At 43.0% G+C, this 72,089-nt stretch overlaps 4 protein-coding genes across 4 annotated transcripts in view; 1 reads left to right on the forward strand and 3 right to left on the reverse strand.

The window, feature by feature from the left end:
* Window positions 1-10,394: 10,394 nt before the first annotated feature.
* LOC306796313 (alpha-2Db adrenergic receptor-like) lies at window positions 10,395-16,222 on the reverse strand (the record flags this gene model as incomplete). The annotated part of the gene is made up of 2 exons (XM_079295174.1): window positions 10,395-11,582; window positions 15,905-16,222. The coding sequence occupies 2 exons, from the start codon at window positions 16,220-16,222 to the stop codon at window positions 10,443-10,445; spliced, it is 1,458 nt and encodes a 485-aa protein (XP_079151300.1). The 3' UTR covers window positions 10,395-10,442.
* Window positions 16,223-23,201: 6,979 nt separating this feature from the next.
* Window positions 23,202-35,440, reverse strand: znf408 (zinc finger protein 408). Its single transcript, XM_079287488.1, has 9 exons — window positions 35,235-35,440; window positions 33,711-33,996; window positions 32,682-32,743; window positions 31,250-31,455; window positions 28,481-29,094; window positions 27,340-27,549; window positions 26,160-26,283; window positions 25,427-25,660; window positions 23,202-24,099 (listed from the first exon to the last, which is right to left on the reverse strand). The coding sequence occupies exons 2-9, from the start codon at window positions 33,990-33,992 to the stop codon at window positions 23,453-23,455; spliced, it is 2,379 nt and encodes a 792-aa protein (XP_079143614.1). The 5' UTR covers window positions 33,993-33,996; window positions 35,235-35,440; the 3' UTR covers window positions 23,202-23,452.
* Window positions 35,441-37,379: 1,939 nt separating this feature from the next.
* Window positions 37,380-44,409, reverse strand: LOC306795689 (aggrecan core protein-like). Its single transcript, XM_079294278.1, has 8 exons — window positions 44,278-44,409; window positions 42,215-42,306; window positions 41,951-42,045; window positions 40,555-40,846; window positions 40,148-40,322; window positions 39,375-39,502; window positions 38,942-39,235; window positions 37,380-38,232 (listed from the first exon to the last, which is right to left on the reverse strand). The coding sequence occupies exons 2-8, from the start codon at window positions 42,297-42,299 to the stop codon at window positions 37,865-37,867; spliced, it is 1,437 nt and encodes a 478-aa protein (XP_079150404.1). The 5' UTR covers window positions 42,300-42,306; window positions 44,278-44,409; the 3' UTR covers window positions 37,380-37,864.
* Window positions 44,410-70,078: 25,669 nt separating this feature from the next.
* c1qtnf4 (C1q and TNF related 4) overlaps window positions 70,079-72,089 on the forward strand; it is a 15,790-nt gene continuing 13,779 nt past the window's right edge. Inside the window, exon 1 of the mRNA XM_079287261.1 lies at window positions 70,079-70,100. The gene's annotated coding sequence lies outside the window, so the exon portion shown is untranslated. The remainder of the gene's footprint in view (window positions 70,101-72,089) is intronic.

The following is a 72,089-nucleotide window of genomic DNA, read 5'->3' on the forward strand; positions in this document are numbered from 1 at the left end:
TTGTTGAATGTTAAAAGTTAAAAAACATTGAGCGAAGAAGCAACGGATGAATGGACGGATGAATGGACGGATGGAGGGACAGATGGAGGGACAGATGGAGGGACAGATGGAGGGACAGATGGACAGACAGACACATCAACATAGCACACAAAGTAAGGAAATTTGTGTTTGGTAGATTATTTGTTGTAACAATGCAATTGGCAATAAATCTTATCCCGTTGGAAAGCCTGTTTATTTCCCTCTTAAATGCCACACTTGTGAGGAACATGCATTTGTGGGATGAGCAGCAGAGCTGAGTGCGTGGGTTGTGTCCATGGGCTCAACAGGGTCCTGGTAACGATTCAAAACTTCGACTGAAAGAAATATAAAACATATGGGCCGGTGAGTATTTTGCATTTGCTGTCCTTTATCCGTCCCGCCACCGCTGTGTAAAGGCTTTTACTCGACACTTTGGCAACATTGTCTTTGTTGAACTCAACACTCTATTTTATATATAAAATAAGGGGGAAAAAGCTAAATATAAAAGTTCTTCACATTATTATAATGTATGATGCTATCTGCTCGTATCTTCCACCCGTTGCTACTCGGCATCACAAAGCTGTCGATGCAACATCCGAGATGTTTAGAGGATGTGTTTCCATGGGAACAGAGTCGAGTGCCGACAGCGAGCCTCTGAGTGCATTTAACACCGAGTTGTTTCAGCTTCTCCAAACTGTTTACGTATTCGAGAGCGAGGACACGCTTTCCTCCTCCTCGCTGTCTGCGCTTTAATCCCATTGAGCTGATTTTCCATCATGTGAGGGGGGGGTATCTGCCTCGCTTCCAGCTGTCCTCCCTCATTTTACCAGGCAGGTGGAGGGTTAGTGAGCGAGCCCCCGCCACCTGTAACAGATGAGGAGGTGGAGGTTGAGGTTCCGGAGTTTGTCCTGGAAACATCAGCGGTGGTGGGCTGAAATACATCACGAGAGAGGACCAACTAACAGTGTTTCTGACTCGCAAAAATAAAGACAACGTTTAGAACTGCATTGTATAATATTACATGCTGGGGTTGATGCTGGGAAAATTGCAGGGTTGTTTCTTTTTTTTGTTCCCGACCACAATCATCAAAACAGCTCTCTGCTGGATAAGTAAGTATTATAATCGTATGGTTCAATCGTGAGTTCGTTCGTTCATTTGCTGTTCATTTGTCATGCTGAGATTCTGTCGAGGTAAATACGGGATATAATAAGATAATCCGTCATTAGTCCCACAGCGGGGAAATATGCAGCTTACAGCAGCAGAGAGGAAAGAAACAACGTGCAAACGAACACGAGGCATCAGTGAAAGAAAAACAAGGACAAAACAAGTACAATAAATAAGTAGCCACACAGTAAAGGTACAATAAATAAGTAACCACACAGTAAAGGTACAATAAATAAGTAGCCACACAGTAAAGGTACAATAAATAAGTAACCACACAGTAAAGGTACAATAAATAAGTAGCCACACAGTAAAGGTACAATAAATAAGTAACCACACAGTAAAGGTACAATAAATAAGTAGCCACACAGTAAAGGTACAATAAATAAGTAACCACACAGTAAAGGTACAATAAATAAGTAGCCACACAGTAAAGGTACAATAAATAAGTCACCACACAGTAAAGGTACAATAAATAAGTAACCACACAGTAAAGGTACAATAAATAAGTCACCACACAGTAAAGGTACAATAAATAAGTAACCACACAGTAAAGGTACAATAAATAAGTAGCCACACAGTAAAGGTACAATAAATAAGTCACCACACAGTAAAGGTACAATAAATAAGTCACCACACAGTAAAGGTACAATAAAAAAGTAACCACACAGTAAAGGTACAATAAAAAAAGTCACCACACAGTAAAGGTACAATAAATAAGTAGCCACACAGTAAAGGTACAATAAATAAGTCACCACACAGTAAAGGTACAATAAATAAGTAACCACACAGTAAAGGTACAATAAATAAGTCACCACACAGTAAAGGTACAATAAAAAAGTCACCACACAGTAAAGGTACAATAAAAAAGTAACCACACAGTAAAGGTACAATAAATAAGTCACCACACAGTAAAGGTACAATAAAAAAGTAGCCACACAGTAAAGGTACAATCAAAAAGTCACCACACAGTAAAGGTACAATAAAAAAGTCACCACACAGTAAAGGTACAATAAAAAAGTCACCACACAGTAAAGGTACAATAAATAAGTCACCACACAGTAAAGGTACAATAAAAAAGTAACCACACAGTAAAGGTACAATAAATAAGTCACCACACAGTAAAGGTACAATAAATAAGTCACCACACAGTAAAGGTACAATAAATAAGTCACCACACAGTAAAGGTACAATAAATAAGTAACCACACAGTAAAGGTACAATAAAAAAGTAACCACACAGTAAAGGTACAATAAAAAAGTCACCACACAGTAAAGGTACAATAAAAAAGTAACCACACAGTAAAGGTACAATAAATAAGTAATCACACAGTAAAGGTACAATAAAAAAGTCACCACACAGTAAAGGTACAATAAAAAAGTAACCACACAGTAAAGGTACAATAAATAAGTCACCACACAGTAAAGGTACAATAAAAAAGTAACCACACAGTAAAGGTACAATAAATAAGTAACCACACAGTAAAGGTACAATAAAAAAGTCACCACACAGTAAAGGTACAATAAATAAGTCACCACACAGTAAAGGTACAATAAAAAAGTAACCACACAGTAAAGGTACAATAAAAAAGTCACCACACAGTAAAGGTACAATAAAAAAGTCACCACACAGTAAAGGTACAATAAAAAAGTAACCACACAGTAAAGGTACAATAAATAAGTCACCACACAGTAAAGGTACAATAAAAAAGTAGCCACACAGTAAAGGTACAATAAATAAGTAGCCACACAGTAAAGGTACAATAAATAAGTAACCACACAGTAAAGGTACAATAAATAAGTAGCCACACAGTAAAGGTACAATAAATAAGTAACCACACAGTAAAGGTACAATAAATAAGTAGCCACACAGTAAAGGTACAATAAATAAGTAACCACACAGTAAAGGTACAATAAATAAGTAGCCACACAGTAAAGGTACAATAAATAAGTAGCCACACAGTAAAGGTACAATAAATAAGTCACCACACAGTAAAGGTACAATAAATAAGTGACACTAGAGGGCGGAGCTAAGTACAACCAAACGCTGGATACATGTTTTTGGTGACCAAGATGTTCCAATTAACTTTCATGAACTGAAAACACACTTTGAAAGGGTCAAAGTTCGGAGACGAAAACATAAGATAAAGCTGTAGTTTTGTTACGCAACTTCTTCACTTTACTAAAGGCAGTTACGTAACAAACATACTTATTCTAAACGCAACCACATTCTTGTTCAAAGCCTAAACAAGTCATTTTGCTTATTTTAAATTGAAAGTTGGGAGCCAGTGAAGTCCAGGCTGCAGTTTCTCTATTCATCTATTCATTCGTTTATGATGCAAGTGTTACAGAAGGCAATGGATGAAAATAAATATGTCAAAGCACTTTGAGTGAAGTGCAGTACGTTCCTCACTGCTGTGTGTCACCGTCCATCAAGCTCGTGCACTCTTCTTCTACTGTCACCAAGCATTCAGACAACACAGACGTCCTGATTTCTCTTTCAACTGTCAGATATCACCCGTTTGGCCGCAGTGACTTCTTCTTCTCATTTTTAGATCTATTATTGTAGATTGAAGTTATTTTTGCACATTTTCACAGCAGAATTTACTTGAGGAGCCTTCGGGGACCATTTTATGTTGCTCTCACTTTCCTAAACATCACGCTGTGTTCACTGGTCCCTCGGACCTACTTCCTCTCTGACAGATCTACTTTCCTTTCCATTCTGCTGCTTTTGAAGCAGCTGTTTGAAGTCACAGTGCGAGGAATGGTCTGGAGGGAGGTGGGCTCTGACTGGGCGGCTTTTTTGTTTTACATTATTTCGATTTCTGGTGCCAAAGTAACCTCCATGCTGTAGATGGTGCAGATGAGAGGTACAAGGTAATGAAAGAGGGCGTTTTCTGTCACTCATTCCCCCCAAAATTGCTTCAAATAGACATTTAAGAGGCAGCGAGCGGAGGAGCACGGGTTGCACCATCAACATTTGAAAACTGCCATCGTTTGAGTGACGCATTCCCACTGATGTGTTGGTGCTATGTGAGAAAATGGATTCTGAAAACTCAGAGGCAGCGGCGCACAAACTGCGTGACAGATAAGAGCCGGTAAACAAGTGAAAGCCCGCTGTCCGTCGTGCTTTGTTGTGGGAAAAAAGAGGCTCGAAAATTGAAAGGCGCTTTGCATCCCTCTGCTGCTGTCCGCCTGTTGATGAGCCCATCAGTCAGTTATCAACCTTGACAAGGACTTTCGAGAAGACTTCATCACATCTAAACATCCTGCGTCCTCGAGCGCCGTGCAGGTTGTTCAGCAGCGAAGTTGCTGCTGGTAAAAAGGTGAGCGGCTCCGGTGTGGATGCGACCAACAGTTAGATGGTTCCTCACCTCATGAGACACCTCAGTGTGCCTTTCATGTAACAAAGTAAGCGATGGTTTGGAGGACAGGTGTGCAGGATACCGGGGAACGGGTCCCAGCACAGACCTGCAAACAACAATCACCTGTTTATTGTCCATCTGTTTCCGATTAAGAGCATCTGTCGCCTTGTGTGTTATTTGCCATAACTATGATCATTCCTCAACTTTAAAAAGAGGCTGCATAAGCTATATTTTATAGCATTACGTATCAAATGACAGTGTCTAATTCTGACCGTCCAACTAGCGGCTGCTGGATTTTCATCGCGACAGTAACAATATTAAAATGACAGACATTTTTATATTCAATGATCCAAGACCTAATCCACTGTATGTTCCAAACTGTACTCGTTTTTACTAAAATATGGATAAATACACGTAACATACATGAAAAGGTTGAAAAATGTGAGAAATGTAGAATCCAAAAAGTCTATTTTCAGGTTTCAGAAACATAAATTAACTTCTGTGTCACTTCTATATGAAATATAAAAGCCAATTCGCATTCATTGAGCCATTTATGAGTTTGGAGAGTTCACATTCTGCAGTCAGGTTGATGTTGTTATGATGTATGCACCTCACATTTGCATCATATTCATTTGTGGTTTTCAAATCTGATTCTGATCAAATGTATAGAGCGTGTCTCCGTCTCCAATGCTATTTCGAATTGTCCTTCAGACGGAGACAGAATACATATCATCCAGCCAACAGCTCCACGGGAACAAAAGCACTCCCAGCCAGAGCACATAGCCAGTGTTAAAGCTGGTAAACAAAACCTAGATGCACAAATCCAACCTGATTAACACAAACAGCCTGATTGGATTTAAGAAATGAATTCGTCTGTGTAAGGGAAGTCAAGGACGTAAAAACAAAGGAGGAGACAGAGAGTTGAGCTGCAGCCAGACGGAGCATCGTGAATGGGAAGGTTGGACAATGTGAGAGATTGATATGAGAGACAACAAAGACATGAAAGTGAACGGGAAGAGAAGAGGTGGCATCCATGCATCTCATCATCATCTACGACGAAAGTACGACGTTTTAACCAAAGTGAGGATTTAAGTGTGTGATTTTCTCTGCAGTGCTGCCGCCCAACATACTGTGCAGGAGACGAGCTTCGTTGTGAGCTGCTGGGAGAGAACTTACATTTAAACGACTGCTATTATAAAAAACTCAAATTCATAATTGACACAGAAATAACATCAAAGTATTGAAGAAAAGAGTGAAGAAAAGGATTTCTGTATTTAATAGTATACAATGCATAATTTAACATGTCATTATGAAGTGACAATGATGAGGATTACGTGACATAAATGTAAAGATATGCGTCATCAGGACTGTTCTTCCTTCAGTGAACATTTGTGCCACATTTGAGGGAATTCCCTCCAGGCTTCCTTAGATAAACGTAAGTACAGACAACCTGGAAATATAGACGATGAGACTTTATCTTTATGTCCTACTGTACATCAAAGTAAGTTACTCAATCATTAATGGATAGTTGAGTATTTATTCCTCTTTATTTTTATTGCAAATGGAAGATGAACATTTTGAATAAGCTCCACGAGGCTTTTGATCAAACAGCAGCAGCAACAAAAAAAGAAACATGATGTTGAGTAGAATCCACACAGAACACCTGTAGTTTGAGCCAGGACTGTTTCTGTAAGAGTGATTTTACCAACATGCTGAGTATGCAAAATGGTTTGAGCTTTTTGACCCGTAACAAAATGAGGAGGGACCTGTCAATCACAGTAGCCCCGCCCTAAAGCATCCCCTGCTTTATGGTCTGTGTGACTCAAAATGGACCATAATGTACTAAATGAACATCATGCTGTATTGAAGAAGACTTGAAACTAGAGATTGAGACATAAACTCATGTTAACTTAAAGGACGATATTCCCCACAATTAAAAGTAAGACTTACAATCATAGGAGTGACTGAAAATGTAGAACAAAACAAAAATGCTTTAAAATATTGCGAGTGTAATCACATATTGGATTTCTCCGTTAGGAATAAGAGCCGTGCTAAAGAAAGCAGTTATTCAGCACTCAGTCCTTTCCAGTCCCGTTACTTCACCACAGCTCAGGTTGATCTTTTCTCAGATCAGTTTTAGGGACACGTTGTACTTGTCTGTATCTGTCTGTAGTGCAGGAATCATGTTATGTATTCACATACAAAACAGTATTTCATATTCTCTGAGCCCCCTGCGCTCCACTGGTCACTGTATTTATGCTGTTTTTAAAATCACAACATTCTCTCGCTCTCTCTTTGCAAACATTTTCCCTCGTCTTTTATTTCATTCCACGCGAGCTGCTCAGGGACAGAGAGAGCTGGTCTTTGTGAAGCAGACAGACTGCTGGGAGTCGATATATGCTTTGCTTAAAGCACCACGGGCCACAAATCTGTATTCATATAAAGCTGCAAGCTTCGTCCTTCTGTTCTGCATACTCTCGACACTTCTTCAGCTTCTTCCTCTCCCTCTTGAGCACAATTAAAAGAACAAACATCCAATCACATGTTCAGGAGTCTGGTTTTATGGATAACTATGAACGTCCAGATGCTACTCGCTGCTAAAAGGCAGTTTGGTCACCAAATGGAGTGTTCATGAATACAATTAAAAAATATTACAGCTGAAGTTTTTGTGCCATTTTTCAACATGGATCAAACAGCTTGACAACAGATTATCGGCGGTTTAAGTGCTGTAAGAAGAACAGCTCAGAGCAGCAACATGATGGCATCAGCAGGATAAGTCTGACATTAACCAGCCTTTCACTCATTCTGTGGACTCTGCTCCTGTGCATGTAAACAGGAATATGAATGGAGAAACCTGTGAAAACTTTAATTTAAAAGTAAATAGAATAAAATGCAATGTAAATATTTAACTGTACACCATCAACTAATACATGCAGCCTACTTCCTCAGAGGATAAACCCGAATGAGTTTGGTGATCCTCACATTCTTTTATGCAGCGCCACCTCAAAGTTTTTAATTATTCAGTGAAATATCTGGTTCTACACGAAGGATCGCCACAACATTTTGCACAGACCTTCGCGGTTCCCACAAGTTGAATTGTAATGAGTTTGTTGATCCCTCGACTTTTCAGAAGGTCAAGGTTGGTTGCTTGATGACGGACGTTTTGAAGCCTCCAGTTCGGCGATTTTGCCGTCGCCATCTTGGATTACGGCCGTCGTTTTTTTTTGCAACCAGTGAACAGAAGTGACCATATCTGGACTGAGGAGTGACGTAGAGACGCCGTATACGTCTCTGGTAGAGACCTGTCAATCACAGTAAGCCCCGCCCTAAAGCATCCCCTGCTTTATGGTCTGTGTGACTCTAAATGGACCATAATGTACTAAATGAACATCATGCTGTATTGAAGAAGACTTGAAACTAGAGATTGAGACATAAACTCATGTTTACAATGTTTACTGAGGGAATAAATCAAGAGAGAAGTAGAGTCATTTTCCAATGCACTAACATGCATTAAAAGGCCCGAACAACAAGAAGCTTGACTTGATTCTCTGCTCAGGTTGCTCCACTACACCTTTGCATCGCTGCTGTTTGATGCTTACTGCTTTGAACGTCAGGCACACAGGGTGATTGTCTTCCCATTTGATCTGAAATGTACTTCTTGAAACAATTCTTACACCCACTGCACATTTGACTCTGCATGTAAAACTGGAATTACTCAGTTTTTTATGCAAACAGTGAATTCACATCTTCTAATTGTGTCTCGTAGCTTCTCACCACACAGTCAGAGACAGCTGGTAGTGAAATGTGATGAGTCCAGGACTTTGTGTATTTGTTCCAATCTGGCAGGAGGAGAACCATTGTGTTCCTCGGTGTGGACTCTGTGAGCTGCCGAAACCAACAAGCCAAGCAACTGCCAGATTTGCTTTGTCATGCTTTGTTTTGGTTATTCTGACCCACAATCCTTTGCGCAGCACATAAACGAAGAGGGATGAAAGTTAAAGGTGCCGTGTTATGAGGAAGTATAACTCCCAATTCAATGCATACTGCAGGCAACCGTACGTACTTGTTAATAAGCTCAGCTGCAGCTTGTGTTTCTGTCCTGCAGCATCTGAAGCGGCGGCAGATTGAAAACCACGGATATGATGATTGGATGTTCCCAGACCACTTAGCGGTGAATGAGCCAAGCATTGTGAAGGATATTGACAACAGCTGATGCCAACCAGCCAAATTGGGGCCGCTTCTTTTTACTTCCAGACAGAACAGATGTTGGAATTTATTCTGGAATAATAACACGAATCAATTACTCCAAATGATCTGAGAGTCCGTGGAGACTCAACACTAAGAAACAGCCAGGTCAAGAAAAGAAGCGGTCTTAAAGGGACAGTTCACCCCATTAATCAAAAATAAATCACTTAACTGTCTAGATTAGAATCTAGATTGTTTTGGTGTGAGTTGCCTGGTTTTGCAGATATCGGGACGAGATGTCGTTCAGCTTGTGGTGCTCAAAGCCCCCAAAAAATACATTTGAAAAAACGTGACAGCAACGTCTTGACGTTTCTTGACCTTTGGGCCACTTTAAAACGCACTCCATCATATTGTATCAACAGCATTATACTTCAGGTCAAATGGTTAATTACACAACTCCCGAGTTGTTGTGAAACTCCGTGTTGCCTGGTAACCAGAGTGATGTAACGCCCCATGTGGCCGTGGACTTTGCGGCTCCTTCTGCGGCCGTCGACACTCGTACGTGCGCTTCGTGTTCGTAGAGATGGAAGATAAAAAAAACGTTGCATGATTATCATCCCAAATTAAAAGCAACAGAATACATTTTGTTTCCTCAATCTGCATGAAGCGATTGAATCAATAGTGATTTATTCTTCGTCGTATCGAAGTGCTGGGTCCAGGGCGGATCAGGGTTCCTTCAGCAGTCGGAACGTGAGCCCTGAAGCAGCCGGTCCAGTTGTTTCATCCTGAGCTTCAGAGAAGAATTATCTTTTGTTGTATGAGCCCGAGGTTCATTCTATAAATTCAGAGGCTCTCTCTTTTCTATTCCTTCTCTTTTGTCCTGTGTGTACAGCGAAGATCAGCCCGTCTGGACGCTGCACATGAATGTTTAATGTCTTTGCCCCGAGCTGTGCAGTGTCAACAGAACGCTGCTGCTGCATGGACACCGGGTGGCTTTCCGTTCTCCGTGTCTACTCCAAGTGAAAGTTTAAACTTTGGGTGCTGCTGGTGTTTAAATACTCTGAGGCACAGCAAGCCATTAAAAGAGCAAGTATTTGACATTCAGAGCACTACTGGCAGCAAACAACTATTATCTCTGTAAATATAGTGAAGTAATGCCTATCTGAGCCCTCTGTGTGTGTTTTAATCAGAGCTTCTTCTTGCTTCGTAGACATAGTTGGGTCGGCCTGTTGCGTGCATGTTAGCGCGCCCCACTGGTGAGCTAACGGCGGCCGCTCTGCACTGCTCTCATACGCTGGTTAGAGCCGCTGACATCGTAGCACCCACCCCCCTCTTCGCCCTCAGGCAAACACCGTTAGCTCTGTTGCACCGTTGCCGTTGTTTGCGCTTGTATTGCATCAAGCAAGCAGAGTCGGAGAAACCTGCACACACAGCACGTGTGTCATAATCGTCTTCCTCTGGCTCGTTTGCACCAGCATAGAAAGTGATTATTTCATAAATGAATGAGCAGTTGAATAATGAATCAATACGCAGGCTGCGTGGCAAGCCCTTTAATGTCGGTATGACATCACAGTGGAAAACAGGATTAAAAGTGTGTGCACACATTTGTGTTTGACTGTGTGTCTGTTTCTGTGTGATGCCACTCACACACACACACATGCACACACGCACGCACACGCACACGCACACACACACACACACACACATTGACATCTTATGTTCCCTTATGAGTCTGGAATAAGATCTTCTTGAAGGCCTTCCTGAAGTCTCGGTTGAAGATGGTGTATATGATGGGGTTCAGGCAGCTGTTGCAGTACCCGATCCAGAAGAACAGGTTGAAGAGTGTGTCGGGGATCGTGCAGTTCTCTCTGCAGACCGCGTGGAGACTGTAGGTGAAGAAGAACGGGAACCAGCAGAGGACAAAAACCCCCATCACCACCGCCAGAACAAATGTGAAGCGCTTCTCCCTCATTTGCGCCACTTTGTTCTTGGACAGAGTCGTCCGCCGGCTGCGGAGAGGCACCGGGGACGGGAGGAGGAAGTGGTGGGAGCAGTTCTCGGACGACGCCCACGATATGGAGGCGCAGGACGGGGGAGGAGGCTTCAACCTGTTCGATGCTCCCTCCGCATCCTCTGTTTTCACGCCTCCCCCGGCTCTCCTGGGGCAGCGGAGCGCCGAAGAAAACGAGGCGGATGCTTTTATGTTGGGTTCGCAGCTCCTCTCCTCCAAGTCGATGTCGTCCAGCTCTCCTCTCCGGCGGCTGCTGCTGCTGCTGTCCACGTTGGAGGAGCTGTGTCGGTTTGCGGGCCGCGGGCTTTCCAGCTCGTACCGGGATTCGCTGCCGAAGCCAGCTCCCTTTCTTTGGCAAGTCCTGCCGTTGCCCTCGAAACAGGTCTCGGACTGAGACGGCTGGCGCTCCACCACGTTCTTCGCCACGAACACGGTGGAGGCCCTCTGCTTGGCGACGCGGTAGATCTTGCAGTAGACGAGTATCATGATGACGCCCGGGGCAAAGAAGGACACGAGGCAGGAGGAGAGGATGTACCACGTCTGGTTGTTGAGGAGACACTCCTGCCGCCGGCCGTCGTCGGCCTCCGTCCCCAGATCCTCCTCCTTCTGCGTCATGAGGAGCGGCGGGGAGGATATGACGATGGATATGAGCCACACGACACCGATCATCGACTTGATCCGCTTGGGCGTCCGTTTGCGGTTGTAGCTGACGGCTTTGGTGACGGACCAGTAGCGGTCGAGGCTGATGGCGCACAGGTGGACGATGGAGGAGGTGCAGAAGAGGACGTCCAGAGCCAGGTAGAAGGAACACCAGGTGGCCCCAAAGTACCAGTAGCCCATGACCTGGAGGAAGGGAGAAACCAATCACAACATGTGAAGTAAATCACCAGTGGAGAGAATTAGAAAGTGGCTTTGAGCGAGGCGCCTGAAGTTCATTTTGCCTCAAAAGAACAAAGCAGTCAATATCTCATTTCTGCCATGTGGACTGCAACTGTATTCATTTTGTAGGAAGAACCTCTTGACGAGTTTGCCCTCGTGGTTTCACGATGCATTCGCTTCTCTGGGGGATCTAATTCCCAGTTTGTGGTTTGGGAGACGTTAAATGAGGATCTGCCGACGTTCAGATGGAGTTTTGATTTTCATTAATTGATTAATTAACACAACATTTAATGACAACAGTTCTGATCCTCACTGAATCGTTATCATTCACAAAGAAACGCATTCTCTGGTTTCACCGGCTTACATTCTCGCTTTGATATCATTAAACTACTTCAAATCATTGACTGAATATACATCTGTCAGGCCGTTTCTGATCCATTTTGACAGTTAGAAAAAAAAAAAATACTTTTTTACATAAACAATACTTTCATAAGGATCCTTTAAATTTGACTATTAAACATATGTACTGAGTTCTGCTGAACAAACTACAGTCCTGAAGACACTGGTTCTCAAACATTATCTCTTTGACATAAGCGTCTGACATTTCTTTAATTTCATCGGCTGAAATAGATATTACGTTGACACCAATTCATCTGCAATAAGCTCATTTGGAAGATTTCCCCGTCTAGCTCCAGTTGTACATTGATGGTGTTTTTGACTTGCAACCTGGAAGAAGTAACCTTGGCTTGAACCAGTGAAGGTTCAAGTAGTGAATAATTAATCAGGAAAGAAACAGCATGCTCGCAGCTCTGTGAGGCTTTACTTCAACATAGTATCATGTAACAGTGCATCTTATCCTAAGACAAGTTGTTTGATTATCTTTTGTGTGTTTTCCAACGAGCCCCTGCAGTGTTTAGGCAACAAAAGGACTTGGTGAGGTTTGGAGAAAGATCGTGCTTTTTAATGTAACGACCGAAGTGGTTCGGGACACGAGCAGCGGCCTCCTTGGTGAAAGTCTGGTGTTTGTTTGAGCCGTGAAGACGCTCCGACCGTCTGCCGACACGGACCTTTTGCACTACGTCACCTCTCCGGGCTCACGATGACGTACAAATCGATTCTGTGGGTTTCATATCAATGGCAATCCTAACATTTACATGCTAACATGCTCACAGTAACGTTCCCTTTCCACTCTCACTATATTTAACGAATTAATTAATTATTATTTTTATTATTTATTCATACATATTTCTTTATATATATATATATATATATATATATATATATATATATATATATATATATATATATATATATACATATCATTTTAAATCCCCTTTTTCTCTGCGTTGTTGCTGCCGTTATTATGTTTTTTATTGTTTTGAATATTCGTTCCATTGATTTGTACCTCTCACTATGCTGTCGTGTGTTTCTCTTTATCGCTGTGTCGTCATTGCGGTCCGTCTGTTCACTGTCCATTCAAAAGCAAAAAGAAGCAGTTGAACTTAAATGCTCCCAGAAACGTGCTGAGGTAATGTTCACCATCTTAGTTTTAGTGCGTTAGCACGCTGCCATTTTCTAATTCGCACGAAACACAAACCTCAGCTGAGGCTGATGGGAATGGAATTACCGGTAGGTTTTTTTTTCAGGGATTTGTTCATTAACCAAAGTGTTGGACGAATGGAAGATTTGTTCGATGAAAAGTCTGAGGATCAACAGGAATTCATCCTGAGAGGAAAACGAAAGTCTGAACAAAGACATCATTGCAACTCATGCAAGAGTTGTCCCGATACGACGGGCCGACACTGACCTTCCAACAGCCGAGCCGCCAGCAGGACCAACTAATCTGACTCATCATTTAGGGAAATAATAATTAGTTGCAGCCCTTTTGGTCACAACTGCTGCTGCAGATGGAGGGTTAGTGGCATGCAGCAGTAGAGGAATGTAGCTGCTCTGGCTCTGAACGTTACTGCAGTGGAAATGTCTTTGTGTTTTTTATTTGCTTTGTAGAAGCTATTTATATAATGGCTCCCATCATTTAGGTGGAATTATAAAAAACAACAGTCCATTAGCTGTAAAACAGAGGAAACGGAGAGGCCAATGAACCAGAAGGACCAGGATGACCAGAAGTCATCAAGACTGTCTGCGTTGTGAACACATTTTTAAAAAAGCGTATTAATAAAAAAAGTTACTCCACCGAGAGGAAGAGCAACCTGGATGAACCCGTCGACAGGAAACGGTTTCAGACATGAGAAGTGTCTGATGTCTAATGCAACACAGAAGAGGCTCCGTGTAGATTCCAAGTGTTAACAGCTGATGAAAAGCAGTGAGCCGTTATTACTGGGAGCCGAGGAGAAAGTCAGAGAGGAAACACCGGAGACGAGCGCCAATGTGAAGGAGGGAAAACGTAGAATTAAATCGTATAGAATTCAACAGAGTAGAGCGTTCATTGAATGTGCAACAAACAAATCAAAGCACGATATGAACATTTCTGCGAACAGCATCACCCATGTGTTCCCTGGCAACAATATTGATCATTGGATTTACAGTGTAAACAAATATGGATGAGCCCAAGAAACCCTAACCTAAAGGTATATAAGAACTATGTTTCCTACAGGTGCCGCTGAAGAACACAGTCGATGCATGAGTTGGATGAACATTTGGTTTCCTTTACATGTTCAAAACTCCTTGGACGGACTGTGAACATGAAATGGACATAGTCAACATGACGTCACTGACTGGTTTGTGGACGTTTTGAAGCCTCGAGGTAGACATTTTGTCCGTCGCTATCTTGGTTTTGGCCGTCGCCATTTTGGGGGTTTTTTTGGAACCAGAAGTCACACGAGAGGGTAGAGCTAAATACAACCGAACGATGAAATAAAACATTTTTAGGTGACCATAAATTCTACAATTAACTTCCATGAACTGCTAAACACACCGTGAAAGGGTCAAAGTCGTAAGACGAAAACACGGGCAACTCCCAGACCGAACAACGCCGTGGCAGCAACCTGTCAATCACTGTGTAGCCCCGCCCTAAAGCATCCCCTGCTATATGGTCTGTTTGACTCTAAATGGACCATAATGTACTAAATGAACATCATGCTGTATTGAAGAAGACTTGAAACTAGATACTGAGACCATAAACTCATGTTTACTGAGGTAATAAATCAAGAGAGAAGTAGAGTCATTTTCTCATAGACTTCTATACAACCAGAGGAGTCGCCCCCTGGTGGACATCAGAGAGAATGCAGCTTTAACACATTGCATTGGCTTCACTTTGAAGAGGTTCTCGCCTGGGTTTGTGGGTGGTGTAGTCCTGTCTAAACTTTCTAAAATGTACACATTTCATCACCGGCAGCCAAAGTACAAAGCTGTCAGTGTGTATGAAGTTTAGTCGTCGGTGGATTTCATTGATTCACAAGCACAGTTTAAACTCGCTAACGTCAGAATTGTCTAACAAACTCAAACCAACACCAGAAGCCCATGCATCACTTCAACGTCACCTTGTGTTAACTTCTGAACTGTATCTGCTAACGTTGTATCGACAATGATATCGAATAATGGGTTTTGCATTTAAACATGCCATGAATAAGCTTTCTTGTTGCCATTGTGTTTGTATTAAAATATGTAGATTGAAATTTAGCACTGGTATTCATGGGCCCCAGAGGATGAATGCTAAAGATTTTGGGGATCCTCTGACTTTTCCTGTAGCACCACCAGCAGGGTTATGGTTTTTGTCTCATGACTGATGGATCAGCCCAATATTATGCCAAGTCATAAAATAGTCATGAAATGCAATCTATTGTTGCATTTTTGTACCGGAACACATATTGTCCGGGTTTTTTTGTGAACTAAATGGACTAAATGTCAATGTAAAGTCAATTAGGATCCTTTTTTCGTGATGGACACAAATGAAACGCATCCACGGATCGATGCAACGGTCGGAGCTCGTGACAAAGACCACTTACGGTATCCAGAACTATCAACCACAAGAACCACGATCAACGTTCAAGACCTTACTAAGCGGCTTTGTTGCCTAAACCTAATGTTCATATTTGTTGCCTAACCCTAACTGTACTTAGTTATCTTAAGCGCGACCATGATGGTTTGTGTGGTTTTGTTGTCTAAACCTAACTTTTGTTTTGTAACGTAATGTCGTGCCGAAAAATAAGTCGTTTTCTGAGCGACACGTAAAACAGACAATTTGTGTCTGTGTAGCTATTTCACGAATTGTCGTTGCAGATTGCTTTGTGAAATGGAGTCATAGAGCAAAGGCTCTGTTTCCTCACCTCGTTGGCCAACGAGAAGGGGATGACCAGCGTCGCCACCAGTATGTCGGCTGAAGCCAGAGACACCAGGAAGAGGTTTTGAGGGGGCCTCAGGGCTCGGCTGGTGAAAACCGCCACCACGACCAGCACGTTACCCACCACGGTCCCCAGTATGATGACCGTGACCACCAGCACGATGAGCACCGACGCCACCTGCGAGTGAGGAGGTAGAGGAGGAGATCTCGGCGAGGAAGAGGAGGTCTGGTTGACGCTCTCCAAAGAAGAGTTTGGTGGTGAAGTGGCCGGCGTTGTGGCAGTGAATACATCCGATAGGTCCATCCTGGTTAAATGTCTGGCGTTATGATATCCCCATTTTCTGTTTGGACTCCAGTGCGTTCACAGATTGTCTTCATGCCAGCCAGTGAAAAAATGACAGAAAGTACAAAAATGAAAAGAGGAATGAGAGAAAAACAAAGGGAGAGCAACGCCAGCGAAAGAATCTGCCAAAAAACAGCTGTGGTCAGTATTTCATATCATATGTGATCTAAAAACATACCGCTTCATCTCAGCGTTCCTGCTGCAACAAAAGCAGGATTTAAAAAAAAAAAAGTCATACCTTTTAAAATGTCCATTGAAAAGCCCATCTGAGCCCAGAGGTTGACACAGTTAAGCTACAAGACTCGCCTACTTATTCCGGATGAGATGCAAGGAAATAAAGCGAGAAATGGAAAAGCATATGCATGCGCAAGTTGGAGCATGGACAGAAACCCTATTTGGAATGCATGGTAGAATACTGCTGCACTCCGAAAGACATCAATGTGGCAGAAAGAAGGGACTGAAAAGTAGCGAAGAAACAGCCGACAAGAAAAAGACGAAGAGGAGAACAGAACAACAAGACGTCGTTGCCGTGCTGAGTGATGCCGCTGCTGTTCACTGATCCTCCACTGCTGGAAAAGAGAAGAGAGGAGGAGGGAGAGAGAGAGGGAGGCTAGAGAGGAGGGATGAAAGGAAAGAGTAGGAGATGCACGAAGAGGAGAGAGGAAGAGAAGAACTGATGCTTGAAAGGAGAAGAAGAGGATTTGAGAGAGGAAAGAAAAAGGCCAAGAAAATAAGGAAGGAAAGAGAGAGAGAGGGAGAGAAGGGAGGAGAGGTGGATGAAGGGGGAGATGAGAGAACGGTATGAGACAGGAGAGGAGGGCACTACGAGAAAGAGTGGGAGGAAGAGAATGAGAGGAAGGAAGGAAAAAGAAAACAAGGAGATGTAGGGCTGAGAAGAGGAGAGGAGGACAGAAAAACAAGAGGATGAATGCAATGAGAAATGAAGAAGAGGAGGGCACAACGCGAGAGAGTGGGAGGAGAGATACAGGGACGACAAGAGGAAAGTAAATGAAAAGAAAAAGAGGAGAGGATAGGGAGTAAGAGGAGATCAGCAGGGGAGGGAGGGAGAGGTAAATACAATACAAAGAAGACAAGAAGAGATTAAAAAGAGAGGTGAAGATAGAGAAAATGGGAAAATGAGACAGGAGAAGATTGGAGAAGACAGGGTGAAGAGGAGGGAGGAAAGGAGGACAGAGAGAAAGAGGAGAGTCTACGAGGATGGTGGAAGAAGATAAGGAACAAGCATAGAGGAGAGGAGAAGAAAAAGAGGAGATGAAACAAGCAAAGAGGGATCGAGGGGAGGAAAAGGAGACGAGGACACGAGGAGAGAGAGAGGAGGGATGAAGAGAGGAGAAGAGAATCGGAAACGGAACAGGAGAGAATAAGAAAGGGAGGAGAGGAATACAATGATACAGGAGAGAGGAAGGAAACATGGAGAGAGGAGAAAAAGAGAGGAGACAAAAGAGGAGAGAAGGAAAGAAAGAGGCGACTTGAGGGAGGATTAGATTGAGAGCAAATTAAAGAAAGCTGCTAAAAGAGACAGAATCAACTTTTCAGTGATCGTCAATCGAGTCGCATTTAACTTGAGATGAGTGGAGAGAGACCGGCAAACCTTCATCTCTCTTCATCTCCTCCGGCTCACTGATGCTCTTAATTTCGCCGCCTGGCACCGAGCGATGTCATGTAGGCAGAAGAACCGGAGCTTCGCCTGCAGCGCGGCGACAACGAACGCAGCACATGCACGCTGTGACGCTCACGCGCCTCTTATGACAGCTTCACAGGCTGGAGACCTCTGCAAACCACACATCACACAAAGGCTGGGGAAGCGATCCCATGATGCCACAGCCCGTAGGCACGCTGCAGAGATATTTATTTATATTCATACAGTAATTTCTTCACGCTCAGTAATAGAATATAAACTACGAAGAGGAGGCGGCACGGGTCATCTTTGTGTCGGAGGTCTTTCTAATTAAAGTTGTTTGACAGACGAGGTTGTACCTGGTGGGTCAGAGGTGAACGTGTCAACGTTAGCTCTATAACGTTTGATCGGCTACGGCTACAGAAGGCGCCATCTTTTCTCCGAGGGCCGGAGACTGTGATGTAAAATAAAATGATTTATTTAAGCCCACATTATATCTTTACTTTCTTACAATATGGGTGTAGTCAAATCTAAATAGCAAGCTAACGTCAGCTAGCTAACACGCCATCTGCCAAATGAGAGAAATGTAGAAACGTAACTCTTCATCTACGCATCGCCGGGTGAAGCGAACGACGCAAATTAAGCCCCAACTATCAGGTACGCTATTATGTTCCCCTCTGTGGAGGTCTGATTTAAAAGATTTCCAGTATATATATGAAATCATCTCTTACGTGCTTAAAAATGATGACAAATACACCTGCAGATGTCGGCAAAACAAGCTAGCAAGCGCGTCAACTTTAGCAACTGAACCGAACACGCGGCGGCTCAGTGACGAGGCAAACCGACATTCTCCCAAACTGCAGCTCACGTCTGCAACACGGTTTCCAGCCGTCCGCGTGGTTAGAAAATGTTGGACGTGCACCGACGGGATGTCTGATGGTGCGACGTCACAATTTGCGTAAACTTGGTGGGAACACAGCACAGAACATTAATGGTGGTGCACTGGTTTGTGATGGACATAGTTTAATGAAGGGTGAAAAAGGAGAGCTTGAGAAAGGTTTAAACTCTGCATGAATGTGGAGGTTCCAGACGCGTACTGACCCCTTTAACCTGCTGCTGTGACAGCCTCCACTCTTCTGGTTTCAGGAGTTAATTCAGCCGTTTGATCCTGACTGCAGGGATTTGCTCCCGTTGGTGTCGTACGGGGGTTGAGGTCAGGTTCCTTCACCCCAAACTGGGAAAACCATTTTTTTATGGCGCTGGCTTCGTGCACGGAGCGTTTTCATGTTGTAACAGGAAAAACTGGAAGCACAGTGTTGTCTAAAATATCACTGTTTTCTGCAGAGTTAAGATTCCCCCTTTTCACTGTAAAATTGGTGGCGCCCAAACAACCCAAGAGGAACCCTAAGAGGAGTCTTTCTTATGCATCGAGTTGTGTGGAGGCAGATCTCTGTGATGCTGTGGCTCTCCAGAGACACGAGTCTCGAGGCCTGTTGATCGTTGTGCTGCTCCTGTAGTTCCTCTGTAGAGTCTCATGTGACTATTTGGTGATGTTAGGGAGCCAAAACATGTAAACATCAATGTTTTACCTCAAGTAAAAAAAAAAAGAAGCAAAATGGTGCCAATACTGCTATAAAACAACATGTTTTTTAGGGGTTTTAGGGTCATTAGACGATGAACGATGTCATGCAACAAAGGTCCCCTCCAACCAGAGACGATCTTTCTAACCTTTCAATAAGCCAATGAGGATTGCACCGTACATCAGGATTGTACATTTCTTATCAATACCGCCTGTAATGGGATTAAAGAACAGGCCAGGGGCCAAACAGCTTAGGGGGCCGCTAGGCTTGAGCCTCTGTCGGAAGTTACTAACATTTATCCTTTGGGAAGTAACAAATGCAAAATATTCCGCATTTTCGAGTCGTGTACTCGTCCTGTCCAGGCGGCAACCTCCGTTTCTGAAAGGTGAAGCCAATGTTGAAGTGCATTCTCTCTAGTGTCCAGCAGGGGGCGACTCCTCTGGTTGTATAGAAGTCTATAGAAAATGACTCTACTTCTCTCTTGATTTATTACCTCAGTAAACATTGTAAACATGAGTTTATGTCTCAATCTCTAGTTTCAAGTCTTCTTCAATACAGCATGATGTTCATTTAGTACATTATGGTCCATTTAGAGTCACACAGACCATAAAGCAGGGGATGCTTTAGGGCGGGGCTTACTGTGATTGACAGGTCTCTACCAGAGACATATGTGGCATCTCTATGTCACTCTTTCTCAGTCCAAATATGGTCACTTCTGTTCAATAGATGCAAAAAACCAAGATGGCGACGGCCAAAATACCGAGCTCGAGGCTTTAAAACATCAGTTCACAACCAAATAGGTGACGTCAGGTCGACTACGTCCATTTCTTATAAACAGTCTAGAGTCACGTCCCCGGTGTGTAAAGGTCTTATTGCAGCATTAAGTCAACATTCTTCAGGGTTTATATGAAACTAAATCCTATAAATAAGAACAACACAATACGATCTGGAGCTGTGATGGATTTTGTTAATTTCTTTTCAGTATTTACTGTGAGATTCGGGGGAGTTGGTGGAGACCAAATAGCTAAAAGGAGCCTGACGATTGGTCACCAATCTGAATTATTTTCATGTTTTAAGTAACTGAAGAAAACAACTAAACTAATTTTGCCTTGTTTCAAAGAAATATACCGAAAAAACACCAAATTATGTTCAGTTTCTTTAAATATGCATCTGTTACTTCAAAGTCCACAGAAACCTCGACACATCGGCATGAATTACATTCACCACACGCCATTTTAAAAGCTGCTTCGCCTTTTACTTCTTCCAAAAGAACGCCAGGAGCCAGCAGTCGAGTTTTCATTAAAACGTAATTATGACCGTTGTGTTAACAGCAAGCCAAATTAATCAGAGCACACGAGGCCAAAATGGCTCTTAAGTTACCGCACGACCGGCTGCTGACGAACAATGTAGCAATTAAAAGGCAATTTTTTGTCAAATGTAGTTCGGCTCACTCCACATCCAAACACACCGGGGCTACATTACATCACTCTCAGCGAACTTCACAGATAAAACTGAGAGCAAATGAAACTCGAGAGTCCGTCAACACGTACGGTCTGTTTGTTCAAAAGCTGTTTTTCATCTTCCTCGGAAGGCGTTTTCATTGCTTTAGAGCAGGAGTGTCAAACTCATCTCACTCTGGGCCACATCAGCATCACGGTCCCTCAAAGGGCCGGTTGTAACTGTAAGACTGTATCACTAACTTCTCCTAACATATTGTTCAATAACTCTCTCTCCATTTGATTATTGTTTATTCAAGTGTAAACATATTGTACATGCAGTTATATAAATGAAAATGATATTTAAACACATTTCTGTTATTATAACATAAATCATTTTAATGGAGGGTTAATAAACCCACATGACTCTATCAAAGATCAAACTATTAAAGAAAATAACAAAGACAAATATCAAACACAAGTTATGACATTAACTTTGTTCAAAGCTGTTTGTTCACCTCTCTGCATCACTAATGTTCCTCCCTGTCGTCGTCCTGTGCATGCAGCTACATCCAAGAGCTGCTCACTGAGAGTCAGGTCTGATGAACATGGATAGATGATGTATCCGTGTTGTCTGTGCTTTCATCAACAGTTCATTACAAACACAAGTACCTGCTCGTCTCTTAGCTGCTGTGTTGTTAGATTGCTGCTAGTTCATCAACTCGGTCTGCGATGGTGTTTCTTCACAAACTGACATTTGTAAAAGTCTGTATGTGGTCGGAGCTCTGCTCACATACCTTCAGCATGCACTGGGCTGTAGCTGTGTGAATATATTCTGCTGTGATTGCAGTCTGCCTTTTAATTCTTGGACAGTTTGATGTTTTTCTTGGAGGCTAAATTTAGCTCCGTGTTTGGTGTCAAAATGCCGACGTGAATTGTATCCTTCATCACCAACACGCCTCATAACACAGAAGACAGACGCGTTGTTCTCCTTCAAGCACAAACATGTATTCACTTTCACATCTTTCATTACATTTTCTTGCCTCTGCATCAATTTTTCTCTTCGTGGACATTTTGGGATTATTTGTGGATCTTTTTCAATCGTTGTAAAACCTCTTTACGGGCTGTTGCCTCTCCTGTCCACCTGTTGTGATAGTTTTAATGTCGGTACACAGACAACATGCTATCTCATGATTTCAACTTTCTATCTCATAATTTAGACCATGGGGATACTTTTATTTTCAAGTCTAACTTTTAATTATTTTTCCAAAAAAAAAAAAAAAAAGAAATCTTTATTTTATTTTTATTTATTTTTTGCTGGCGGATTCGCGGGCCACATAAAATGACGTGGCGGGCCGGTTTCGGCCCGCGGGCCTTGAGTTTGACACGTGCTTTAGAGGAAATACATAAAGCGTGTGCAGGAAGCTGTGAATACTTGGTCGACGTCACAAAAGTACGTTTTCATTTCTGGGTGTCATTTCGTTCTGTTAAACTCCAGAGGATGAACAATGTCAAACTTTATGTCAGCAGTGACTGAAACATGTTGTCATCTCAGTGAGGGGCGGGACTTGCACTCCTCTAGCTGTCATGTAGGACTATATGTTTTATTGTAATCATAACCAGCGGCTCATTACATCTAATGAGTTCTGTGGAGGTGGTCCAAAGGCGATCCGGGGGTACGCAGCAAATAATAAAGAAATGCAGACGAGGTAGATGTCTGAGGCCGAAGTTACGCTTTTCTTTTTTTAATATGTCTTTTTGTGATCCGATGCGCCAGCTGAACACATTTCATTTCCTGTGAAGTCTTCACAATAAAAGTCTCCCGTTATTTTTGCTGCTTACTCTTCCTATAGTACACTTGTTTCATTGAAGAATGGCCGCTAACAAAGCCGCGCTAATTGGATTATAAACACATTTCATTTCTTTCAAAATAAAAGTCCAGTTATTTTTTCTTCTTATCAAAATAAAAGTCCCGTTATTGTTGCTGCTCAGTCTTCCTCCCTGCAGTTGTACTAGACTTGTTTTATTGAATAGCAGCTAACACAGCTCTGCTAATTTGGTGGATAAACACATTTAATTTCCGAAAAATTCTTCACAATAAAAGTCCCCTGTTATGTTTGGTGCTTACTCTTCCTCCCTGCAGTGTGAGCAGACTTGTTTTTAAGAACAGCTGCTAACAAATTCTTCACAATAAAAGTCTCCAGCAATTGTTTTTGTATCAAAAAGGTATTTATTTTGAAGGTACAAAAATCAGGAAATATTGGGGTTTTTTTGTCAGTAGTAACTGAAAAGGACTCCAAAGGAGCCAAAACAACTCAGCATGTGGTCTGGCTGATTGAATCCCAACACGAGCAAAATACGATCTCGGAGACAGACAGTTAATGCGTCCGGGCATGATTGGACAAAAAGACAAACGTAAACCACAACTTAAGTTGACCGAGATGTGGTGAACACGATGAATTGATGAAATCTGCTGTAACATCTGTGTGACGCGACCTGATCCCTCTGAAACATCTGTCCTGTAGAAGCCACCAGGCTACCCTGTGTTTATCTCAACCGTCTGCGCCACAGAGCAGAGTCCGTCCCCCTCCTCCTGTAGGATCAGCAGCTCCCCTACTGTCTGCTGCCCGTGGACCACAATGCACTGCTCTGCGCCCTCCGATATGACCACCTCCACCAGTTCCTGTTCCGTCCCCGAGGGCAGCGAGTTGTCTATGGACAGGCCGTCTGCGTGGACGTAAACGACATGTTGGATGTTACCTGAAGCCTCCTCGTCTCCTCCCGTCCCCGAGGTCTCGGTTTCTGTCCTCGCCTCCTTTTCCTCCACTTTTCCTCGTCCCCTTTTCCGCCTCACTTGACCCTCCTCCTTCTCTCCTTCCCCCAGAGGACGCGAGCTCTTCTTGGGTCGGCCTCTGATCGGCTTCGGGTGACCGGAGCCAGAAGACGCCGACTCCTGCACCTCCTCCTCCGTCGCTCTGCTGCTTTCCATCTCCTCTCCGTGTCCTTCCTCCGACTCCGCCGCCTTCACCTCCTCCTGAGCTCCTCCCTCGGTCCTGTGCTGAGCTTGGTGCCTCAGCAGACTCTGTCTCACCGTGTATGAAGCGCCGCAGTGGCAGCTGTACGGCTTCTCGATCAGGTGGGACGACTTGATGTGTCTCCGCAGCTTCGTGGCCAACGTGTAACCTGAGAGAAAAGATCAAAACGTCAACAATCCATAAAACATTATTCTGTTCAAAGAAATATTTTAGAACAACATTTTAAAGACGTCTTTGCAGTGAAGTTTAAAATTGGATTTTCACTTTATTGCTTTAATTTATTCATGTTCATTCGTGCTCTTGGAACTTTCGGTTAAAGATTTTTTTAAACAACTCTCTCCTTGTTTTGTTCTAGAATTTGTATGTTAAGAGTTTGCAATGTGTTTATTCTATTTGTTTTGTTTTTGTTTTCACTCAATGTCAATGTTGTGAATGAAGCTTCAAACTACTCAGTACGGCAATAAAAGGAAGTATAAAACCTTCAGTGTGTCCAGAGAGAGACGTGTGCAGGTTGGGCCAGAAGACAAGTTTAAAATAAAACTAGAATTACAGCCTCGAGGTTGTTTGCCTCCGCCAAACAGTCTACAGTTTACATCCGTGTCTGTCCAAAATGTCATCAAGTCATCGTTGTATTTGTGTGAAATTGTAATAATTAGCGTATGCATTCTTGAGTTCTGGCTAAAAACGTGTTTTTGTGAGGTCACAGTGACCTTTGACCTTTGAGGTTCTAATCAGTTCATCCTGAAGTCAAAGTCAACGTTTGCACCAAATTTGAAGAAATTCCCTCAAAGTGAGACATCGCGTTCACGAGAATAGAAAGGACCGACCGGAAACATAAGAGACAATATCTCTGGCTCTGCCGCATCGATTTGAATTTAAAACAGGATTTATTTTTTCAACAGCTGTCCACTGGGAGTCTGTAACCGTTACGGCCGTGCTGTCTGCTCTCCACTGGCATTCAGAACAGGAGCGACTGGATATTGTTGTGAAATTCAGCATTTTATTGTGAAAGCACAACAGAACACATGAAGGTTGATCTAATTGTGAGAATGAATGATCGAGCTGCAGTCATCAGTAGACAGAGCAGCTCTACGGAGCTCTCGCTGCTCTCATTGCTGTCTTGAAAACAGCAATTTTTGATTGTTGATGGACAACAAAAGAGAGCGAATATTTACGTATACCAAGTGTCTGCAGGATGGAACACGTTCGCCAACGTCAATCGGTGATTACATGTTCCAGCTTGTTGTGTGCCGCTTTAAAACCACTTTGAGTCGAATTTCAAAACTTTCTAACTTGGCAATCAAAAGAGTGGCACGCTGCCACAATCCCAGTGATAAGGACGGTGGTGCTGAGGGGAATTGGCATCCCACATGGGGGGAGAGAGATTAAAGCACTTGTCCCCACAGCCAATTTCCTCGCTTGATTTTTCTTCTCATAATCTTAATGGCTTTTAAATTATGCTGTCGTCTTCTAACCTTTTCCGCAGACGGGGCAGCGATGGGGTCTCTCTCCGGTGTGCAGCCTCTCGTGTGACTTCAGGCTGTGCGGGTCCCTCAGTGATTTCCCGCAGTAGCTGCAGAGGAAACCTCCCCCCGTGTGGGAGAACATGTGCCGCCGCAGGTCTGGCTTCTGGGAGAAGCTCTGGTCACACTCGCCGCAGGGATACGGCTTCTCCCCGTTGTGAGTTCTCAAGTGAGACTCCAGGTTCCCTGAGAGGCGGACAGTCAGAGGGAGCGAGGCGCAGTCAATACGCATTCGTCCGATAACGTGTGAAAAGACTTGCTTCTCTCGCAAAATTGATGTTTTCACTTTGACAAATGAAAACATAAACTGTGGGAATTGATCACAGCAGGAGACTTCTATACAACCAGAGGAGTCGCCCCCTGATGGACAGCAGAGAGAATGCAGCTTTAAGACACTTTTTAACTTTCTGCTCTTTTGTTTATTGATTCTGTTATTTGTGTTTATGTGGTGGCTGTGTGGGACACGACCGCTTTGTAAATGTAATTCAAAACCTCAATGGGATTATTCTGGCTAAATACAGGTTAAATGAAATACAGTTCAGTTGAGCCCAAATGATTCATCACTTCATACGCTCACTTTGCATTCACGTATCCGAGCAGCGTGCTGGCCCTTCAACAGACAACTGACCGCAGCAGCTGTTAAACAGCTCGTAGCAGCTCCAGGATCAGGGGCCTCTGGCATTACCTTTCTGACTGAAGCACTTCCCACAGTGCTGACAGACGTGAGGTTTCTCTCCCGTGTGGAGCTTCATGTGGTTCCTCAGAGAGCCGGAGTTGGCCAGCAGCTTGGGGCAGACTGTACACTGCACCTGAGGGAGGAGAGAAAAAACATCAATCGAAGGGCAGCATGTCTTTTTCTTTCTCTCTTGTTGAATGCGGCCAAATTCAAGCTGCTGTTCCGGGAGAATAAAACAGACCTGCATGCTAATTCAAAGATGTTAAGAGATTTTTAGATCGAGCTGAGCGGTTTTTTAGAAACTGCGTTTCAAATTGTGAAATAGCTGCCGGGAAGGCGAAGAGGCAGCAGCCATTAACAGGAAGGAGAAATCTGCACTTGAATGAATTAAGCTGCCTCTTGATTAAAATGTCACCACACACGAGTGAACGAGCACTTAAAGTGAACCGCTGGGTTTTTACTGTAAACAAGCAAAAGTATCTCGATTCACTTTGAATCTCCACAACTGATTGTTTCTGTGAGTTGAACGCATTTCATTCCTCATAAAACATTTATGGAGATGAATTTTTGTTGTTAGCTGATTTATTCTATTTTATATATTATACTAGTTATTCAACACTTTACTGTATTATACTTATTAACACCCATACAATACTGCATTAAATACTAATACTAAAGTATTTACTTGTTATATATATATATTTTGTCTGTACTATATATTGTAGATATTACCATCTTTCACCTTACAATATCTTATATTCCACAATACATCATAATTTGACATATTACTATATTATGTTAATATGTTACAGATTTGAGGGCGGTCAATAACAACTAAATACTATTAATTCATTTATTATAATTATTATATATTCATTTTCTAATTTGCTAAATGCTTTTGTATATTTCTTTTCTTTTTTTAAATTGTATTCTATATTTTTATCTGACTTTTATGATTTATATGTCTTTTAATCTCTATTCATATGTACTACGTCTGTCAAAAGGAACATATTTCTAAACTGAAGGTTTATTTGATCTAATCTAGCCGTTGTTCCCTCCACCTGTAGATCAGTGTGAGGAGAACAAACAGAACGTGGATCCACTGATAGAACCAGCAGCTCCACTGGCGGTCTAAACCCCCCACAGGGAACCTCCACCAGCGCGGTGAGCTCGTATCACACCCCCCTACCTTCGGAGGCTGAGTGTAAATCCTCCTGCTGCAGTGAAGCAGGCGGTGGATGCGCAGCGAGGGCCGGCGGGCGAACGCCTTGCCGCAGTGCTCGCAGACGTAGGGTTTCTCCCCGGTGTGAAGGACCAGGTGCTCCTTCAGGTCCCGCTTCAGCCTGTAGGACTTCTCACAGTGAGGGCAGGGGAACGGACGCTCGCCGCGGTGACTCATCTGCAGATAACACCGTTATTAGCATCACGAGGGAGACGCGTTATCGCTGCTGTCGCTTCTCACTGGGACGAGTAGATTGCTACCCTGCATGATGACTAAGCTCGTGGTCATCAAGGGAGCGTTGAGGAAAAGGAAGGAGAAACACCCACTGTTTAAAAAAAAGCCACCGGTGACGTGTTGTTGTTCTTCCGAGGCCATTTAGCTGTCAAGTCCTTTGACTTTGGTAACAAATGTTACAAAGAGTGAAAAACCTTTAAAAATCCTAAATAAACAAGGCTCTCGATGTAACGGCACCGTCATGGTGAAGAGAAACAAACCTGCGTTTAAAGTCAAACAGCAGCTCGTTTCACAATGAAAATGTTCATTTTAGGTTTTAAAATATGTCAACTGATGCTCATTACTTTGGTTTCTTTAACGAGCCAACATTTAGTCCCTTTAATCGAACTCTGGTGCAATTCGTTTGGCCAGCGGTGAACGCAGTGATTGTACTCTGCAAGCGAAGCCTAAAGCGCGGTTCGATTACGTCTCGAGTAGAGACCTGTCAATCACAGTAAGCCCCGCCCTAAAGCATCCCCTGCTTTATGGTCTGTGTGACTCTAAATGGACCATAATGTACTAAATGAACATCATGCTGTGTTGAAGAAGACTTGAAACTCAAGATTGAGACATAAACTCATGTTTACAATGTTTACTGAGGGAATAAATCAAGAGAGAAGTAGAGTCATTTTCTATAGACTTCTATACAACCAGAGGAGTCGCCCCCTGGTGGTCATTAGAGAGAATGCAGGTTTCATGATCCAATCTTTAGAGGCTGTTTGATAACGGCCCACATTAAAATACAACGTAGAGTCAACGCAGATATCAATAAAATCTCCTTTTGGACTGAGGAAAGAAAGGAAAGAAAGAAGTGTTCTCACATCCTGCACTGTACCTGATGGGCTCTGAAGCTTTCTGCTGAGGTGTAGTTCTTCCCACACTCTTGGCAGCTGAAGGGTTTCTCCTCTGTGTGGCTGAACTGGTGCTTCTTCAGGTGACCGATCTGGTAGAACTTCTTCCCACAGCTGGAGCACCTGTACCGCCTCTCTCTGATCTCCGGATCCCACGAGAGAACCGTCTCCTCGGCAAGGACCTCTTCGGGCCCCGAGGTCTCCTCGCCTGGAGGAGACGCGGCGGCGGCGGCGTCCTCCGCGGAGCTCCGGCCCCGTCCCTCCGTCTGTTCGGGCAGTTGCTTCCCGCGGCCGCTCACACAGTGAACTCGTCGCGGTTTGGCAGCCAGGCGGGAGCTGCAGCGGACGGGACGGTCTGAGGGTTCACGGTGCGACTCTCTGTCCACAGCAGCCGCGACACCACCGTCTGTCTGTCCACCTGATGATGTGATATTGTGCGGGGTTTCCTTGACTCTCCTGTTCCTCAGGTGTGTGATCCGATGACTCCGCTTGATGCACCTTGATTCCTCCTCCTCCTCCTCCTCCTCCTCCTCCTCCCGTGGTTCCTCCGTCTCTTGAATGACAGAAACGTCGGCGGCTAAAGTCTCCACCGCGAAATCTGTCCAACAAAATGAAGAGCAATGACAGTGAAGCCGTGTGAAACGGGTTTGGTTGATTTAAGAGACAATGTATCAGCAACAACTTTGATAATCGATTAATCATTGAAGTCATTTTTTCATGCATCAATTGCAAAACTTGATCAGCTTACAGCTTCTCAAATGTCAAGATTGGCTAATTTTCTCGGTTTTACAGCTTCGTAAACTGAATATTTTGTGTCTCTCTCACTCTTTACAACCACTAAAAGTATCTATCGACTGTCCAACACACAGTGCTGTCCATGGTTCTGAAACAAAGCTGTGGTAAAAGTCAAACTGACAGCAGTTATTGTAAACACAAACAGTCATGCACTTTAAAACGATGTATCTTTCTGCTCATGAAGGAACTTATGAAGTGAATCTGTAAAGTTACTCGTAACTGTATCTGTTACATACATGCAGTAAAACGGTATTAACTTGAATTCTAGTGCAATATGAAGTAAAACAGAACAACTTAGTTCACTTAAGTGCAGTACATGTATTTATACACATGAACATGCTCTGTATGTTCACCGTGTGCCGACTCATATTCATGTACAGTATCTACAATAAATGTCACATCTTGCTGTTTTTATTCTGGTAGAATTTCCACCAGTTTACATTCCTTTGACCTGATGGTTTTGGTTTCATTCGTTCATTACTTTGATCTCCTTTCATCTCCTCGTTATTGTACTTCTGGCCTCTACTGCAGCTTTCTTTTCTCCTTCTGAATATAATTAATATTTGCGAGCACAACGACGTAATTTCCCTGCAGGGATCAATTGTTTCTTATCTTATTATCTTTCATTTAGCATTCATTATTGTTTTGGAAATGCTGTCATGATTTATAGGCTGAAGCGAACAGAAGAGCACGAGTTTAATAAGACGGAGACACAGCCTGCTGCTGCTCGGTGGGTTTCTTCTCTGCATGACGGTCTCTTTAATGTCCTCCTCAATGTCCCATCAATCACAGCACATGAATGCTGCTGAAGGATTAGCGCAGCGCATTATTCCTACTTGACAAACTCGCTTCGATGATTCTGTCTTCTTTATTCAGAGACGGTTCTTCCTCTTAATCATCGTCTCCAGCTGATCGGAGAGGTTCTTCTTCACGGAGCCGTCCAATCAGACGCTAGATAACGAGGAGGCGCAGTGGACGCTGACTCATCTGCGGTGATCTTTGTGTTAACATGCAGGTCATTTCACTACTCTGTGACTGAGACTGGATGGTGAATGTGGGTTTCCTCTGGAGTTAGCGTCCCTCTAGCTCCTCCAGGTGGAGAGTGTGAGTAAATATGAAGTGGGCTGAAGTGTGAGCCACACACTGTGATGACTCTATGAAGGGTTTACAGATGATTAGTGCCGGAGAAGCAGTAATCACACATTTAGGGTGCCAGACTGTGAGAAGGGGAGGACAGCTCTGGATCCAATGAAACGAAAAGCATCATTCAGCTCATTGGACCTCATGAGAGAATTCTCATCTTAACTTTCTGTTGGTGTTTTTGTGCTGTTTGGCATTTCAGCAGCTAAACAGACGGATATTTCCCTCAGGAGTTGGAGACCAAAAACAGAGCTAAAAGAGAGAGAATACTGGACTCACGTGGTGAGCTGCTGGACACAAACAAAGACTTTCGGAGGCTTTAATATATCAGACGGGTGTGATTTATGAATTGTTGTAAATTTCTGTCGCCAAGAGGCCAAAAAATGGAGTAACGCAGCTTTACATCGACTGCCAGGGTTTTATCAGAACAATAGAATCGAAGTGTTTACGCTCTCAAGCTGTGAGAAAATAAAAATCTTCAGTATTCCTCGTGACACGAGAAAGCTCCATGACGGCATGAGATGAGAGCTGCATCATGTGATTATGAGGGCAGATTTAGTTCAACGAGAAGACGTTAAATGATGCTGAATTACTGTGCAGCCTGAAGGCCTGTGCACACCGAGTCCGGATCGTTTTGTCCGCGATTGTTGCATTTCTCCATATAAATGTCCTCATGCAAATGAAACCAATCCCATCATCTCACTGTGGGATGACCCTGGTCATTAATAACTGAGTGAATCCTCTCAAACATAATGAATTCATCTTTTCTGCTGATGGCTCTATGACCACCTGTGTGTCTGCCTGTAGACAGTCGTCACCTGCGCGTCCAGTGCAGTCGTGTCGGTCTGCTGTCTGACTTCTTCCCACCGCGTCGCCTCCTCCGTACAGCAGCAGCTCTGTTCCCGGCTGGATGTCCCGACACACGCGCAGACACGCCTCCACACAGCCGGCCGCACACACCTCTCCACAGGCGCACTGCTCCGACACGTTCTGCTGGGCTCTGCTTCGCGCCCGGCAGGCAAACCTGAGGGGGAAATTAACGCAAAAGGGGAGACGTTAAACTGAATGCAGATGTGGTGCACATGTTTATGTGGATATAATCACAGTTTAGAGTATTTGTACTGTAAAGAACGGGGTCTGACGTGAAGAGGAATCTGTTTCATGAGGATGTTTCTTCTGAAACACACTCAGAGATACAGAGAACAGAAAGGACCCGAGTGCATTGATGCATATGAAGTCAGATATGACGATGGGACAATGGACTGTATGAACATAAACAGGTGTTAAAACTGGTTGCAGAAAATTATTTTTTTCCCAGTTTCACCTCCAACACAATATAAACCACAGCGTTGACAAACATGTCAAACTCAATGTGGTAAAAAAGTCCCTTATGTTGTATTTTGCATTTTAAAAGTACTTCAAAGAACTTTTATTTGGTGTTTTTGTCGGTCCCTGTGGACTAAAGTGGTAGTGTTTCTGAGCACCAGAATCTCTGCTGGAGGATCTGGGTCTGTCCACGGTGGACCCGTCTCTGCTGGAGGATCTGGGTCTGTCCACGGTGGACCGGTCTCTGCTGGAGGATCTGGGTCTGTTCACGGTGGACCGGTCTCTGCTGGAGGATCTGGGTCTGTTCACGGTGGACCGGTCTCTGCTGGAGGATCTGGGTCTGTCCACGGTGGACCGGTCTCTGCTGGAGGATCTGGGTCTGTTCACGGTGGACCGGTCTCTGCTGGAGGATCTGGGTTTGTCCACGGTGGACCGGTCTCTGCTGGAGGATCTGGGTCTGTCCACGGTGGACCGGTCTCTGCTGGAGGATCTGGGTCTGTCCACGGTGGACCGGTCTCTGCTGGAGGATCTGGGTCTGTCCACGGTGGACCGGTCTCTGCTGGAGGATCTGGGTCTGTCCACGGTGGACCGGTCTCTGCTGGAGTCTGAGCTGAAGGAGGTTCTGGTGAACCTGCATGAGTTCATCTGGTTTCACCAGAATCCGACCCGGTGGCTCCGATGACGAGCATCAAGAACAACTCTATAGAAACAGACCATCTTCTCTCTGATGGTCTCTTTACTGATGGAGGTCTGTAGAGGATCAGGACTACACTGAGACTGGTTCAGGACCAGTTAAAAGTTCCTCACAGTGACTTTAAAATCAATACATCAAATCAATCCATGTTCTGATTTGCTGTGAAAAAGGCTTAAATAACTCCACAAAGAGCTTCAGTTCCTTCAGTGTGCAGCAGTGAGTCCACTTACTTGATCCAGACGGCTCTTTGTATTAAAGCTTCTTCTGTATTTGCTGCTTTCTCCATCAGTGCCTGCAAAACACAACACAGAAGTTTACAAATGTATTTACACGTTGCACAAATCATCTTATTTTCTACCAGGTGTGCTCACGAAATAAGAAATAATAAGTTATTACGAGGCTGCTGAGAGCAAACTCCTACACTAAGAACAAATTGCTATGGATGACGTCACGTTTCATGAATGAACCATGAGGTCATGTCTGCAGTGATTGGTTGACTGCTGACAGCTACCTTTATATTCATTGTCGTGATAATTACTGTCCATGTCTGACTCAGTCCCACTTAGTGTAAACTATGAATGATCTGATCGGTCGGTTGTGCTTTGAATATGTGTTGATTTCAGTGACTTTGCACAATGAGATTAGTAAAAACAAAAAATGTAATCTGTGAAGCAGCAGCGACTTTTCACATCTTTCGGCATCTTGTTTTTTTTGTTACCAATGAACAGGAAGTGACCATATATGGACTGTGGAGGAGTGACGTAGAGACGCCGTACACTGTCAATCACTGTGTAGCCCCGCCCTAAAGCATCCCCTGCTTTATGGTCTGTGTGACTCTAAATGGACCATAATGTACTAAATGAACATCATGCTGTATTGAAGAAGACTTGAAACTAGAGATTGAGACCATAAACTCATGTTTACAATGTTTACTGAGGTAATAAATCAAGAGAGAAGTAGAGTCATTTTCTCATAGACTTCTATACAACCAGAGGAGTCGCCCCCTGGTGGACAGTAGCGAGAATGCAGCTTTAACACATGACGCTTTGACTTCACTTTTCGGAACTCTCCTCGTGTTTTGTCGAAATGACAAGCATTGATTCGCACACGGTCGATAAAACGGTTTCAAAGTAAAGAAGTTGCTGCTCGCTGGATGTCAAATCACGAGACACGTTGAATCTAAATGGAACCACAAACAATGTCAATCAAACCGAAGCCAATCGGGAGACGAGAGAAACAAATCTGTGCATTCAATTCACCTTCTCTGCGTCTGTGCTGTTGGTCTGACATGTTTCGGATTCAGCGTCCGTGGTGGGTTCGCCGTCTCGGCTGTGAGTCATCGGGTCGGGGTGACACTCGTAGGCCCACTCCGTGTCCCCGTCCCTCCCCAGCAGGGATCCGGCCTCCAGCGGGCGGCCGACCCACCACAGCCCCACCGTGCCCCCACAGAGCCGCGACGGCCCCACGGCGAAGCCCCGGGGAAGCAACACGGAGAGAAATGAGGCCAGAGCGGACGGGACGGGGGGAGCGACACCGGCCATCAACCTGTACAGACAAATAGAAAGCACATGAGAGGCAGAATGGACTCAACATGGTGACGCTACTACCACCTGAAGTCCTGAACACACTCACCTCAACGCCTTTTAGATACATCACGTCATTGCTGCTGAACTTTGAGCTGTTTTACATCTACAATATCAAATTTATGCAATATTCTTTTTTATAACCTTGACATTTTGTCACCTTTTTGTCAGATATTCATCTTTCTTCTTCTCAATGAGCCCTTATACAGTGTGTGCATATACAGCTGCATTATTTATAAAGTTGTATAATTGGCAATATAAAAGCATTGAAACAATGTAATTATTATTAATATTTCCTTCACTATCATGTCTCCAATCACGGCAGGTAAAGTGAAGTATTCCGTCATCTAAACGGCAGGAATAGACCTTTTTCACAGTAGACATTTGACTGTAATTAATAGCATTAATACTGTGACACTTCTATTGAACTGTTAATGTTTTTAATCACACCTGAGCTTTTCACTGCTGTGACAAATGAAACCATGTCTGTAGACCCTAAGAGCTAAGCTGCTGTTCTCTATTGTTCTTCAGTGATTCAGAGGTAGCCGACACATATCATTACACACATATCAATCTTCCTTCAAATAAAGTCGAGGTACGACTGAAGAGAATCACGTGCAGTAAAGCTCAGGCTGAGAAAACTTCTATTATCATGTGTATGCTTTGTAAGTGCATGTATGAAGGAGACAAGGACAACAAAGCTGGACAAATAAAGGTAAATAATAAACTGTTATGAACACAAATGTGTGAATAAATAGGTGCACAAATAAATATGATGGAAATCTTTATAAAAAGCACTACTAAAATAAAACGTCGATATACAAGTAAAGTGGTATTTAGGCTGTACAAATAACTATACAAATATATATTTAACTATTTACTATCTATACAGCATGTAAGATTTATAGTGACAGTGACAGATGATACGTATTAAAACACGTGCTAAATTTAATAAATACATTTAAATTTAAACTAGCTAGGCTATTTTACAACCATTTTAAATAATTGCCAAGTCAAGCAACACTTCTTATTAATAATAATCGGGGTGTTGCAGCTGTCTGATATTAAACTCTATGAACGCGTCTTCCTCGCTAACGCAGGGTAAACGCATTAGTGGCCAACATCGACGAGTCAAACGGTGGATGTTGAGCCTCTTCTCAGTCCATCACAACATAACGCCACGTGTGTTTTAAGACTTACCAAAGCTAACGGAAACAGTGTTGTGTCGATAACTTCCAGCAACTTTCACGGAGCGTTTAGTTAGCATCGGTTAGCTAACTTAGCTAGCTTTTGTTTTTAATAAATCACGTTAGTAATCACAGTAACTGTGTTACATTCTTCCGACGTGCTGGGTGTTTTTGCATTGATTGTTTGTTGTCAAACAACTTTAATTATTCCCACGTAAACTCAGGGAAAGCCATCGTTATCCAGCTTGAAGAGGCACCGACGGAAGTCCCCCGTGTTTAGTGGTCCAACCGGAAACATAGTTGTGGTGTCTTAAGTTCCGCAAACAAAAGGGGCACAGCAGAAAATAAAAGCCACAAATACAATTCAATTGTTTGAGTTTTTAGTCATAATAACACCTGATATGAATGTTTATTTATTTATTATTTATTGACTACATATATGAAACGTACCTGCAGAATTATTATATTTATTTAATTTCGAAATTAAAGGATAAACCTCTCGAGCCATCTACTTTCTGAGGGCTCTTAGACTAGACAGAATATTTAAAAAACATTGATAAAAAGTGACACAGAGGCTGTGCAACCTCAGAGCAGAGCTGATGCATATTTGACATGCAAACATTCAGTCTGCCACAGGAACACAGAGAACCACAGCCAGAGGGACAAAATGATGACAAGGAAATCAAGGGAACACAAAACACAGCAAAATGATGAGGCACAACACATCAGGACAGAACAGCAGGGAGAGAAAACAGATTGTTGGTCAGTCTAGTAATACTGATTCATGAAATACGATCACAACCAGTTCAATACGCATCTGAAAATATAACTGACAAGCTGATTAATAAACAGAATGCAGACCAACAACACAAAACATGCAAAGTGCTCAAAAACGCGACTGGTGAAGTCTGTTAAAACAAAACATCATCACACAGTTTTGAATTCAGAAGTTTTCGGAGAAAGAAGGAAGAAAAAAGAAATGTACTTAGACTCATAGACTTCGATACAATCTGACTTCTTTTTGCAACCAGAGAGAGTGCACGTTTTAAGACACTTCCGCATTGCCTTCATCCGGCAGAAATCGGAAATACCAGGGGTCTGTGACAGTTTACCCCCACTAAGGGCCTCCTGTGGTCCTGTGGTGCTTTCTGTTGATGCCCACTCACTGGATGGAGAGGACAGCACCATCTGTGGCAGATCTCCAGTGGGAGCTCCTGAGCCACTGGTGCTACTGCTTCCTTCTCCACTGTACTCCACTGATCTCTTTCCAAGCTCCATAGACAGTGTAGTGTCTGTAAGGTCAGTAAACCCTGACCCAACAAAGGTCACACCCGAGAAGGACTCAGAGCCACTTCCAGAGCCGCTGAGGATCCCAGATCCCGAAATGTCTCCAGAGCCCTCTGCAGAAAAAGTGCTGAGACCTGATTCTCCACAAAATGATGATTGAATGATGCAAAATGTTTTTATAAATCAGCCCCGTAGACAACAGCCAAGCATGTACCTCTGAAACAGTATGGATCAAATCTGGCATCAAGTTCAGGGAAGTTAGTCTGGTTGGGGTGAGCGTACACAGTGTGCACTCCTGATCTCCCAGCTCCGCACTCAGTGCTGGGTTTGTTGATGGGATAGCGGATGCTACGATGCACGAGCCAGCTAGCTCGGCACATGTCAAAACCTTTTTTCCAGGCTGCGTAGAGCTTGATTTTGTTGTTGTTGTATTATTGCCATTTTTTTGTTTCGTGCAACTGTCTTAATTTATCCTTCATTTTGTGCTATAAGCTTCATTGTGAGGCTATTATTAGGTATAATATTTATTTTTAAATGCCATGGATGACAGTTTCAAAACTAATTGAGTACTTGATTGTTATTAAATGCAGAACAAAGAAGGGCAATGAGGCGCGGCACCTTTTTTTCAGGGACGGACCTGCTGTTACTTAGCCTACATGTAGGATGTGACGGCTGCTCTTTGTAGTGTTTGTCCCATCCCTCCTCCAATGTGATTGGACAGCTGGGTAAAACTGACAGTGACAAGCATTTTGCCCGTCAGGAGTGACGTACAGACGCTGTTTACAGCTCTGCTATTCAGCCTGCCATATAGCATACATCATGCCGTGTTGAAGAAGACTTGAAACTAGAGATTGAGACCAGAAACTCATGTTCACAATGTTTATTGACGGAATAAATCAAGAGAGAAGTAGAGTCATTTTCTCATAGACTTCTATACAACCAGAGGAGTCGCCCCCTGGTGGACACTGGAGAGAATACAACTTTAAAACATGAAGCGTTGGCTTCACTCTGCAGAACCGGAGGTTGCCGCCTGGTAAATACGCAGCGCTCCCATTGCAAAGAATTTAAAAGAAACGTGAACATTTGCTTAGCTTAGCATCCCCTGCTTTTTAACCTCCTCGTCCCTTTACCCGACCCCTTCATCCCCTACCCTACACCCCTTCATCCCAACACTCTCATCCCTTCCTCCCTCAATTCTCCTTCTGCTCCCGAAGTCCATCCCTCTCACTTCAACATGCGACTGGACACCATGCAGTTATTCTACCATGCATCAGCAGTTCAGTATTACTGACCCGTTGGAGACGTCACAGAGCCTTTGCTGGGCTCTCTTCCTGTATCGGGCTGGGCGGTGGCTGGTTATATCAGGTCAATGGCGACCTCTGTGACGTTTGGTGGCTGAGACAGCGGCAGCCCGGTAGGGCTCTCTGTGAAGGTAGGCTGCTCAGTCTCCACCTCTCCGACCGCCTCGCTCTCTGTCACCGCGCCCACATTCAGCATGCCGCTTCCCTCGTCGATGATGCCCACATTCAGCATGCCGCTTCCCTCGTCGGTGATGCCCACATTCAGCATGCCGCTTCCCTCGTCGGTGATGCCCACATTCAGCATGCCGCTTCCCTCGTCGATGATGCCCACATTCAGCATGCCGCTTCCATCGTCGATGATGCCCACATTCAGCATGCCGCTTCCCTCGTCGGTGATGCCGAAACCTACCCCAACGGGGGCCTCTGCAGGTGATTGAGGAGAAAGAGATGAGTGACGAATCTCTGCTGTAGCTCTGGTTATGTTGGTTCATACGTTGGGCTCTCTTCTCTTGTTATCTAATTATCTGTATTTAAACGGTATTTACTTTCACACAATTATCAAGTATATTTGCAAAATATGGATAAATCCTACCACATTTCCTTCTTGGAAAACACCCATTTGGCTTCACTACAGGGAGTATGTTAAAGTACCATCCAATAATATTGAGTTTGTAACAGGTCCACTTGTCATGTACAACGTGTAAACCGCACACGTTTCTTTTGCCACTTGGGACAGCGCAAACTTTAAACACAACGTTGACATACGTTATACAGGTGATATGGTGAATGTGTAGGCTAACAGTTGTCTATTAACACAGCAGACACAGAACATTAGCATTCATTTGAAGCTTTTCTTTGTGTCCACCTGATGAATGTAGGTCCAATATTACAACTCTGCAGCCAGAGACACAGTGGTGGAAAATGGTTTGCTCGCTGTAATTGTGTTGGACGCTGTGCTTGGCTAACGGCTAACATCACTACCAGTATACACATTGCTCAGTTGCTGCTACGCGGGCAGTCAGCTTGGTGAGATCTTTTGAGCTTGAGGAAACTTTAAGCATTGCTGTCTTTACTACCATTCAGTGTCATGTATTTGTTGGTTAAGGGGGAATTTTTCTAAACGATGGCCCACCTGTGTAGCAGAAGGCGCCGTAGCGGGACTCAGGAAGTGGGTATCCTGTCTGGTTTGTGTGGCGGTAAACAGTTCGCACCCCCAGCAGACCCCCTCCACATTGCGGCCGACGGATGCTGATGGGGTAGCGGACGCTCCTGTCTACCAGCCAGCCGGCGTGGCAGACATCCATCCCACCCTGCCAGGCCAGGTAGAGCTGACCAGTAGTGGCCAACTGAGCTACCTGATTGGAGCACGCCTCCACCGCCTCAGAGTAGGTGAACTTTTCTGCAGAAGCGGTGTAGAAAACTCTGCCTGTATCAAATAAGATAGGTTCATTAAAGTCAATGAGTAAAATAAGGATTGAGCTTAAAAACAGCCCCAAACCTGAAAATATAAGAGAATTCCCACAACAATCACAAACGGAAACATTGCGGTGTTGATCTCAGTGTACCTGTCATCTCCTTAGCGTAGCAGTAGACGTCATAAGTCTCATCGAGGTCCCTCACGCCGTATGTTCTGACCCCAGGCATCTTATCTTTGTCGCCAAGGCAGTTCACACGAGGATCACGGATCGGGTACCTTTGGTTTAATGGAAATGAGCTTCGGTGTCTTCAATCACAAAAACTCTCAAGCACAAACTAGCCGTGTTGCAATTCAACTATCTAGTTTTATGCAAACTATTTTGCACAATTGAGGAAGTTTTAGCAAACCTTTCCATTTCCATAAAGCTTTTCTAATACGATACTTCAAAATGCACATAGAATACATGAATGGGAACAAGTATTAAACTGCCTCTGCACAGCAACTTTAGTGGAAAAAAATAATTCTGCTTTATGACGAGAACAGTTTGACACACGGTGCTGAGCTGCATCTTTTATGTGGCATCTACTGTTGTCTACTGTCTCCCATAAAGATCCCCTGTCCCCCCAAAAGAGACAAAAATGGTCTATGTGGGTCTCTTAGAGTTTTGAAACAGTGTCAAAGAATTTGAGCACTTTTTAAGTGTATTTAGTAAATGAATAAACATTACAATTGCCATTTGGGTGGCTAGTATTTCAGGTGTTTGTTGGACACTTTCATACAGTATGGTGTGTTTTCCGCTATCCTTAGCATGTGAGTTTCATGTTTGTGAGTTAACACCCCGAGTGTGTCATGTCTCTCTACCCCTTTGTTATAAATAGATATACTAAAGAGTTGTTGTTGCCCATCATATGACAAACTGACCTGACTGTGTGGTCAGAGAGCCAGCCGGCGTCGCACTGGTGGAATCCATCGTCGTAGGCGGCTTGAAGCTGTTCGGCTGAAGCTACGACGGCACTGTTCTGGATGCATGCTGCCTTTGCCTTTTTAAAGGTCAAAGCGTAGCGGCCCATGATTGCCCGGTAGTGGAACACCATACCTACAGAGTTAAACAAGGACTTTAGTTCTACTGAGAATGAATTAAGTATCATCTTTTGATGATCAATACCACAAAACTAGACATAACTACCTGCCACGTATAGGCAGAACAACAACACATGTTGCTGAATCGCTTGGAGCAGATTCGTGCACGCTGTCTTCTAAATTTAGTTGCATTTGCACCGTGACTTCAAGAGTTATGGCAGTTCATGTCAAGTAGGCCATTTTTTCACCTTGAACCTGCACATGGATAATGTCGTGGCTGTTCTCGATGCCGTGCTGGACCTCACAGCGGTAGACTCCTGAGTCACTGGAGCGCAGCTCGGATATCTTCATGCTCGCATCCGTGGAAGTCAAGGGGTATTCCACCAGATGAACTCTGCCCAGGTAGCGCTCGCTGACTTGCACCTTTCCCCGCAGAGCCACTAAGATAGTCGTGACATTTTCTTTGGTGACGAGGCTCCATTTGATGCGATAAGCGAGGGGAGCGATGGTGGGAGCTCCAGGGTCTGGGGCGGTGTGGTCCTACGTAGGAAACAACAACACAGTTCACCACCAGTTTCATTTTTCACATCTGAAAACAAATAGTTTTTGTTCGTATGTGACAGTGATGCAAGCGGACAGGCTTGTCGATTACTTTCCGTGCTTGATTGTATGAGGATAAATTGGGATGTGAGATGTTTGATTGTAGACGGTGAAGCTTGAGCCCACAATGTCATACAATATGAAAATGTATCATTTGGAAATGTCCTGTCTGGTAATGTTAAGAATATTTTTAAATAATTCTTGGATCTGCGCCAAACCTCCTGTTCTGAAAAGTAAAGCCAATGTTGAAGAGCATTAAAGTTGCATTCTCTCTGATGTCCACCAGGGGGCGACTCCTCTGGTTGTATAGAAGTCTATAGAAAATGACTCTACTTCTCTCTTGATTTATTACCTCAGTAAACATTGTAAACATGAGTTTATGTCTCAATCTCTAGTTTCAAGTCTTCTTCAATACAGCATGATGTTCATTTAGTACATTATGGTCCATTTAGAGTCAAATAGACCATAAAGCAGTGTCTGGGGCCTTGTGGTCCTACTTGGGAAACAGCAACACCATAGAGGAAACACAAGAGGAGAAATATAAATATGTGTTTTGGATTTTGGGGTGCACTATCCCTTTAAAGTACATATATATATATATACATATATATATATATATATATATATATACATATATATATATATATATATATATATATATATATATATATATATATATATATATATATATATATATATACACATACATACATACATACATACATACATACATACATACATACATACATACATACATACATACATACATACATACATACATACATACATACATACATACATACATACATACATACATACATACATACATACATACATACATACATACATACATACATACATACATACATACATATATATATATATATATACATATATATATATATATATATATATATATATATATATATATATATATATATATATATATATATATATATATATATATATATACACACACACAGCGGGAAAACATACTGGTTTTCAAAACAAACCGACATAAAGTAAAAGCTCATGATTACTCACCTCAAAGAGACAGGGTAGTACCAACGTGGCTCCCAGTAGAGGAAGCTGTGGCTCCTCCAGAGGGATGATCACACTCATCAGCCCATTCTCCGAGCCTGTGGAATAGACCAGCAAGAGTTTTCTGGTGAATACACTCAAAAGACTAGACTGCTGGTTATGGCAATGACATGCATGGAAGAGAAGATGGCCGCACACCGAGCTCCGATGATTATTATCACTTATGTTTCTGCCATCTAATTATAATAATGATGTATTATTTCTTACCCATAGAGGAGGGGTCTTCATAAATGTAATCAAGTGCTGAGATGGCATGTAAACACACAGACAGCAACACAATCCTCCTTATCATGTTTTACCTGAAATTAAAAAAAGGAACATTCGCAAAAATCCAAGTCAGTAAAAACTCTTTGTAACATCAGAACACAGAACATTAAGAATTTAATACATCGTAAAGATGTCATCTGAGAAATATTATTTTCCTTTCTATTATGATGATGGGATGTAAAATCATATTAATTTTTCATCCATTGCATGTAAATTAACAGTCAATGCCGTCAATTAACCATAACAGCAGACTACTGAAATTCATCAGCATAATACAGTATCGTTTGTGAAGTGGTGGATATACGGTTCTCTACACAAGTTCAGTGAATCACGATCCATCTCCATCGTACTGTCTATATAGGTTATTGTATCTGTAATGACGAAAGAATATTTTTATTGTTCAAACTGTTACAAACCCGAAATTCAAAGTCTCCAGTATTGTTTTGTCTTGATGATTATTGAACTGTTAACATCTCAGATAATGTTTCACTTGGTCCGTTTCATTACATTAGGTTGCTAATATTAGCGGAGCTAGCTCTGTAACATTTGCTAGCTTGAGCTAAATTAGCCTTAGAAAGGTTAGCTAGCTAACAGCATAGCAAGTTAAGGTAACATAAATAAAGTGAATCACCAATTACAGAGTTAAGATGTAACGTTAGTACATCGTCTGTTCATTTATTAAACTGTATGGTATTGTTGTATTAGCTTTTTGTAAAGACTTGCACTGATATGTTAACGTGTGTGAGGCACATGCAAACCCACAGTTGCACACCCAAAGCTTCCTTTAAGTGTGTTTATCCTGGATGTCATAGAACTTTCCAGAAGTTCAGAACATTGTGTTTCTATTTCGTTTGTTTTACAATAGGTACCTATCCCTGGAGTGGTATGCTACTGTTGTTCAGCGGTATGTACCTATCCCTGGAGTAGTATGTTGTTCTGCGGTATGTACCTATCCCTGGAGTGGAATGCCAGCTGATCAATTGACAAAGAGCAGTTTGTTTTGAAAATTAATTATTTGTTGAAGGGTGCATGTGTCATTTAAACTAGATATTTCACTCTGCTAATGGTGTATCACAAAGACTGTCTATAAGAAGTGGACGCAGTCACTGTGACATCACCCATTGGTTTGTGGACTGATGTTTCGAAGCCTTGAGTTTAGCGATTTTGCTGTCGCCATCTTGGATTACAGCCGTTGCCTGTCAGTTACTGTGTAGTCCCGCCCTAAAGCATCCCCTGCTTTATGGTCTGTTTGACTCTATTTGGACCATAATTTATGAAATGAACATCATGCTGCATTGAAGAATACTTGAAACTAGAGATTGGGGTTGCAAATACATGATCATTTAAAAAAAAAAAAAATCACGTTGATTACACTAATGAAGGCAAGCAGAAGAATTTTATCTGTTTTTGAATCTGCTTCATTATATAATTCATTTAAATATACAAGCCTGTGGTACTCCATAGTGAGTTATACTGCCTTTCTGATACTTTACCAAACAATATACTTTGATATCATGTAGTTTGTCTAGTATCAAGTAATTTTGGTTTCAGATTTGGTTCAAATCTGGTTGTAGTTTGTATTTTCTTCAGCTATTGTGAAATGTGTTTTTATTCTAATATTTGCATTCTATAAACTACACGGATGGGAGACTGAGTTACTGATTATCCAGTTGATAAAAACTGCTTTCAAGTGAAAAACACAAATACATTTCTTTTTAAAATATTTTTTGTCTTTCAGAAAAGAAGATTCATAATGAGCAGAAATAGAGACGATGGAATAAGATAGACTCAGCTTTTTAGAATAAGATACATTTCTACAATATAAAGGGTATTAAAATAACATCACAAGGATAGCATATATTAGCATATATAAAGCATATAGAAAAAAAATGTGTTCCAACAATAAAGCACACATGCACATGGTGACGTAAATAACCTTTTCATAACTTCTGCATTTCCTCATAAAATATGCCAAAACAAAACAATAAAAGTATTTTGCCCACCTGTTGCAGAAGTGCCTTCACACTCTTCTTCAGTGGTGTATTTGTGGTGGTCAGCTGAGCTCCGGGGTTGTGAGTTTTGTAAAGCAGCAGCTGAGGATGCTCGGCTGTGTGCAGAGGAAGGAGACTGACTGTCACACCTCTGAGGGAAACACCGTCAAGCTGCTCACGCGAGGTATGAGCTGGACTGATTTCAAAATAAAAGCAGGCTACTGCTGCTCATTTCTCAGAGTGTGGTTGAGTCAATCACAGCGTGGCGCTGCGGTTAAAGATGTTCATATGATTGAGGAAGACGTTAGAAGTGATTCAGCTCTTTGAGAAGCTGGGAATTTTTGGCTTGTGTTAAATACTTTATCAATGAGACCAAATAAATACATTATCTGAAATTAAATTAGAATGTAAGCCTTTTATATGAGATCATAAGTAGGCTACAATTATCAGAGCAATTCAGGCTCCCTAATTGGGCTCAAAAAAATACTTTTGTCGGAGAAATTATCAATTTTACGTGAGTTTTTGCTTTTACTTCAATTGTCACTTTATTTCATTCATGGTATATTACTGGAGTTAGTAAATCATACACTCCTCTCTGTTAAGCTGAGACACTTAATGCCTATTTTCCCCCATTTAATTATTTAAATGTTATTAGCAGCAGCAGCAGTAGTAGTAGATCATTGCTGTTGTCACCTTTCAGCATGGCCGGTCATTTGTTTTCAAATTGGACAAATGTTCTGCTTTTATTTTGAAGGAAACTGTCAGGCATACCTGACTCATGTGATGCCGGAGGGCGTGTGCCGTTCCACCCGCTGGGTAGAAATGAGGTAATGATGTTCTTTGAATAATCAGACTTGTGCTTTTGAATCGGATGAAACACAAAACGATACGACTGTGTTTCTACAGGGGTCCATGTGAATGCACTGTCAATGACGTAGTACTGAGCTCATAATAACTTCATTGCTCTGTTTATTTGTATCCATCATCACCTCCTAAGTGATCCCTGCCTGTTTGAAAAGTGACAGATTTAGGATAAAAACATCAAATAACCAAAACCAGTATATATACCCGCGTCCTGCCGTCACCACGTGAATTAATGAGCCTCTAGAACATCTCACTCCTCGCCTCCTTTAACTCCTCTGCACCCGCTCACTTTCACTCCTCAAAAAGAAGAAAACTGAAGACAAAGCTGCTCTTTCACTCACTCAGGTCCCATGAGAACAGGAAACAGCAACATGTGCAACTGCAGACGCCTACAAATGTTACGGATACAAATTACCCCCCACTTAACTGACAAAGGGAGTCCAGCTTGAGTTTAAGTGGGACATAATGACAGTCACGCTCCATTTCCAACAGCAGCACGTACATATATATACATATATATACACATATATATACACATTTATATATATACACCGGGCCTCAGAGACAGTCGGGCCTGTCCCACATTTACTCTGAGATGTTTCGATTTTGTTTGTCGAGACAGTTTGAGGCTAGAAACTGGGCTATATATACTGGACGCAGGGTTCAAGGGAAATGACTAAATTGTTCAACAAAGTTTCACTCAAGCTGCACCTCAGCAACCTGTTTTGCTGTGACATAAGAACAACATGAACTGTAAGTTATTGCTGTGTCAGAGGCTGCTTTGAGGCAGGTTATATTTGTGTCTGTGGTCTTCTGTCTTCATCAGTGTTGAACTAAAGCCACCTACAGCGATGGAGACAGAGTTTCAGTGAAATCCTCGGGGATCAGCAGACATTTCCTCTTTCATGAACTCCCTTCACAAAAAGAAAAAGGTCACTTTCTGTTCAGGAAAAGTGCTGCAGTCTGAACAAGGAAGGTTGTTGTTTGATGAAGTTTGCATTGGAGAGATTGACCGATGAAATACAATTTAGTTTTGAACAATCACTTCAAACACAGTGAAGGGAAAAAGGGGTCGTGAAACAGTCGCGTATTGAACGGAGAGAACAGTTTTGGGGTCGTGTTCTCCGCAGTAAGCTCCACAAAAGGAGGTGTGATTCCTAAAACCCCGAAATGAGTCAGCATTTTTGTACTTCCGGTTCCATCGTCTCAAATCAATGTGTTTTTTGAATCTGTTTTTGGTTCGATGCCTGAAATAAGGTCTGCGGTTAACACAAGAGATTTTAACGTTTTGTTCTACGATATAAAAAGAGTGTAAATGAGCCGACTAGACGTCCTCACTGGAACACTAGTCCTCCTTTATCTTAGTGGAGGAGCCGTGAAGTCATGTGACCGTGGTGGAGTTCCTTTATAGCCTGTTAGCTTTTTATGCTACACTTCAAACATCATGAAGTGAGTTCATGTGTGGAGATTATCTTGATGAACAAAGAGATTATTTTCCGCAATAATCCAAAATTCAATGGAAAAGAAATCCCGTTTGCAGAGACACTATCGAAAGTCAGATGACACGAGATACAAATGCCATTCGGTGGCTGATTGACAAGCAGCAATGACTCATGAGGAAACCAGTGTCCACAGAGCCACAGATATTTTTAGATGAATAACTACCTGTTGTATCTATCAGTTTGGTCTCCAGTAAGTCATTATAATCCACATACCTTTCACCTGCGGTGCGTCAGTGTTAATCGTTCTGCCTTGTTTGTATAGATGGGGAGTTTCCAAGCTGATGGACTTCTCGTAACTAGCATTGGAACCTTTTTCCTCATACCTGAGAAGCGTCCCTGCTGACGGGAAGTCGGCTCTCCGCCCGCTGAAAGAATTTAGTTTCTCTCAGCAGAACATGTTTTGAAAGCAGCGTGTTTATTTTTTTCTTTCCTCGTACACATGAATGGCTTCTGTGTTACCTGCCGAACAGAACCGAGTCTGCAGCTTCAGCTTGTACTGGAGGTCAGAAACAAGCTGCGCGTGAGACGTTTAAAATGTCTACGCGTTAAACGCGCTGCACAGTGTTTATGTTGGGGAAAAGAAAATCGTAGGCCTGGACACATCTCGGATTTTGGAGTCCAAGTTTAAACTTTAAGCTTGAGAATTGTTCAATAAGTGCATTTGGATTTAGGGAAAGTAGATGAGATGAGAGGGAACTGATCTTCTGTATACAGGCCAAAAACCAAGACATAAGTCCACAACATAGACATACCGAGTCAAAGGTTTTTACATGTTGGATGTCAGAAAATACTGAACAATACTGCACGACATTTATCTGACAGCTTTAGTTACTTTACAAATTAAGATTGTAAATATTACAAACTTTATATGACGCATGAAATCTAACTACCCAACAGTTGTCGTTTCAATTCTTTTTGAAGATTTGCTGCTTTTCCTTTTAATGGTTTTCATTATTTGAATGACTTGTTCATAATTTAAAGGTTTGGGCTGCTGGCTGGACAAAACACACATTGTGACGGTGTCACTTTGTTGTTTTCAGATGTACATTAAGATGTACAGTTCACCTTTGAGCCACACGAGGGAGCCTGAGTGTTGGTATTGTTGTGGTAGTGTACTTATAACATTGAGTCAAATATAAAAGGCTCGAGTACATTCTGTTTGTTCAACTGATGAGGGGAAATGAAAAGAACAAGATTTGTTCTCATTATTAAAGTATTAAAACGTATGTCTCTTCTCGATGGCTGGCTGATAGAGGTGTAACGGACCGTTGTTGATACGGTTCGGCTCACACGTGAACCGCGGATTAATCACACAGTTTAACGTTAACCATCACAGTGTGAAATAAAGTTCTACTGACGACAAGTAAAGATATGCAATCTGGACTTCGCTATTCATACTTTCTAGTCAGACCAAGTGTCTGGTCTGAGAGCCTGGACGTTCACAAGGACCTAACATGGGCTCTCCACTTCGCAAAGGCTTTTATTGTTAAGAAGGCCCAACAGCGACCGAAGAGAGAGACGATGAAGGCAAATCACTGTCAACATCCGAGAGCGCCAATGGTCCCCGAGAGTTCCATCACTGCTCGCGAGTCTTTCACCTCCTCGCTCGCAAGTAGATTTTACTTTTGACAGTAAGTGGGCGGAGCCAGTCACCATTGTATCTAGATTTAACTGGTTACAATCTTTGTCTTTGGATTGGCCGGATGTCACTCTGACACAGACGCTAGGTGGCGGTAGAGAGGTGGTTTTCAATAAATAAATATTGTACTTTTTACTTCACTACACCCCAGAGGTAAATAAAAAAAGGTCAGTGTTTGACGACTTGGGAATGAGTCCGAGCTGGTGCAGTACACCCTCCAAAAAATATGTCTCCCCCTAAAGTAGCTTGAACACGAGGTGGGAAAGTCGGGGGGGCGTCAGGTGGAGAACGGCAGGTCTGGGATATTTCTCAGAAATGCATGGTGGGTGACAAGAGGCTGGAGGCAGAATGTAAACAGAGAGGTGCACACACCCCTCATGTGCTCATAGCTGTTGGACAACAAACAACAAAAATGCAATATTTTTCTTTAAAAAAGTCTCAAGTAAAAACTAGATGCCTCCAAAACATTTTCGGTGCTTAAAAAGTAAAATATTCCCCAACTTCTACATCCAACTGGCAGCTGACATCAAGTGCGCGGACGGTCCACGTGAACAGATAGTTTCTCTGCTGTTTATTTGACTGAAGTGAGTCATCGCTCAGCAGCGCTGGGACTCGCCTCCCAGATCAGCGAGCGCTCCTCGTTTCCCTGGCAAAAAATAAAGAAATGCTAAAATTAGGCGAAGATTTATCCGCGCCAGCAGAAAGTGTCTCTCCACAGAACAGCTCTATTTTGAGAGGTATCCCTCTCATCTAATGTGCTGCAGGCCTCTGCACACTCATGGGTACTAGTGTGTACAGACAAACACCAGCATTCCCTACTGTGTGTGTGTGTGTGTGTGTGTGTGTGTGTGTGTGTGTGTGTGAGAGAGAGAGAGAGAGAGTCTGAGCACGAGGTGGACAATTTCTACAGCCTTTAGTCTCTTGGTAAATATTATATGACTGCTGAGCCCATGTGATCAATGGTTTTCTGGGGCGTGTTTCCTCACAAGCAACATTAATAACTCAGTGATTATTAAGTTAAACCCAGGAGGATTTGGGCTACATATCACAGACTGTGTCTTCTGCAAACAATCTGATCAATTGACTAAGAGCAGTTTGTTTTGAAAGTTCATTATTTGTTGAAGGGTGCATGTGTCATTTTAACGAGATATTCTGCTAATGGTCTGTCACAAAGACACACAGTGGACGCAGTCACCGTGACGTCACCCATTGGTTTGTGGACTGATGTTTTGAAGCATTGAGTTTTGCTATTGCCATCTTGGATTACAACCATTGCCTTGATGTTTTTTTGCAAATGATAAACAGGAAGTAACCATATCTGGAATGCAGAGGAGTGACGTGGAGACGCCGTACACGTCTCTGGTAGAGACCTGTCAATCACAGTAAGCCCCGCCCTAAAGCATGCCCTGCTTTATGGTCTGTGTGACTCTAAATGGACCATAATGTACTAAATGAACATCATGCTGTATTGAAGAAGACTTGAAACTAGAGATTGAGACATAAACTCATGTTTACAATGTTTACTGAGGGAATAAATCAAGAGAGAAGTAGAGTCATTTTCTATAGACTTCTATACAACCAGAGGAGTCGCCCCCTGGTGGACACTAGAGAGAATGCAGCTTTAACACATGAAGCTTTGACTTCACTTCTCAGCACCAGAGGTTGCTGCCTGGTGTATCATCACCATTATCCAGTATGTTATTACCAGCAAGTTGCATTATTTTATTATTTTATGAAAGTACAATATTTACCTCCGAGATGTAGTGAAGTCAAAGTATAAAGTGGCAAAAAATGGAAATACTCAAGTGCAAGTACCTCGAATTTGTACTTCAGCAAACATGCTGTCAAAGCCTCATGGGAGCTTTTACCTCCATGTATTACATTTCTGCTTGCTGAGTGACACACACATTAAAAAAAAAAGATTTTTAATGGAGAACTGGTGTACGGTGGCATTTTGTTGAATGAGTTGTGGGATGTAAATGTTGTTATTTGAAGCGTCTCAGCTGTTCTCAGGTCAGTTGTGACGCTCTTGTTTAATTTGTCTCCAGGTTGCAGGAGGCGGGAACGTGTCTGCAGGCGAGTGGGAGGGAAAAAAAACAACTTTCGAACTGACCTTTAAGGTGACTGTGGAGGTATGATTTATACAGGTGTGTGTGTGTCAAGGATAGTCAGGAGGTTGGGAGAAACATCTTCCTCACACACACACACACACACACATACACGGGCTGGTTGTGTGGAGGAGTAAAGATGAGCGGCTGGTATCTTAGCAACAGCACGTTAAAGAAAGGAGGAGAGGGGAGAATGCGTCGTTGAAGGTAGATGATGTACCAAACTACTGATACTCTGCACAAACACCGACACAGACACACACACACACACGCACACACACACACACACACACACTCATTCATTTCAAGACTCAGCACTAATGGGGTATTTTGTAGCCGTAGCCCCTGGACAGCAGACAAAAGGTTTGTCTGTTTGAGCTACCTGATGTTGTTCGGATCTGAGTCAGACTTGTTTCATGTTTTCAGGACTTTTGCACAAATTCTGGAAGCTGATACTGATAGCTCTTTGAACAAAAAGCTACCAATGTTTAAAAATAGATCTATCTGTTCCTATTCATGCCATAATATTTCAATAATTGTGTGCAAAATCCCTCTGAACCCAATTCCAAATATCACAAAAAAACTGTTTTTCCGCTCAGCTGAGGTAGAGAGATTTGTGCATCGATAAAAACGACACAGACCTTTAATTAGAAATTAGCTAAAATTCCACCAAAGCGGCAACCTCCGGTTCTGCCGAGTGAAGCCGATGCTTCATGTGTTAAAGCTGCATTCTCTCTACTGACCACCAGGGGGCGACTCCTCTGGTTGTATAGAAGTCTATGAGAAAATGACTCTACTTCTCTCTTGATTTATTACCTCAGTAAACATTGTAAACATGAGTTTATGTCTCAATCTCTAGTTTCAAGTCTTCTTCAATACAGCATGATGTTCATTTAGTACATTATGGTCCATTTAGAGTCACACAGACCATAAAGCAGGGGATGCTTTAGGGCGGGGCTACACGCTGATTGACAGGTCTCTCTACCAGAGACGTATACGGCGTCTCTACGTCTCCTCAGTCCCGATATGGTCACTTCCTGTTCTCTGGTTGCAGAAGAGCCAAGATGGCGATGTCCAAATCGCCGAACTCGAGGCTTCAAAACAAACCACAAATCGATGGGAGACATCATGACGACTACGTCCACTTCTTATACACAGTCTGTGGTTTCTAGGAAGCAAATGTGCATAACCAAATGTTGAACGAGTCCTTTAGATGAACAACTGGTGAATATTAGGATGAGTGTCTTTGGTCACTGGATCACAGGGAACCAGCTGCTGTTAAAAATAGAGTCTGAGATATTTTGGTTTTTCTTATCTAAACTGCTTCCCACCGTTGTCGTCGTCTTTTTTGTGTCTCCCTCAAGTTCTATGAAATCTAAATCGGTGCCTTTCGGCCTGTCTCGTTTGGATGACGCCTCTTCACCTACATAACGCTGCCTGCCTCACTTTCTCCATCTCACACCCTCACACACACCTCTGAGAGGTGTTTCTCTCTTCCAGGGTGTGAATGGGATTGGCTTCACGAGGGACCAGAAAAGATACATGGGCGGATGAACTGAAAGATGACGGAGGGAGGAGATTGATGGAGATGGCGGTAAAGGGGGAGGGAGCGAGAGAGAGCGAGAGAGAGAGAGAAAAAAAGAGGTTTTGTGAGACGGGTCTGACCTGAATCTGTACCACGAATACGACTCTGAAACTAAAGAGAAGAGAGGAAGAAACAAAACAAAACGACAACCTAAGCACAAATTATAGCTTCCTGCTCGATCAAGAACAACTCTCGACTGATGCACCGCTACTAAAACATCTCTTATTCAAATCGTATTGTGATTTACAGTTCAAGTTATCTGAAAGTAATCTTTCGCACATTCAATCAACTTTTCACAAGTTTGTAGAGAAATTATTTATTTATTTAGATGCAGTGACTTAGTTCATATCACATATTCCTGCATTTAAACAATAAAACAAGCATTGCACTCGGATGAAGTTGAACGAGCAACATTTAGACGACAGCTCAAAATCCACAAAACCAAAATGAAAGTTAAGAACATCTGAAACCTTTGGAGGAGAGTCTATGGAGCAGAGCCGGATGGTTGTATGACTTTAGTCAGAGCTGGAGGAAGCTACGCTATGATTGGCCAGTCTCCGTTCGATGGGGCGGGACTTAGCAAAGACTCGGTTATTTATTTAACAAGCTTACAATGGAAGTAGGTCAGGCAGACAGGTAACCACATTGGAACACGATGAACTGATAAGGGCTGGTTTAAGTCGAGCCGGATCCAATGAGGGAGGCAGGTCGGTGATTGGGCGTGGCGGTCAGGTGATGAGGAAAGGAGGTTAGGGCTGAGGTCCAAAAGTCCTTTTTGCATAGGAAGGTTCCTTAACTGAGTGAAATGACCCGAAAGGATCGAAGTGGCCACAGAGTTCACTCGGCAGAACCGAGTGAACTCTGGAGGTTGCAACCTGGTGTGGCCGAGAGGCCAAAACGTAGGAACGAGGAAAATATCTGTACACCTGTAGACAGGGGCCTTAATCTGCTGGAAGATATATGCTGTTGATATCTGAGGAATGTGCGGTTTGGTTCGGGAGGAAGGGATGCTGAGGGAGACGGAGGCCGAAGGGCAGAGTGTCAGTTAGTGTAAAAGATATCTCAAAGTGAGGTGGGACAGTGAAGAGTGAGGATGAGAAGCAGAGAGGAAGAAGGGTCCTTGGCACTGAGCAATATCTTTCTCCCACTGGGCGTCATTACAGACTCAGAGCCTCAGCTTTAAGGACTCCACATGGCCAAACAGCGCTGAGCCGGACACGATCACACTCCGGTGACACTAAGTATTAAAACACATCATTTCTGTGACCTCCAGTCTTTGCCGCTTTGTCACGTCTGTCGATGCTTTCGGTGAGGCCACAGAAGTAGAACAAAGATCGACTTCATAGGCAGCTTTTTAAGGTAAAATAAGGTAAAATAATGATTTCTAGCTCCGCTTTTTAAACGAGACCAATAGTCAACAGCCATGCTAGCCGCTCTGTGAGGCACGGTGGTGGATAACGTCGTAGTTTAAGTTTCAGCATGCTGACATTTAATTAGCACGAATCACAATGTACAGCTGAAGCTGATTGGAATGTCATCAGTCACGGCCACAAACCATGGACTGGTGGTCAACGACGAGACAGATGTTTTTTTTATCCCGTTTGAGTTGTGCCCTGAATTACACACGTGATGTTTGTCAATTTAAAAGAACATTTTTCAAGTCAAGAAAGTCTCCTTTTGCAAAATATTCTTTTAAATTGACATTATGTGTAATTCACGGCACAATTCAAACGGGATCAGAAAAATATTGGTCATTGGCCGTTGACTTTCAGATATCAGGTCACATTAGGGGGCGGGACTTTTGCCATAACCCAATAATTCATGTTTCTCATGACAGTTTAACACAAATGTTGACATTTTGGACAGAAATTGGATTTATATCACTTTTTAAGACCCATTTTTACAGACTGGCTTTCATGTGATGTCGTCTTTTTACTGTTACTGCTTTATTTTATTATTGTTACTAAAATGTATTCATTTGATTTCTTAGTTTGCTCTCATACTGTCTATTGGTTTGATTGTTTCATCTGTTGTACTGTTTTATCAGGGTTTAACTCTTGTCTTAGTTTGTCGTGCTTTGTTGGGCGTGAACTCAGTTTTTAAAGCTGCTGTATAAATAAAGTTAATATTATTATTATTATTATCAAACTGCACCATGACTGGTTAGCGGAGGGATACAACCGCATGGCGGCAATTCCAGTTTCCTTTTTAGAAACAGTGATATTTGTAACCGCTTCAGAAGGCGTCAGATCAGAAAATGGGTCGTTCCGGGATGTATTTTGTAGTTTAATTTGGAGGATTTATTGATGATTGAGGCTGTCAAACTGACTATAAGCCCTGCAGCAATTGGTAAATCACATTAGAAGTATATAAATACATGTAGCAGAGGCAGGGTTGATGTATTTGTATAACAAAGAGCGTGTGAGGTGATTTTCCTCCCTTAGCTCAAATCATTTAAATACATTTCTGCCTTGTTAACTGAGGAGAAAACGACAGTGAACAACAATGCAGTGGCACAGCATGCCTCGTTACATTTGTACAAATCATCTTCCCTGTGTGTGTGTGTGTGTGTGTGTGTGTGTGTGTGTGTGTGTGTGTGTGTCAGAGCGAGGATGAGGAGGTGGCTGGATCTGGGGCCTCGAGCTGCAATACAGTCTGTCTGCTCACACAACACACGCTCTGTAATTGGACTCAGCGGAGCGAGGAGATCCGCCCGCAGGCTTTGGATTATGCTGATATATGGCATACATTGGTAACATTCCTATCTCATATCTGGCTCTGTTGTCAGTACACCAGCAAAGTGTTATAAGGGCGATGGGATAAACGCAGTCGCCCCCCGGAAAAACCCCAACGGAGCATCGGGGACCGACTGTCAAGTCGGAGGCGATCTGACACGAATCAGCTTCGAGCTTGTTGAATTTTATCTTCGGAGACATTTTTTTAAATCAAACAACTCCTCTGGGGCGTAACACACACAATCACAGGGACACACACACGCATTCAAAAGGCTCATTCATCACAGGCAATTTGATTTAGTTTCCCCACCATGTTAGCTCAGAATCAAAAGCAGCATTCTGGGAAACACTCATCAGCACAGATGTGGAGGGTACGGAGTCTCAGATGTGCCAATGTTGCTAAAACGTGAAATCAATCAAAGGTAGTTCAGTTTATAAATACAGTAAACTGAACGATTACAACGGACTGAGAAACATTGATACTGAGACACAGTTTGGCTCCTTATTTCTGATATTTCTAATCTTTTTTAATTCCATATTCTATCTCAACGTATCCTCAAGTTATTTCATTCGTTTTTGTAAATTTTACTTCGAATGTCCAGCAACTCAAGTGATCTTTGCAGCTGGAAAAAAAAACCCTGTAGTGTTTAGGCAACCGAACTACTTGGTCAGGTTTAGGAAAAGATTGTGGTTTTGGGTTCAAAATAACTACGTTCGAAATATTTGGTTGCTTAACAAAATATGTAAATATCATAAACGTTATCCTGCGATAATCCTCCCAAAATAATCTCATTGAATGATCCCATTATCTTTTTGTTGAGGGAACCAGTGCGATGATAACTTCTTGGTTTGGCCTGTAAAAATACATTATCCATGTAGTGAAATATTGGTTATGTTCAGGCAAAAAAAAAAAACTTGGTTAGGGTTAGGAAAAGATTGTGGTTAAAGGTTAAAATAAGTACGGAAGTGGCGCTACTTCGGTACGGAAAATACTTATTTATATACGAATTATAGTGCAATAGTTTTTGTAGGTATAGCTACTAAGAGTGTATGAATACAGCCAGTCCATCGATATATCGAGCTCTTAAAAAGTTCTGCTGTTCATTCTCAGAACATAATAAAACTGTGTTTTTACTGTTTTAACCTCCAATATCATGGGACACAGCTTCATACAGATCAACGAGATCGCTTCCTTTGTACAGATTCCACGATCAGCAGATGGATGTATTTAGTAGTTTAGCTCTTGAAATCATGCTTTAATCACGTCTGATCATAAAATCCTGTGATTGGTTTGTTTGGCGAGACCCGCCTCTTCAGGTGGTCTTGGTTTGTAAATGTTGGTCCGCACCAGGGTTTGATTGACAGTTTTCTCACCGGCTCATACAAATCACATTTACTGGGCAAAAATATCTGACTTAATTCAAACAGTTCTGTTATATTTGTTGCGACTCTCTTTACATCCTGGCAGCAATTAATAAATAAAGAGTTTTGGAGCTAGTGCTGCTACTTTCATTGGAAAAGAGTTGGCAACACTACGCTGGGTTCTTCGGTTGGATCATTTTTATGATTTTGCATCTTCTTCTAGTCCCAAGTCCTACACATCTACGGTGTGGAGTGAAAAATATATGTGAGCACTGTAGCTCATAAGTACAAGCTCTTTTCTTGTAATTAAAATAATATCGTAACTCATAATTAAGATATAAGGTGTATTTCTTCGTCTTTGGTGAACACTTACATTCAAAATCTGATATTCTACCAAGATTTCAATTATAAATATTTGATTCCGCAACCAAAAGTCCCCAAAAGGTCTCTTATAATTATCTATATTCCACACACCTGATACATTGTGAACAAATCAGACTCCTTGTCCTTGATGCTAATATCAGAGAGGCTTCACACGGCGAGCTCTGCAGCTCACGACACAAATCTGAAGCCACCAGGTGTCTGATGTCTGAGCCGCTCGCTCCCCATCACGTCCGGCCTTTCACTTAAAATTCAACTCATGTGGTTGTCCATTCATTTGTGGGAATGAAGGTCTCAGTGTGTGTGTGTGTGTGTGTGTTGTGGCTGTCTTCAGTATTCGCTCGTTGACATGGAATGCAAAGTGTTGCCATAGAAGAGAGAGCAATTGATTTGAGCTCATTATGTGGCTGAGGTGGGCCGTCATTAGTCTCCGGAGGAGGTAATGAGAGCAGAGTGTCTCCTCTACGGAGCTCTGTAAAACCTGGAGGGGTTGTGGACGTTTATGGGCTCTGCAGACGAAAGCTTTATCTTGGGAATAATCTGTTAAAATATATACACATTGCAGACATAAAAATATTAAAAACATAAAAGGCTGATGCCCGGTCCCTAACGCAAGAAAAACTGGTACAAAATCCAATAAAGCTCCACAGAATGAAAGTATTTGTCCTTTTATGGCCGAGGCGCGCTGAAGTATTTGAAAGCTACTTCACTTATTCAGACGACTCCGGAGCTCCAGACTGCAGGTCCAAGGCTGCAGGAGAAGCCGGATCTGGGTCTGTCCACGGTGGACCGGTCTCTGCTGGAGGATCTGGGTCTGTCCACGGTGGACCGGTCTCTGCTGGAGGATCTGGGTCTGTCCACGGTGGACCGGTCTCTGCTGGAGGATCTGGGATTGTCCACGATGGACCGGTCTCTGCTGGAGGATCTGGGTCTGTCCAAGGTGGACCGGTCTCTGCTGGAGGATCTGGGTCTGTCCACGGTGGACCGGTCTCTGCTGGAGGATCTGGGTCTGTCCGCGGTGGACCGGTCTCTGCTGGAGGATCTGGGTCTGTCCACGGTGGACCGGTCTCTGCTGGAGGATCTGGGTCTGTCCACGGTGGACCGGTCTCTGCTGGAGGATCTGGGTTTGTCCACGGTGGACCGGTCTCTGATGGAGTCTGAGCTGAAGGAGGTTCTGGTGAACCTGCATGAGTTCATCTGGTTTCACCAGAATCCGACCCGGTGGCCCCGATGACGAGCATCAAGAACAACTCTATAGAAACAGACCATCTTCTCTCTGACGGTGTCGTTACTGATGATGATCACCGTGTGATTGACAGGTCTCTACCAGAGCCGTATACAGCGTTTCTACGTCACTCCCCGCTTCACAATGACTACGTCCACTTCTTATATACAGTCTGTGGTAAAAGATACTGAATTTAAATTTCATAGAATATTTTTCACCATTGACGATTTATTATATTTCCAGAACAGCTGCAGTCGAGTGATCAGACATGTTTCAGGGATCTAACATCTGGATTTAGTCCGAGGAGCTTCTATCTGTGTTCAATCACACTGAGAGAAATCCATCTGAGAACACACACGCTGGACAATCTCTACCTCCACAGGGGGTTCGGAAAGGGACCAGAATGCAAGGTGGCTTCAGCCAGCATGTTGTTAATAATGTGTGAAATGCAATAACCTCTCCAGTGACATTTGGAAAAAAACAAAAAGCAGCCTCGAACTTATTCTCACCGTCTCCACCTCGACGTGAAGCCCAACCGTGTTCAGATTGACAATAACGGATCCTGTCTAACGATGTAGAAGCAGAGGAGGCGGGGATTTTGAGGGGAAATCGAATAAACCTGCTCCGATTTTCCTGAATTTTGCCACAACATTTAGATTTAGAGTTGATTTACTCTCCAATGAGGATTCCACTGCAAAGAGTTGTGGCTTTTGTGTCTGTGCGTTTTCCCGCAAAAGATCCATTTAGGTGCCCGAGAGACTCGATGACCAGCCGGTCAATAGTTGCTGGACCAGGACTGAGGCTCAGCAGCTTTAGACGCTCCGGTCAGCTCCGATCAGTGTGATGGAGCAGAACGTAGGCCAACAGGCCAACAACGGGCCACAAGGGTTAGTGCAGTATCAGGAAAACCACTATCTGTCTTTGCCAAGTCTTCGCTCGGGGGATTTATTGCTGGTCTCCTGGGAAACCTTTTCCTTTTCCACTGCTCTGTGTTTGGGTTATTTTCCTTGTAAAGATGTAAAGTTGACGCCTCTGTGAGCAGGATGTTCCCCAAACTACAGGTTTTATTTCCTTGCACCCTAATGCACAACTCGCTGCTCTGGTTGGGGAAAGTTCTTTTTCTGGGTGAGAACATGAAAGATGATCTGGGATGTTTGAGTAATACATCAACAATGGTTTAAATGTTTCAATTAAATTTAAGTTTAAGTTTAAAACCGAAGACTGAATATAAGAACCGGACGTAGTCGGTGTGACATCACCCATCGGTTTGTGGACTGTCGTTTTTGAAGCCTCTAGTTTGGCATTTTGGCCGTCGCCATCTTGGATTTTTGCCGTCGCCATGCTGTTGTTGTTTTTTGCAACCGGAGTGAGACCGTGGTAGAGACGCCTTATATGGCTCTATTTGACTCTAAATGGACCATCATTTATTTAATGAACAACATGGATTGTATTTGTTGGTCCTAATCAGCCTCATGAAATGAAGTACTGCTGTCAGACGGAGTTCTTCAATCAGGCCGAGCCATATTGAGCAGTATTTATCGAATCCACGTTGTTCTTGTACCATCCTGGCAAAGTAACGCAGCGCTCAGATGCACCGTGTGTTGTGCGGCGTTCCAGCCGATCTGTCTTTCTTATCATTGAACGCGTTGGCACAGAGCCGGCCTATCAGAGAGCCCCTGGAGAGCAGCTCGGGAGCTCCGTCTTTACTCGATACCGGCAGAGTCGAGCACACTCCACTGACCTTAAGAAAACGTGTGGGATTTTCTTCCTGTATCCGTGTGGTTCTCTGCACATTTTCATGCAGATCAAAAGACATCCTAGAGATATTACTTTTCCACTGATCTGCTTCCATTTAACACAGCCGAAGGGTCCCGACATTCTCTCTATGGGAATCTATTTTAGATATCACAAAAAAGATAACGTGAAAAATGAGAAAGTAAAAGTGGCACAAAACTGCAATAGTCAGCAGGGAATTGACTAAATCTCTCCATTCAAACAGTGATTGTCCAATCAGCAACGATAACCAGAGCATGGCAGGTTTTTAGAGTCTCTCAACATGCCGTTTGTCTTTTCTAAAACCAAATATACAAGAACAAAAGTGTAACTAACTAACTAACTCGCTAAACTCACTTCAAAGCACAATAATCTGTTAAAATAAGTAGGTTTGAAAAAGAGGAAATGAGTCCTGAAATAAGGAAATGAGTCAACTTTTTTGCACTTTACTGTTCCCTCATTTCGAAGTTAATGTTTTTTTTTTGGAAATGTCTGAAATAAAGTCTGTTTAACAGAAGATGAAGAGATTCTAGTTCTCTGATATAAAACAGGTCAGTAAAAACCCGTCTGGTGAACGTAGAAGCTTCTACGTGTCTTAAAGAGTGTAAATGAGACGACTAGACGTCCTCACTAGTCCTCCTTTAGCTTAGTGGCGGAGACGTGAAGTCATGGGACCAACACAACATTTTCCCTTTGTTTCTTTTCCTTCCAGCCTCAACCGGCAGGTTCTATTTCACTTTTGGTAATGGAAACCTTTAAAATTGTTCCTGTGGGATTTCAGGGTTGCACTTTCTCTCAGTGTGTTCCTTCTGTATTTACTCGGTTGTTCAATATCTGCTCCTTTATGAATGTTGACACGTAAAAAAGAGACATTGTTTTCTCCCAAAAATCAACGACAGGGAAAGACAGAGGCTCTCAACAAGATAATAAAAAAATAAATACAACACAAATAATTCCGAAGGATTGCAATATGTGTGACCTGCCAACAATAAACACCAACATCTTGGGTCACGTGCATAAAACTGTAAAGATTCACAACCAAAACTCCATAACATAAATAGTTAAACACAATCTGCTCGGCATCATCATCATCATCATCATCATCAGGGGAGAAAAGACACAAGACGGCCTGGCAAGGGACCCAAGGGAAATATCAGGATCCAACCTGTGAGGGGGAAGGAAAAGGTCGAAAGAGATGAAAATGGAGAGGGGGGGGGGGGGGGAGAGATGATGTGAGAGAAAGGAAGTAAAAGAGTGAGAGAGAGAGAGCGAGAGAGAGGGGGGGGTTCAAGGAGGAATGAGGAGAGAAGAAGAGGAGGAGGAGGAGGAGGTGAGCAGTGACGGCAAAGCTGAAAAATTGCATTTTGATGGAGGCAAATTGAATCAGCTCTGCAATGGAGGCCTGAGGGCAAAGAGACAGATTGAGACGGTCATGACAGCGCTGAGAGATTACTGCCACCTGTGTGTGTGTGTGTGTGTGTGTGTGTGTGTGTGTGTGTGTGTGTGTGTGTGTGTGTGTGTGTGTGTGTGTGTGTGTGTGTGTGTGTGTTGAAGTGATGATTGCCTGCCGTCACTGTCTTCAAGTCTCGGATGAGGATATTTGGGCTCACACTGTGACAGCCACTCCACCCATCTGTGAGGTGAATGAATGAACACACACACACACTAACACCAACACTTTTATGGATTCTCGGCTGAACGTGTCCTAACAGGATTATGTCCGCGAGCAGACAAACGCAGCCAGCACAGGTCTGTCTGAGAGGACTCAAAGTCACATTGAAGAAATTTGGATAAACTCGCTCTCAGCAGTCACGGTATCATCTGCCTCACATTCGTCATCCAACAGAGAAAATACGTCTCCCGGATGTCTTAATTTAAGCGTTGAGGGTTTAATAATACCACATGACGCATGATAAACAGCAGACTGGATGTTTTATGTGGTTTTTTTTCACCGTTTGTCACGTATCGCTTCTGCTGCACCTCAAGGCCGTTTGTTTTTCAGAGCAGCAAGTCACGTTTGCTTGTGGAGCAGCTTTTAAACGCAACAGGAGCCGACCGAAGCAATATAAGGACAAGAAGGAGGATACTGTTTAAACTCTTTAGGGCAGGAGTGTCAAACTCATCTCACTCTGGGCCACATCAGCATCACGGTCCCTCAAAGGGCCGGTTGTAACTGTAAGACTGTATAACTAACTTCTCCCCAACATATTGTTCAATAACTCTCTCTGCATTTGATTATTGTTTGTTCAAGTGTACAAATATTGTACATGCAGTTATATAAATGAAAATGATATTTAAACACATTTCTGTTATTATAACATAAATCATTTTAATTGCGGGTTAAGAAACCCACATTACTCTATCAAAGATCAAACTATTAAAGAAAATAACAAAGACAAATATCAAACACAAGTTCTGACATTAACTTTGTTCAAAGCTGTTTGTTCACCTCTCTGCATCACTAATGTTCCTCCCTGTCGTCGTCCTGTGCATGCAGCTACATCCAAGAGCTGCTCACTGAGAGTCAGGTCTGATGAACATGATAGATGATGTATCCGTGTTGTCTGTGCTTTCATCAACAGTTCATTACAAACACCAGTACCTGCTCGTCTCTTAGCTGCTGTGTTGTTAGATTGCTGCTAGTTCATCAACTCTGCCTGCGATGGTGTTTCTTCACAAACTGACATTTGTAAAAGTCTGTATCTGGTCGGAGCTCTGCTCACATACCTTCAGCATGCACTGGGCTGTAGCTGTGTAAATATATTCTGCTGTGATTGCAGTCTGCCTTTTAATTCTTGGACAATTTGATATTTTTCTTGGAGGCTAAATTTAGCTCCGTGTTTGGTGTCAAAATGCCGACGTGAATTGTATTCCTTCATCACCGACACGCCTCATAACACAGAAGACAGACCCGTTTCTCTCCTTGAAGCACAAACATGTCTTCACTTTCCCATCTTTCATTACATTTTATTCCCTCTGCATCAATTTTTCTCTTCGTGAACATTTTGGGATTATTTGTCGATCTTTTTCAATCGTTGTAAAACCTCTTTTCGGGCTGTTGCCTCTCCTGTCCACCTGCTGTGATAGTTTTAATGTCGGTACACAGACAACATGCTATCTCATGATTTCAACTTTCTATCTCATAATTTCAACCATGGGGATACTTTTATTTTCAAGTCTAACTTTCAATTATTTTTCCAAAAAGAAAAAAAAGAAAAACAGTTTTTTTTTTTTTTTTTCTTTTGCTGGCGGATTCGCGGGGCACATAAAATGACGTGGCGGGCCGGATTCGGCCCGCGGGCCTTGAGTTTGACACATGTGCTTTAGGGGGACATACTGCCTGAAATACAGACATGCACAAAGAGGACCATACACATGCATCGTGTATGGAGAGAAGTACCTTAAAGCTGCATTCTCTCTAGTGTCCACCAGGGGGCGACTCCTCTGCTTGTATAGAAGTCTATGAGAAAATTACTCTACTTCTCTCTTGATTTATTACCTCAGTAAACATTGTAAACATGAGTTTATGTCTCAATCTCTAGTTCCAAGTCTTCTTCAATACAGCATGATGTTCATTTAGTACATTATGGTGGATGCTTTAGGGGCGGGGCTATCTTGTGATTGACAGGCCGCTACCCCGGCATCACTCCTCTGCAGCCCAAATATGGTCACTTCCAATCACTGGTTGAAAAAAAACAAAAATATCCAAGACGGCGACAGCCAAAATGCAGAGCTCGAGGCTTTAAAACCGTAGTCCATTAAGCCAATGGTTCTCTTTGCAGTGATTGGCTCAGAGCAGCTGTCAATCACAGCAATCACAGACTACAACCACAGAGCAAGACTGTTAGAGGTCCGCTCTTGGAGTCGCTTTAGAGAATTATTTGTAATAATTCACACAAAAAAGAAAGAAGCTCCATGATCTCATTGCTTGAATACGGTTCATTTCTACAATAACTAAGACAATAACAGCAGCAGTAAATAACAGCCAGTCCAACTGTCTTATTCATCATTTGTAAACACAGACTTTAACTGTCTTGTTGCCACCGTTACAATCTAAAGTTTCTCAGTTTTACATTATTTGAGGCAGAGTGATCTCAACGATACGTCTGAGATGAATTCTTTCTCAGTAACTTTGAGGAAAGCATTGTTTGTAACTCATCTACATCACAGCATCATTGTCGTTTATCACCATCGACAACAACAACAAGCGCTGGGTTTGTTCTTTCTGCTGTGTGACTGAACCCACTGTGCAGCTATATTTAGTTTGCCAGCCTGCTCCATAAAAACAGACCTGATGATACAACTAGAGCAGCCCACGGTGACAGAGCCCCTTTGCAACCTCAAGCAACGCTCCACGAAGCCCTTGATGTTAATAATAGCAACCCTGAGAACCTGCAAAATAAATTTTCCATCAACATACGCTGCTGTAGAAGATGAAAAAGAAAGCCCAAAATCTATTATTTTATTCTGCAGTATATTAGTGAGCAGAAGGTTAATCTAAAGAACGGCTTTTTTTCTTGAAGTCCTAGTGAAGTGGAAAATATATTGGATTTTGAAGGCGGGATTGATGGGGGTTTGTCCAACTCTCCAAGTCGGAAATCCGACTTCAGGCAGCATTCCAGTGGAAATCTTTGCCTGTGAAGTTGGAATCTCTGACTTAATGTGGAATGCAGCATAACAACAGGTGACGGAGGTGTATGTGGAGCCAACAGTCTTTTGTAGCTCCATTTTGGCTAAACTCTAAGCCCGTCCACTTCTTTGCACTCCATCCAAATGCCACTGGTTTTGATTTAAATCGCTGTCGTTACTGTGCCTCGCTGAATTATTCCGTTTCACTGTGAAATACGTCACGTTACAGAAGCTGAAGAAGGTCTGACTTCCGTTTCTCTGCAACCTTAATTGAGTTTTTGAAATATGCGAGACAGATTGACGATTTATGGCTGCAGGAAGGCAAACTGCTTAGTATGCGAATGCATACGTAAACGGCCTATGGATAAAACACACGACTTGCTGCCATCTGTCTTTTGACAATGAGGGAGTTACGTATGAGATGTGGCTCATATCTCATTTAAAAAAGCAATTTAAGATATTAAAAATATCCTAGATAGATGCACAGATACAGTAATTAAAAATGTAAATACAACAAATCACCATCAAATCAAAAGCAACTCAATGTAGAAATATCTGAAAAGTGCAGGATGGTGGAATGCAGGCCTTGGAGTTGAGATGGAGTGTGAAGAGCTCGTGGATTTCTGTGATGAATAATTAACCGGAGGGAAACCGGGATCCTTTAATGAAACCAGCCTCTTACATCAGAGCCGTGGAGGAGCTCAATCATTCATCAACTTATACTCACGTTTCCACACAGGCTGGGGAAAAGACACTTTGTAAGCATTGTGATATGCAAACACGCACACCGCCACTCAATCAACCAGCCAGCACTGCAGCGCCCCAGAGGATTTTAATGTGGCAGATCGGAAATTTACATTTTTGTTCAGAAATCGTTATTATCTCTAATCTTTGTTTTGATTCTGTATTTTGGTCAATTACCAAAAAGACTATAACTGTGTGGTTAGGCACTAAATAATTCTGAATACCACTTCAATTTCAACAGTTACAGCCAGCTAACCAGCGAGCTAACCAGCTAGCTAACCAGCGAGTTAACTAGCTTCCACTTTTTAAAGTAGCTATACTTAAGATTTTTTCCAGATACGTCGCCACAGACACCCCGTTTGCAATACTTTCATTTGTTGGCCATAAGCTCAATCACATTACCTCCTTTGGCGTTAGATAGTGAGTTAACATACATCTATTTCAATGAGAGTCATTGAAGATTGCCATTTTAATTTGAACTTGTTAGAGTAGCTTCCTAACCTCCATTTTACCAGTGGAATAAGAAATTGAACAGCACAATGTGCTCCAAAGATTGAATGTCGTATCGGAACAGACTGTAGTCACTACAGTATGTAACCCATTCTATGTGGGTGTGTTGAAAAGGGAAACTTAACTTCCTCCCTGAAATTTGTACTTGTACCTCTGACTACTTCTTATCTTTGTTCAGAGCACAAAGAGTTAAAAAAAAAAAAAAATCACTGCAGTGAAATGTCCAGGCAAATAATTCACAGCCGCAGAGACAGACTCTGATCTGAAGGACCAGGCCTGTATTCAACCTTGATTACAGAGGGTCTTTTAGAAAACATGACTGGGTTAAATGATGGTTTCGCCCACTTAATTGTTCTACACGGAATTCCGCCATCTTTATTTCCCCGTGTTTCTCACCCTCTAATTGCTTCCTCACATATCTGTCCACTGTCACCTCATCCATGCATCCCTCCATCGGTCTCTCTGGGAGACACGGAGCTGTAATAAAACAGATCGTCGGGGAGGATGAAGACGTCATGTTGCAGCCTTATTGCCGTATCCCTCTTTCCACAGATGCTGCTTTGTTTGCCTGGAGCTGCCTACGCACCAAGTCACCTTCCATCTGAAGACGAGTCTTAATTTCAACACTGGGGGGAAAAAACTCTGCCGTTTGTGTTGATGATGAAATATTCCTTTATCTGCCTCTTGTGTTTTTCCACATGCTCCACACTAAAATGTTGTATTCTGAGAGATGGCATTTCAAAGGATTTTTGGACTAGCAGTTGCATTTGCAGCAGATGCTTTTCTCACTAATTAATGCCAGTGAAGACAACTCTGACATTCACTCACCAAGAGCAACAGAAACACAAGCTCTTCCCTTTTCCCACACTCACAGATAGAGAGAGCAAGGCACTGTTCATCTCTCTGCTCGGCACATTTACACCGGCTATAGGTTAATTGGCTAATCCCAAGTGGACGGAGGGATTAATGACCACGTAGAGGCAGGCAGATAGTCTGTAAAAGACTGACAGCAAGGGTAGAGGCAGAGATAAAATGGCAATCGGGAAAAAGAAAATGAGGGGGACATTGGGACCAATTTGCCCGTCTTCTCCCATCATTAACTGATAGCTGGGACGGGTCATTAGCCGAGTCTGTCCTGTACGCTGGTCTCATGGTGAAACACCTGCTGAAAGTGGCAGATGGTGGAATTTAAGAGCCCAGAAATAGACGTCCATGAGGGGGAATGGTTGTTAATTCAGCTCCTGCCCTACTTTCAAATCACCAGCGCATATATAAGAAGTGGATGTAGTAGTCGTGACGTCACCCATTGGTTCGGAAACTGCTAATTTGAAGCCTCAAATTTGGCATTTGGCCTTCGCCATCTTGGATTTTGGCCGTTCCCATCTTGCTGTTTTGCAACAAGTGAACGGAAGCGGCATAATTTGGACTGTATAAGAGCAACATATCCTCATACAACGGTTTGTATGATATCTCATGAAAAATCCACAGGTGCACCCAAATAAAATAAAAAGTTATACTATTAATTAAGCTACAGAATTCAGAGCATATGTATTATTCAGCCTGAGCCGGCGGCTAACGGTGCCAACAGCACAAACAATCAACAGCAACATTGCTGACAGAGCTCACAATGTTGACCTGGGGGAGGAAGCGGATGGTGGCCGGACACCTTGGGTCACACTACATCAACAGGTTATACATCCAGCAGCGAAAGGGAACTGCAGTCTGCTGTGGACTACATACCAGACATCCAACCACGGGACACTGAGGTAAATCAGCTGAAAGCTAAATATAACACAGTATATTTGCGTTAAGTAAGTATTTGAAATGTTTGGGGAAAAGAAGTAAATCAGTGCATTCTTCCATCAGAAAACGTGGTCGTGTCTTTGTAATTGGCTCACTAACAAGTGATGTACCCGTCACGTCAATGACAGTTTTTCCATTCCTGATTTTCCACCGCTAATGAGCATTGAAACATTTTTGCAATACTTCGTCATTTTAATCAAATGTCTGGTGTTTCCACTCGTGCCAAGATCCCACTAATTCCCCTCCATCTCATTTTTATCCAAATAAAACTCAACACATACAGCCTTTGATGTGAGCTTCCCAAATTCCTGTGATTAACACCAGACGATGCTGCTCACTAAGTGTACCAATGACCATCACAGAAGATAATAACAGATTGTATTTCTGCTCTAATTTAAGCACCACAAATGAACAATCAGGTGACAGACTGAAGCCTTCCTGTTGATTTGTTCTTTAACCAAACTCATTAGCACAGAGAGACATAATGCACTGTTTTAGGAATTCAATAAGGTTTAATTCAGCGCAAATCAAATAACATGTTATCTTTATTGCAATCGGGTACTCTTCATGCAGTGTCGGGCCGTGCATGTTATACCTGGGCCTTCACTGCTGTCCTGCAGCTGAAACACAGCTACGGTTATTATTTGTTTCGTGTAAAAATGAAGCTCAATACCTACAAATCCACTAACTGCAGAGTGCAGACACATGAATACGCCGAGAGTGTGTCGCCTCTCTTCTCTGACTGCAGCTGGGAATGCTGCGCGAGAGAGTGACCTGTGAGTGCTTTGGGGCGGCGGAGGGGCTCACGGCAGCTCCGCCGCCCCAAAGGATCAGATCTCACATTGATCCCCAGCTCCCGCTGCTCGTTCACGACTGAGTCAAAACACCCGCAGAGTCTCCAACAACACCGGAACAAGTCGCTAGATTTGTCACTAGTAGCTTTTGACAAAAAAAGTCACCATGAGAGTTTGGAAAGTCACCAGATTTAGCGAGAAAGTCGCCAAGTTGGCAACCGACTAAATGTGTCCCCAGAGCAACATTGGACCTAACAATGGTTCCTATCACATATAAAACCAAACAAAAATCCATCTTCAAAAAAACAAGTTGTACAAATAATAATACATAAACAAGCATATTAAAGCTACTGCAGATGTCAAGCCAAACGCATTTAACCAGAGCTGCTGTTCGCTGTTTAAAGACAAAGTGCATCCTCCTTTCATTGTTAATAAAGAGTTTAATCTCACGGTTGTTCAGAACATCCGTGCGTTTTAGTTCCAGTAAGAAGTCCTTCTCCATTCATGGATGCCAGTGAAGACAGTCGAGCCTCCCCAGTTGTATTTCTTGAATACGTTTTAATGCATTTGAGGCTGAAAATTTCCGCTCCACAGAGGCAGCAGATATTGGCATTGTCACCGCCCAACACGTCAGGCTAGCCCACTGACCAATCACGTACTTGTAGGCCAGCTAGAAGGCTCTGGCACGTCAAAGAATACGCCCAACATGTCAAACTAAAGATCTGATTGGTTGAAGAATATGACAATCAACAATATCATCCCCACTCACTTAAACAGCAAAGGGATGCACTTGTGAGTCTGCAGGCCTCTGTTCTTACCTGGAGACACAGAGGTGAGATCTGATTGGATGAAAGCTCTACTTAAAACAAGCTGCACTGGAAGCAGAGCAACTGAGGAAGACAGGAGCTGTGCAATGAGAACATAAGATAATGGGAAAAATATTTGTATAAATTATAATACATGTAGTGTATTTAAGAAAAAATATAAATATAAAATAGATAACTTTGTGATTGTGTTTCGGCCAGCAGAGAAGGCCTTGCAGGCCCTGACGGCCCACCACTGTGTGTGAGTAACAAAGTCTCACAAGGATATGTGAGAAGAGTAAACAGAACCTTCTGTCAGCTGGAAGAAAGAAGAAAACATTTTTATTGTCCTGTACATATACACGAAACTTGACTTCTGCATTTGACCCAGCCCTGTATATAGGGAGCCGTTTAGCCTCATTGCCCGGCCGCGCTTCCCGCTTTTTTAAATTATATTTCCGTGTGTTGGCCAACACACAGAAACAAAAGAGTGCGCCAGGTTGCCGAGGAAGCGATCCAAAGGATGCTTGCGTGCAGCAGAGCGCGGCGGCAGCTTGACAAACGCCGGCCAAGAAAAGCAGAAAGCACAGGAGGGATTCAGTCAAGTGCTCATTTAAATATGAGCGAGCAACAGACTGAGGCATTTGAATGAGATTATAAAGGGAGACGGGGGTAGGATGAATTTCAAATTGAGAGCATTACATGTATTCTCTCTCTCTTCTGTGTCTCCCCCTCCCTCCCTCCCTCCCCCCCCCCCTCCCAGAGGTGAGATAATGACTCCCAACAATGAGCAGGAGGGAGCAAGTTGGCAGCGCTGTCGCCACATAGCGAAGCCCAACGGTTATTATGGCACGGCTGTCTCCTCCCTCCTATTTATCTGTTTACACACACACGCGCAAACACTTTTGCACACACACACTCTAATTTAACAGCATCTAACCAGCAGCTTCACTGCAGTGGTACGCATTGCACCTCCAAAACCTCATTTTACCACAACATCCCCTCAGCATATATTTATTTATTGATATATATATATATATATATATATATATATATATAATATTGCCTAATGCAGCTTCAAAAACAGCTTCAGGTTGAGGGAAAGACACTGAAGGAGGGAGAAAGAGACAGATGGAGAAAAAACAGCCAGTGACAGGAAAAAAAAGAGCAAGGAGGGTGAGAGAGGGGAGGGGAGGTAGTAGAGAGGGAGGAGAGAGAGGGAGAGTAAAGAGGGAGGGGAGGTAGTAGAGAGGGAGGAGAGAGAGAGAGTAAAGAGGGAGGGGAGGTTGATCCAACAACAGCGCTGGTGAGACAGAAGTTTCAGCTCGGCGCTTCACACACAACCAGGACAGAAGCTGCCGAACACACACACATACAGGTGAGAGAACTCTTCCTCTTCTTGAGCTCTTTTCAAAGCCCTTTTTTGACTATGATGCTGACATCCAGGTGTGAAGGTGAAAGAGATGAACTTCAAGTCATGAGTGTGCAGGCACGCAACGCCGGAGCGTTTTATCCTGAGGGACGAATGTCAACACAAAAAGAGTCCAGAACGAGCCTCGTTCATCCCAATGCAAGAGCGCCACTTCCCACGTGAAGTGCTTGTGTGTGTCGGTGTGTGTGTGTGTGCTTGCGTGCGTGCTGGTGAAAAAAAGCACTGCACAGTGTGTGTGTGCGTTCAGCAGTCGTGCCGCGTCTGAGCAGCATGCATTATTTATCTCCAGAAACAGCGACACCTCAGAGGAAGAAACGTATATATATATATGTATATATATATATATATACATATATATGTATATGTATATATACATTCAGTAATGTGTTCATGTCATGTGATGGCTGAAGCTACAACCTGCCTCTTCTCATATGCTTCAGCTGTGCACACACACACTTGCTACATCTTTGCCACAGTAGGTTTGCAACGGATATCCGATGGTTTATTTATCTTTCATTATCTGCGGCGGAGATGCCGGAGAGCCCCCCGAGGCAGCGGGAAGGCGGTGAACAGCGCTGAGGTGATGAGATCTCGCTCATCTTTCAGATGGCTTCTCTCGCGCTGAGGAGGTCGACTCCTTTTTGTCTGCAGTACCTTAATCCACATCTGCTGCTGCTGCGGGGCAACAGATTCATCATCTGGCTCAGAGTGTGTGCAGATTACATATTTGTTAAGGGGACATATGCTTGTGTTACTTACAGCATCTGTGTGTTTGTGTGGCTGCATCGAGCAGCTGCTGCCCTGTTTTATTGAAGACCGGAGGCACCTCCTGATGCAGCAGTTACACACACACACACACACACACACACACACACACACACACACACACACACACACACACACACACACACTTTAATGACAATTAAAGGAATGCTCCACTCAAACTCCTCCCCTGTGGGATTGGGAGGTGGTTTCTGAAAAAAGTTTGGAGTTTGGAGGAAGATTGCAGCTTGGATTTACAGTTGAATAGTGTTTTCTTTCCGGCTTCCTCACACAGTCCAAAGCAAAGACTGGACATAAGAAGTAGACGCATGGTGACGTCACCCATTGGTTTGTGGACTGATGTTTTAAAGCCTTGAGTTCGACGATTCGGCCGTTGTCATCTTGGATTACGGCCGTCGCCAAACCTTGGCTTTTTGCAACCAATGAACAGAAGTTACCATATTTTGAATGTGGAGTGACGTATGTCTCTGGTAGCAGCAGCAACCTGTCAAGCCCCGCCCTAAATCATACCCTGCTTAATTGTGGACTGATGTTTTGAAGCCTTAAATTCTGCGATTTCCCCATCGCCATCTTGGATTACGGCCGTCGCCATGTTTTTTGCAGCCATTGAACGGAAGTCAACATATTTGGAATGTGGAGGAGTACGGACGCCGTATACGTCTCCGGTAGAGACCTGTCAATCACTGTGTAGCCCCGCCCTAAAGCATCCTCTGCTTTATGGTCTGTTTGACTCTAAATGGACCATAATGTACTAAATGAACATCATGCTGTGTTGAAGAAGACTTGAAACTAGAGATTGAGACATTAACTCATGTTTACAATGTTTACTGAGGTAATAAATCAAGAGAGAAGTAGAGTCATTTTCTATAGACTTCTATACAACCAGAGGAGTCGCCCCCTGGTGGACACGAGAGAGAATGCAGCTTTAACACATGAAGCTTTGGCTTCACTTGACAGAACAGGAGGTTGCCTGTCTTATTCAGTGTTGGGTTGTACTAACAGCGAATCGATTGCAAGCCGGACGTCTATAATTCCGATTCCAATGTAACTGCGTCCCAGTGCATCTGCTCGGGAAAACATTGACGCGAGCAGCTAACGGTTTGTCTCCGAGGTTCACAACCATTTACAAAGAACCTCAGAGAAAAAGTATGT

This window comes from Melanostigma gelatinosum, assembly GCF_949748355.1.
Source record: "Melanostigma gelatinosum genome assembly, chromosome: 2".
Classification (NCBI taxonomy): Eukaryota; Metazoa; Chordata; class Actinopteri; order Perciformes; family Zoarcidae; genus Melanostigma; species Melanostigma gelatinosum.

Bases quoted from the DNA above. Each gene is read 5' to 3' on its own strand.
- znf408 (XM_079287488.1), bottom strand. From the start codon at position 33,992: ATGGCCGGTGTCGCTCCCCCCGTCCCGTCCGCTCTGGCCTCATTTCTC. The intron at 31,456-32,681 runs GTAAGTGGACTC...TTTCCCCCTCAG, and splicing joins CAAAGAGCCGTCTGGATCAA to GTTTGCCTGCCGGGCGCGAA. The intron at 29,095-31,249 runs GTGACGACTGTC...TTTGTTGGACAG, and splicing joins CGACTGCACTGGACGCGCAG to ATTTCGCGGTGGAGACTTTA.
- LOC306795689 (XM_079294278.1), bottom strand. From the start codon at position 42,299: ATGATAAGGAGGATTGTGTTGCTGTCTGTGTGTTTACATGCCATCTCA. The intron at 39,503-40,147 runs GTCAGTTTGTCA...ATTAAACCAAAG, and splicing joins CTCTCTGACCACACAGTCAG to GTACCCGATCCGTGATCCTC. The intron at 39,236-39,374 runs GTACACTGAGAT...TATTTGATACAG, and splicing joins CTACGCTAAGGAGATGACAG to GCAGAGTTTTCTACACCGCT.